A 72,089-nucleotide genomic window follows, 5' to 3' on the forward strand; every position below is an offset into this window, starting at 1 on the left:
CCAATCACATACATGGTTCAGCCCACACATCCCCTCCCCTCAGATAACATTAAACCCAATTATCCGGTACACTTTTTCAGCCAAGTTCTGGATGTACCCCAAAACCCGGGGGTACACCTTTAAATCCAGCATCGCTGGATAGCCCTTATTCAGGGGGACAACATATCCAAAATTCAAGTAATTCGGATGAATGGTTCGTGAGATATGGGGTTCCAAAGATTTGACCGACCGCATGGGTAAAGTATCCGAAAACAGTTCCATGCATTTTGGCCCTGCGGTCGGTCACAAACAAGGGAATGAAAACAGGCGAATTGCCTGTGTTATAGAGCCTGGAGAGGGTTTGAATTAATTCCCTTGTTTGTGGGGTTCTTTCTACCGAATGGCGGGTCATTCGGTAGTTTCCATACGAATTTCTGGAAGTATGGAGGTCTCAGCGGTGTTTGCCTAGTCAAGTGTCCGATTTTAGTTCCAGACACTCGACGGCAAAACACCGCTGTTCGGTAGTTTAAGATGGCCGCCGCCACGTGTTTGTTTCCCGAATGGCGGCCACCCAGAGGACAAAGAATACATTACACTGATTGCCAATTACCCGTTTGCAACATTGTTGCAAACTGTAATTGGAGGCACACTTATTCCTGGGTGGTCTGGTTGTTCGGTAGTTTCACTCAATATAATAAATGGAGTGATTCTACCGAACAATCAGGTGAATGCTGCATACATATCACCCAGGTTAAACTTAACACACATATAATATTACAGGCAGTACACTAGCATATGTATCACAGTCTTAAAGGGACAGTAGTCCCAAAAGTCCCAATATGTCCATAGATGCTGTTAAAAGGGCCAGTAGCAGCAATATACAGTACAATATGCCCCAAATAACCCAGGGGCCATAGTCAGCAGGTAGGAGGCTAGCAAACAGGCTTCTCCAGGGCCCAGTGGCGAGGTTGGTTTCGCCACACCCTCCTCTCACTAAGAATGCAGCTTCCGGGGGGCAGGGCCTAGCTGTCATGGAGGAAAGACGCACTTCGTGTGAGCTCCCTCAATATCTCACTTTAAGCAGCTATCAACAAAGAATTTCACCCCAGAAGGGGATGACCCAGCAATGTTGCTCCTACCTGACCGACCCGACATGCTTAATAGCGGTCAAGTGTGGCCTGGTGCTCACCGGGCGGGAGAGGCGGCCGATTTCCCGATCCTGGGATGCCCAGGAGCAACTACTTCCCGGCAGGAGCTTCATTACCCCCCCTCGGACCGGTGGGGGTTATCCCGGTCCACCCCTGAGAGGCTGTCTGGAGCTAATGGACGCACAGAGCACAGCCGCCCAGGCTGACATACTCATCTGCGACTCTCCCAATATGGCGGCAGCCGCGTGTCCTCCTGGTACCAGCAAAGCATGGCAGGATATTGAGTCTAAGCTGGACAGACTCTTTAATCAATTTTGGAAGCAAATAACAAGCAGGAAGCCCCAACAAGCTCCACCACAGCCCCAACAAGCTCCACCACAGCTAAGCGAAGCAGTCCCCATTAAAATCCACCAACGCAAAAGGCGTCGAAGACAGAACCGGAGGCACAAACAGAAATGCAGAGCCTGCCCCACGTCAAGCACTCGCCTCCACCTTAAGCCACCACAATCCCGCACCGGACGTGAAGCACCACCAGGACAGATCCGACCACCCGACAAAACAAGCTTCCACCACCTCAAGCTGCGAACCCGGCACTTAGCCAGAGACTTGCCTTTGTTGTTCCAGGTATCATGGACTCCCAGGGTCTGCACCTGGCGCCCAGAAGGGATAGGATGCACAAGCAGTAAACACCAGCCTGCCAAGCATGTCCCACTATAGCCGATCCTCCACACCATGCCTTTGATCACATGAACTGCTCTCTGCACATTAACTAATCATAAAGTAGCAAGCGTTTAAACATGTCATTATTTCACCTCCTAAAGAGTTTGTCGTATTTCTTTACATGCTTTTACCTTAACCGTTCATTTATTATGTTATTCACTAGTCTCATCTCAAGGGGCGACTCACACTTGATTTATAACTAGTGGTGGAGCTGCTGATATAAATACACAGTTGATAACGTGCAAGCTACACCCTAAACATGACAGCCATCTTTCACAACAATGTACTGCTATATACTCAAACCCTCATACACTCATAGTGCAACTAGCCATGATATACGCACGTTCAGCCTAGCATGCTCAAATATAACACACTTCTGTCTAAAAAAAAAAATACAAAAAAAAAGAATGCAGCTTCCGAATGAATCTAAAATGGATGCTGTCCAGGAGGTGGGAGGGTCTGGGAGGGAGGGTCTGCTGCTGATTGGCTGGAATGTGTCTGCTGACTGTGAGGTACAGGGTCAAAGTTTACTCAATGATGATGAATAGGGGGCGGACCGAAAATCGCATATGCTCGCCATCCGTGGCGAACGCGAACAAGCTATGTTCGCCAGGAACTATTCGCCAGCGAACTGTTCGGGACATCTCTATTACAGGGACAGATTAGAAAATAAATAATTCCCATAGAATTACAATCAAGAGCTGTTTTAATTTGAAAACTTTCTTTAGTTTCTTTATGTGAAAATTCTTTAATTACGGGTGCCTGTGTTGTGTTATTGTTACAAGGATTCCCTTTTAAAATTCCACCGTTTTTGTGTAAAATGTTTTGAATTTTAAGTGCCTGGTTGCTGTATTTGGTTATAGAAGCTGGAACTTCCATTGTGCTATTCAAGTTCTTAGGTTGTGTCTCCAGAATTGTCTCTCTAGGTAGCTCCAAAGCCTGCTTAGATGCTCTCTCTAGCAAGTCTTTGAAGTATCCTTTATCCAAAAAAATGATGTCATTGGAGGAAGAGGAGAGATCCAAACTGGACCCTAGTACAAAGAAAAAGAATAAGAAGAGACAAGCCACCACATCCAAACAATACAGAAGCCATAGGGGTTTTCAACATATCAGACCGTATTCTGACTATGGAAGAACTTCTCCAGAAAGGTTTAAAATTCGCCCCCAATTCTGGTAATTCATCATTCAATATGTATAGACCTTCAGAAATATGTTAGAAAGTTGACTATCAAACTATTTTTTTCTGGAGAATACATTAAATCGAAAGGAAGAATCCACATCATATGAACATACAGATCTTCACCCCAAATCAAGTTTTTATCCTCAACTAGCTGATTGTAAAAATTCTTCAGTTGGTTTTTGGGGCAGCCCTTTTCCTGTCCTCCCATTTTTTGCACTCATTAGTTCAGATGCATTTGCATCTTCCACTTAAATGAATCTTCACTCTACTTTTCCTGATTTATTTTTTTTGGTTGTTTTTTTATAATTACCGTATATACTCGAGTATAAGCCGACCCGAATATAAGCCGAGGCCCCTAATTTTACCCCAAAAAACTGAGAAAACTTATTGACTCGAGTATAAGACTAGGGTGGGAAATGCAGCAGCTGCTGGTAAATTTCTAAATAAAATTAGATCCTAAAAAAATTATATTAATTGAATATTTATTTACAGTGTGTGTATAATGAATGCAGTGTGTATGAGAATGCAGTGTGTATGAGAATGCAGTGTGTGTGTATGAGAATGCAGTGTGTGTATGAGTGCAGTGTGTGTATGAGTGCAGTGTGTATATGAGTGCAGTGTGTATATGAATGCAGTGTGTGTGTGTATGAGAATGCTGTGTGTATGAGTGCAGTGTGTGTGTATGAGAATGCTGTGTGTATGAGTGCAGTGTGTGTGTATGAATGCAGTGTGTGTGTATGAATGCTGTGTGTGTATGAATGTTGTGTGTATGAGTGCAGTGTGTGTGTATGAGTGCAGTGTGTGTGTATGAATGCTGTGTGTGTGTATGAATGCTGTGTGTGTGTATGAATGCTGTGTGTATGAGTGCAGTGTGTGTGTATGAGAATGCTGTGTGTATGAGTGCAGTGTGTGTGTATGAATGCAGTGTGTGTGTATGAATGCAGTGTGTGTATGTGTGTGTGTAATGCAGAGTGTGATGCAGAGCCTTGGTGGGGGGTGGGCATTTTTATTTTTTAATTATTATTTTATTATTTTTTTTGTTTCATTACATTTTTTTATTATTATTATTTTTTGATTTTATTATTATTTTTTATTTTATTATTTTTATTTTATTATTTTTTTATTTTTATTTTTTATTATTAATATATATAAATTTTTTTGTCCCCCTCCCTGCTTGCTAGCTGGCCAGGGAGGGGGGCTCTCCTTCCCTGGTGGTCCAGTGGATGGGCACTGTGTAGGAGGGGGCTGTGGGGGCTGCAGAGAGATGTTACTTCTGTGAGCTGACAGAAGAGCTGAACGGACCGGCGGAGGAGGGGAGAGCTGACAGGAGCTGCAGGAAAGGTAAGTAACATCTCTCTGCAGCCCCCACAGCCCCCATTGTCTGTATTATGGCAGTGCAAATTGCCATAATACAGACACTGACTCGAGTATAAGCCGAGTTGGGGTTTTTCAGCACAAAAAATGTGCTGAAAAACTCGGCTTATACTCGAGTATATACGGTATCCTTATTTTTCTATTTTTCTTTCAAGATATTAATGGGGGCTTATTTAAAAAAAGGTAATCATGACGGAATAGTTCCGTCGTGTGTCCTTAACCCCTTAAGGACCAAACTTCTGGAATAAAAGGGAATCATGACATGTCACACATGTCATGTGTCCTTAAGGGGTTAAGGGGTTAACCAGTTGAGATTATTGTGAGTTTTTGATTCCAGTTAATCCCAGTTTTATTTGTGTTTTTTCCACTCTATTTTGGATAGATTATTCCATAGGCATATAAGTAGGCTACGTTTAAGCAAATGAATGTATGATTCAAGCAACGTACGAACAGGTGAAAGTAAACGAATGTACGATTTGAAACAAACGAATGTACAGGATAAATTGAACAAACGTACTGGATGGAAACAAGCGACAACAAGGGAAGAAAAGGTTAAAAACAATTGAGTGTATATACGAAAACAAACGTACTAAACACATGTATGTGAAATTGATGGGAGCCAATCCCCATGTTTTGTAGGCCCGAATGTGGGAAAACCGTGAACGGCAAGCGCGCCGGGTCTTGTGGCTGGAAGCCGGTATCTCACAATAGTGGAGCTGGGTCAGAGTTGATGCAGTCCAGATGCGAGGGCTGGAGTAATGAAAATTAGGCAGGAAGGACTGGAGCGGAAGTGCTGGTTGTTGTGGCAACCTGGTCACTCAAACAGGAAACAGCATTGGTAAGTAGGGAGGTTGAGTTTATATAGGGAAAACTCCTCCGACAAATTCAGGCCTATGGCTTTTTACATATATGTACCGTATTTATCGGCGTATAACACGCGCCGGCGTATAACACGCACCTCATTTTTAGAAAGAAATTCCAGGAAATTTCCCCCCCTCCCATAGTATTCCCCCCCATCCCATAGTATTCCCCCCTCATCCCATAGTATTCCCCTCTCATCCCATAGTATTCCCCTCTCATCCCATAGTGTTCCCCCCTCATCCCATAGTATTCTCCCCCCTTTCCATAGTATTCTCCCCCCTCCCATAGTATTCCCCCCCCTCCCATAGTATTCTCCCCCCTCCCCTCCCATAGTATTCTCCCCCCTCCCCTCCCATAGTAATCTCCCCCTCCCCTCCTATAGTAATCTCCCCCCTTCCCTCCTATAGTATTCCCCCCCCTCCCCTCCCATAGTATTCTTCCCCCTCCCCTCCCATAGTAATATCCCCCCTCCCCTCCCATAGTAATCTCCCCCCTCCCCTCCCATAGTATTCTCCCCCCCCTCCCCTCCCATAGTATTCTCCCCCCCTCCCCTCCCATAGTATTCTCCCCCTCCCCTCCCATAGTATTCCCCCCTCCCCTCCCATAGTATTTCCCCCCCCCTCCCCTCCCATAGTGTATTTCCCCCCCCTCCCCTCCCATAGTGTACTTTCCCCCCCTCCCCTCCCATAGTGTACTTCCCCCCTCCCCTCCCATAGTGTACTTTCCTCCCCTCCCCTCCCCTCCCCTCCCATAGTGTACTTTCCTCCCCCTCCCCTCCCATAGTGTACTTCCCCCCCTCCCCTCCCATAGTGTACTCCCCCCCCCCATAGTGTACTTTCCTCCCCCTCCCCTCCCATAGTGTACTTTCCTCCCCCTCCCCTCCCCTCCCATAGTGTACTTTCCTCCCCTCCCATAATTACTTACCTGTCCTGAAGCGTGGGCTGGCTTCACAGCGTGCACCGCGGTACAGGAACTTTAATTTAAGGTTCCGGTTTCCGGTGGGACTGAAAGGAAGTGTGCACACTATCGCTTCAGGACAGGTAAGTAATTATGGGATATCGGCGTATAACACGCACCCACGATTTTTCCCCTATTTTCAGGGGGAAAAAGTGCGTGTTATACGCCGATAAATACGGTATATAGATAGATAGATAATGCTAGTGTTTAGAGATGAGCGAACCCGAACTGTAAAGTTCGGGTTCGTACCGAACATTATGATTTTTGGACCCCGAACCCGAGCCCAGACATTTCAGTGACAGTTCGAGTTCGGTGTTTGGCGATTTAATGGCACGTTTTGTAAAGCTGCAGGGTAGCCAATCAACAAGCGTTTGACTCGTGTGCCCTTAGAAGCCATCACAGCCATGCCTACTAATGGCATGGCTGTGATTGGCCAGTGCAGAAGATGACCCAGCCTCTATATAAGCTGGAGTCACATGAGCTCTTATTAGTGTAGGGAGAGGATGCTGCAGCTGTGAGGGATTGATTAGGAAAGAATTTGGGTGTTAAACCTGCAAACTACAGCGATTATTTTTGTGGGTGCTATACTACATTTTTGTACCCTGCCCTGAGCCCAGTGCCATAGAGAAATAAGCAATTAGTCTGTTTGCTAGGTGGGCACTTGCAACTGCATGTGTGCCAGGCACATTACTCTAATCCTGTTCTGGTAGCTTAGTGGGCAACATCTAGGCATTTTTAAATACTGCTGTGACATTGAAGTTTGACAAATTCAATTTTTTGGGTGCTAAAAAGTACATTTGTGGCGTGCACTTCATATCTGAGAGTCAAATAAAACCGTCACTTTGCACTTTGTAAAATTCACATTCTTTTGGTGCTAAATAGTACACTTACGGCCTGCGGTGCATATCTTACAGTCCAATAAAACCCTTAAATACTAATGTTACATAGTCGGTTTAAAAAAAATCACACTTTTTTTGTGCTAAATAGAACATTTGCAGCCTGCAGTGCATTTCTTTCAGTCCTACTGCCATGTGAGGCCTTCCCCTGCCGCGCGGCCTACGGCTCTGAGGCCTGGAACACGGGTGGCGCGGCACACTATTGTGCACACTTCCTTTCAGTCCCGCCGGAAACCGGAACCTGAAATTAAAGTTCCTGTACCGCGGTGCGCGCTGTGAAGCCGGCCCACGCTTCAGGACAGGTAAGTAATTATGGGATATCGGCGTATAACACGCACCCACGATTTTTCCCCTATTTTCAGGGGGAAAAAGTCCGTGTTATACGCCGATAAATACGGTATATAGATAGATAGATAATGCTAGTGTTTAGAGATGAGCGAACCCGAACTGTAAAGTTCGGGTTCGTACCGAACATTATGATTTTTGGACCCCGAACACGAGCCCAGACATTTCAGTGACAGTTCGAGTTCGGTGTTTGGCGATTTAATGGCACGTTTTGTAAAGCTGCAGGGTAGCCAATCAACAAGCGTTTGACTCGTGTGCCCTTAGAAGCCATCACAGCCATGCCTACTAATGGCATGGCTATGATTGGCCAGTGCAGCAGGTGAACCAGCCTCTATATAAGCTGGAGTCACATGAGCTCTTATTAGTGTAGGGAGAGGATGCTGCAGCTGTGAGGGACAGATTAGGAAAGAATTTGGGTGTTAAACCTGCAAACTACAGCGATTATTTTTGTGGGTGCTATACTACATTTTTGTACCCTGCCCTGAGCCCAGTGCCATAGAGAAATAAGCAATTAGTCTGTTTGTTAGGTGGGCACTTGCAACTGCATGTGTGCCAGGCACATTACTCTAATCCTGTTCTGGTAGCTTAGTGGGCAACATCTAGGCATTTTTAAATACTGCTGTGACATTGCAGTTTGACAAATTCAATTTTTTGGGTGCTAAAAAGTACATTTGTGGCGTGCACTTCATATCTGAGAGTCAAATAGAACCGTCACTTTGCACTTTGTAAAATTCACATTCTTTTGGTGCTAAATAGTACACTTACGGCCTGCGGTGCATATCTTACAGTCCAATAAAACCCTTAAATACTAATGTTACATTGTTGGTTTAAAAAAAATCACACTTTTTTTGTGCTAAATAGAACATTTGCAGCCTGCAGTGCATTTCTTTCAGTCCTACTGCCATGTGAGGCCTTCCCCTGCCGCGCGGCCTACGGCTCTGAGGCCTGGAACACGGGTGGCGCGGCCTGCCCGGCAGGCTCCGATCACCCAGCCGGTTTCCTCTACACCTCCCAGTAGTTCGCCGGCCGGGGGAGGTGGAAGGTCCCCCCGCACAACTCCCCCCTACAGTTCAGTCCCCCCCCCCGGGCCCCTATCTGTGGTGGGTGGTGGTTCATTGCACCTGGGTCCCTCGGGACCCACAGTGGCCAGTGTTGGTGCTATCGCGGTGTTTCAGACGGAGCGCTGCTTACATGGGCGTAGGAACCAGGGTGGATGGAGCGGACGCATCCCCCCCCAAGCAAATCATGCGGGGGAGACAGGTTATAGGGAAATCACCCCAGCTCCGCCGGCCCCCCTCATGCTGCAGCCGCCCGAGCGCTCTGCAGAGAGCCTAAGGCAGCTGCAGCTTTGCCCGGGCTGGTGCGTCCATGAGGGCGCACCGCCCGGGCGCAGCATGAGGAGAGGGGCTGACAGGAGGGAAGTGCTCAGCGCTCAGCGCTCCCTCCTGTCACACCCTCACTGTAGCGTGGCCGAGCCCTGTATGGTCCGCGGGTACAGGGAGCATCTGTCTCCCTGTACCCGCGGACCATACAGGGCTCGGCCACGCTACAACAGAGGTAGGGGAGGGTGGTGGGATAAATTGATGGAGGGGAGGAAGAAATTGAAGGGGGGGAGGAAGAAATTGCCAGGGGGGAGGGAGGGTGGGAGGGGGAGGAAGAAATTGAGGGGGGAGGAAGGGAGGGGGATGAAGAAATTGAAGGGGGGAGGAAGAAATTGAGGGGGTGAGGAAGAAATTGACAGGGGGTGGGAGAAAGAAATTGACAGGGATGGGGGAGAGGAAGAAATTGACAGGGATGGGGGGGGGAAGAAATTGAAGGGGGGAGGAAGAAATTGAAGGGGGGAGGAAGAAATTGACAGGGGGTGGGAGAAAGAAATTGACAGGAATGGGGGGAGGAAGAAATTGACAGGAATGGGGGGAGGAAGAAATTGACATGGATGGGGGGAGGAAGAAATTGACAGGGATGGGGGGAGGAAGAAATTGACAGGGATGGGGGAGGAAGAAATTGACAGGGATGCGGGGAGGAAGAAATTGACAGGGATGGGGGGAGGAAGAAATTGACAGGGATGGGGGAGAGAAAGGAATTGACAGGGATGGGGAGAGAAAGGAATTGACAGGGATGGGGGAGAGGAAGGAATTGACAGGGAGGGGGAGAGGAAGGAACTGAGAGGGAGGGGGGAGAGAAAGGAATTGACAGGGATGGGGGAGAGAAAAGAATTTGAAGTTCTATGGGTGCGCTCTTCACTTTGAATATGTTATTGTGCATGAGTATGCAACTAGCAACAAGACTGGGCCAATATGTGCTCATTACATATATACATATATATATATGTGTGTGTGTATTACTGTCAGGCTCACATCAATTTACGTCTATTACCTCGTTTAGTGTATCTTGTCTCCAATTGTCTCCTTTTTTCCCTCTTACAGCGACCCTTGTGCATCTCTTACTTCATCCCAGTCCTTGTGTGTTTCTTTTTACCCTTCTCCAGCCTCTGTTTTTCTCTTTCCCCCAGCCCCTTTTGTGTTGTTCTTAGCTCCAGCCACTTTGTCTCTTTCTCCCCTTCCAAATCTCATCTGTGTGTCTCTTTCTAACTCTAGACTGTGTGCCTCTTTCTCTTCTCCCAGCCACTCTCTGTCTCTTTTTCCCCAGCACAGCGTTGCCTCCCACAAAGCTTGTGTCACTTTGTTCCCCTTCCCTACTGTATGTCTCTTTGTCCCCCCAACAAACCTTCTGTGTGTCTCTCTTCCCCATCTCCTCCCTGTGTCTCTCTCTTACCCATCTGTCTCTTTGTACCCCATCCCCTGTGTCTCTCTATTACCCCATCTGTCTCCGTGTCCCCCTTTCTCGTGTGTCTCTCTATTACCCCTCTCTTTGTCCCCCCAACCCCTATGTCTCTCTATTACCCCTCTGTCTCTATTACCCCTCTCTTTGTCCCCCCATCCCCTGTCTCTCTATTACCCCTCTGTCTCTTTGTCCCCCCCCCCCAACCTGGTGTCTTTCTATTACCCCTCAGTCTCTGTGTCCCTATTACCCCTCTATTTCTCTCCCCCCTTCCCTTCTATTTGTCTCCACCCTTCCCCTCTATTTGCCCCCCTTTATTTGCCCCCCCCCTTCCCCTCTATTTGTCTCCCCCCTTCCCCTCTATTTGCCTCCCACCTTCCCCTCTATTTGCCTCCCCCCTTCCCCTCTATTTGTCTCCCCCCTTCCCCTCTATTTGCCTCCCCCTTCCCCTCTATTTGCTCCCTCCCCCTCTATTTGCCTCCCTCCTTCCCCTCTATTTGACCCCCTTCCCCTCTATTTGCCCCCACTTCTGCTGTTTGTCCCCCTTCCCCTCTTTGCCCCCCCTTCCTCTCTATTTGCATCCCTCCTTCCCCTCTATTTGCCTCCCCCCTTCCCCTCTATTTGCCTCCCTCCTTCTCCTCTATTTGCCCCTCTTCCCCTCTATTTGTCCCCCCTTCCCCTCTGTGACGGTATAATCCGTTACTCCGTCAAGCATTCCCTTCTTCCCATAAAATAATATTCCCAATAATCCACAGGAATAAATATCGCCGGTATCACCAAATAATCCACACATGAGCCAAAGCTTAATGCTGGAACAGAAACAGGTATTCAAGCTACAGTTTCTTTTATGCCCTGCTCCCATGCAGGGGAGGGACACACACGTTATCTACAGTAGCCAATAAAACAGAGGTTACAGCCCACACAAAATCATCCCCTCTGCCTGTGATTCAATTATCTTATACAATAGAAGATGCAATTATCACAGGCAGGAAAAATAGTTTTTACAGCATATTCATAACTTCTAAAATATACATCACATTCACATAAAAAAATATATATTCACAATCAATCCATTTAGGGGAACAACATATCAAAAATGGCATGAATCAGACCAGGGGTTCAGAAGTTAGTAAAGTATCTTTTGGGGCCTGGCTGGCAGCATGGCTATCTGGCCCAAACCGGTTTTACAGAGCCCTCTATCCTGGAGTCAATGGGGACAATAATCCAATTATATCCAGGGATAGAGGCAGACTCCATTGAGCACATGTTACCAGTAAAACACAAAAGGATACAAAAATACATAACTCCTATCATACTGAATTGAACGGGCCAAATCTCCCAGGGTCCATAGTCACAGGGCAAGAGGCGGGCAAGCAGTCCTCTCCAGGTACAAGTGGCGAAGGGCACTTCATCACAGTAATAAATCCATGAATAAAGTAGCAGGGAGGGAAAGTACCGAATGAATGGAGGGTGATTCTTCACACCCTCTATTTGCCTCCCTCCTTCCCCTCTATTTGTCCCCCCTTCCCCTCTATTTGCCTCCCTCCTTCCCTCTATTTGCCTCCCTCCTTCCCCTCTATTTGCCCCCCTTCCCCTCTTTTTGTCTCCCCCCCTTCCTCTTCCGTGTCCCTTCTGACCTTTTTACAGGAGGACTGAGGGAGGGGGCGGAGCTAACTACTATGCTCCCTTGCGGTTCCCATAATTCCCAGCATGGACACATCATAGAGTAGGGATTACTCTATGATGTGTAGATGCTGGAAATTATGGGAAACGCGAGGAAGCATGGTAGTTAGCTCCGCCCCTCCCTCAGTCCTCCTGTGCTGACAGCTATGCTGCTGTCAGTATCAGTGAGTGTGCCGCTGGATTGCTTAGGCGGCCGCCCGGCACACTCACTGATACTGACAGAAGTCAGCACAGGAGATGGAGCCGCCGGCCGCAAGGTGAGTAATCACCTCAGAGTGTGCCGCCGGACCGGCCACCCGGCGGCACCCACCCACATGCGGCCGGCGGCCGCGATTTTATTAAAATATGTGGAGCATGGCTCCCTGTCTCTCTCCAGCCCCCCAGGTGCCGCGGCCCACCGGGAAATTTCCTGGTATCCAGATGGGCCAGTCCGGCCCTGCACAGAAACACACCTTGCAGCCCTTACACATACAAACACAGATTCACACAATGCATTCCTTACACATATATCAGGACATCCCCTACACACTCCACCCCCTGTGAACAATTGGTGGAACATGAAGGTGGACCCTGGGACCCAGACCTTGAGCTGTGTAAAGGGCCCCCAAAAAATGGAGCTGCTTCCCGTTCTCCCAGAACATTGATTTTTGTGACCACAGTTACAAACAGCCTCCAGAGAGCCTGTTCTACACCAGACCAGTGGAGCCAGACTGCAGCTAGAGCCCATCATCATCCTCATCTGGTTGTAAGTAGGCAATCTAGCATATTATTCGTGGCACTAATCTCTAATTTACCTCACATTAAAGAAACACTATAGTCCCCAGAACCACTGCAGCTTAATGTAGTGGTTCTGGTGTCTATAGCCTGTCCCTGCAGGCCTTTTAATGTAAACACTGCGGCACTCCAGCACTGGCATTAGTTAACATGGCAGATCATATGGGGGGGGGGGGGGGGGGGCGCGGCAAACTTTACTTTTGCCTAGGTCAGCAAAAATCCTTGCACCGGCCCTGGCCGGGTGTCATGTGACTACCCGGCGCTCAGTCTGACACTGCGCCTGCCGGACGTCCAGAGGTCTCCCTGCTATGTCAGGTAAAAGAGGGGACAAAGGTAGAAAAATAATTGGAAGGGTTTAGGGGGGCTACTAATATGGATGGGGGTAGGGGTAGGTAGAAAAATAATTGGAAAGGGTTATGGGGCTACTAATATGGATGGGAGGAGGGGGGAGGTAGAAAAAATATTGGAAGGGGTTAGGGGAGTACTAATATGAATGGAAGGGGTAGGGTGGGTTCTAATATGCATGGAAGGGGTTAGGGGGTACTAATATGCATGGAAGGGGTTAGGGGGTACTAATATGCATGGAAGGGGTAGGGGGGTTAATATGCGTGGAAGGGGTAGGTGGGGTTCTTTTGTGCATGGAAGGGGTAGGGATGGTTCTAATATTAATGGGAGGGGTAGGGGTGGTTCTAATATTCATGGAAGGGGTAGGTGGGGTTCTAATATAAATGAAAGGGGTAGAGACGGGTAGTAAAATGTATGGATGCATTTCTGACAGTGTCACTGAATGGCAGTTAGGAAATGTGGTCACCCTTAGTCAGGGACAGTATTACACAATCTGTATATGTGTAAAAAAATATAAAAAGTAATCTGCAAAGTACAAAATGTTTGTGTCATATGTCGTGCCAAAAATTAAGCTAGGAATGTGCATATTTTTTTAAAATAATTTTTAGAATAATGATACAGACATTTTATTTCTTTATGTCTTTGCAGGCTTTTTAATGTAAGCACTGCCATTTCGTAAAAAGGCAGTATTTAAATTACTGCCGAGGAATACCTCTAGTGCAGTGTTTCCCAACCCAGTCCCCAAGGCACACCTATCAGTCCAGGATTTAAGGATTACCCAGTTTTGTCTAAGGTGTTTTTCTTTTTTTTCTAAAAACACCTTAGACAAAACTGGGTAATCCTTAAATCCTGGACTGGTAGGTGTGCCTTGAGGACTGGGTTGGGAAGCACTGCTCTAGTGGACACTCAGATGGCCACTAGAGGTGCTTCCTAGTCGAGACATGAATGCCGCCCTATTAAGTATCTGCGCATGTGCGGCAAAGCTGCGCATGCGCACCAGAGAGCAATGACGCTTCTGAATATAAGCGATTTATTGCTCCCTGCTCGCACCCTCCTATTTCGTCATTTTGACGAAATAGGGGGCGCGGCATCAAGAGGATCCCGGCGCTGTATCCGGGTAAGTAAAACCCCTTCCGTGTAGTGACCCTTTAATGTTATTATTTAATCATTTATATAGCGACTGCAAATTCCGTAGCGCTGTACAATGGGATAAACAACTCCTAGTTTACGGAATAAGAATATACCCGGCGAGTAAAAATGCTATCCCCCCCAGATTTTTTGGGGTTCCTACGCCCATGGCTGATTATATGTGCTGGTCTGGCACTCTGGGCTTGCACTTAAAGTAGGAAACAAGGGAAAACATTTGGAAAGGGGAATTTGTCGAAATATTTTCTCTCCTGCTGCTGGAGGAAGCTCCTCCCGTGGCAGAAAGACAGTAAGGAGTCCGAAAAGGATAGGGAAAAATACCGCTATCGGAAGATTCCCAAAACTTTTGGAAATTGGATTTGGGCGTTTTCCATTCTGGCAAGCGTGGTGGGAGAGAAGTCTCCCCAGAAATGCTCCACGTTGTGCTGTTATCAGGACATGATTTGGACCACTTGTCGAACCTATGGGGGGCTGGGGTGGTGGAGGTATGATGAGCAGTTTCGGCTGCGGCTGACAGTGCGTCCCTCGCTGTCATGGGACCAGATGGATATTGGCCTCTGGCTCGCAATTATGACCCGTCCAGCCCCCCAGCAAGGCGCTTTTTCGTCCTTTCTTGGGGGGGCCTGTGGGGGCTCCTCCTCATCCCCATCAGAGGCCAAGCTGTTGTTGGAAGTTTATCGACAGTCACTGTAAGTGGGGATCCTCATGCCGGTTTAAGCACCGGTTAGGGTGGGGCCCATCCTGCCTACCGCTGTTTCAAGTGGGGAAAAAGTGTCGAGAAAGGGGACATGGGGGCTAAGGGCGACAACCCAAGTAATCGTAAGTGCGATGCGCTCGTGGCTCGACCTTTATAGGAATCGGGCTGCGGCGCGGATCTTGGTGGACGGGTTTGAGCAGGGTTTTTGGATCCCCTTCTTGGAGCGCCCTCCGCTGCTCTCCGTACGGAACCTCAAGTCCGTGCAGGAATTTCCTCAGGTGGTACGGGAAAAAACTGGATAATGAGGTCGCCTTGGGCCGGATGGCCAGCCCGTTTTCCGCCCCCCCCCCCCCATGCCTAATTTGCAGGTTTTCCTTTGGGCGTGGTGCCTAAGAAGGAACCCGGTAAATTTTGCCTGATTCACCATTTGTCGTACCCTCAAGGGGGTTCGGTGAATGACGACATCTCGGCTGAGCTTTGCAGGGTCTCCTACGCATCCTTTGATGCGGCGGTTTGCATGGTGCGGGCTGCTGGCCCATGGGCATTGCTAGCAAAGGCGGATGTTGAATCTGCTTTTCGGATGCTCCCGGTGCATCCTGAGTGCCATCATCTCCTGGGCTGTGCCTAGTAATGACAGTTCTTTGTGGATATGTGCCCCCTATGGGTTGCTCTCTGTCATGTTTTTATTTTGAGTGCTTTAGCACTTTTCTGGAATGGGTGGTGCGGAGGGAAGCAGGGGTCACTTCCCTCCTGCACTACCTGGATGATTTCCTGTGTGTAGGGCCGGCAGAGTCGCACGTCTGTGCCCTGCTGCTGCGGGTTCTCGGGGAGGTGTTTCAGCGATTCGGTGTTCCGTTGGCTCATGACAAGACGGTGGGTCCGGTCACGTGCCTTGGTTTTCTGGGCATCAAAATCGATTTGGTGACCGGGGAATGTCGGTTGCCACAAGACAAGGTTCTGGACCTGCCCCTAACGGTGTCACGGGCCACGGGGCAGCGTAAGTTCCAGCTATGCTGCCTGCAATCTCTGCTGGGGAAAATCAATTTAGCCTGTCAGATTTTGCCCATGGGGCGTAACTTTAACAGGCGCTTGGCGGCAGCGACATCTGGGGCTTTCATGGCCCTTGGGGGCTAACTTGGCTGTCTGGGATTTCTTTTTGGCCTCATATAATGGTAGGACATACTGGCAAGCCCCAGAGTTTTCTAATGCGGACCTCCACTTGTTTACTGATGCAGCTGGCTTGGCAGGTTTTGGGGCCATTCTGGGCTCAAAATGGTGCTGACTCATGGCCGAAGGGCTGGCATACAGCAGGGCTCACTCAGAACTTGGCTTTTCTGGAGCTCTTCCCTATTCTAGTGGCTTTGGAGGTGTGGACAGACAGGTGGTTTTCCATTGCGACAATTTGGGGGTGGTGGTGGCTATCCCCCCCCCCCCCTGCGCTGTTTGGAGCTAAATGTGTATTGTAGGGCTGTACACATCCAGGGTGTTCGCAATGTGATGGCTGATGCTCTCTTTCATTCACAGTGGGACGTGTTTCAAGCAGTGGCTCTGCACGCCGAATTGGAGGGTGTCCCATGCTCAACAGAGATGTGGTCATTGGGTCTGACAGATTGATGGAGTTGGTCCGTGAGTCGGTCTTGGCGGCAACATGGGCCCGCTATAACAAGTTGTGGAGGGAATGGGACGGGTGGGAACTGTCCCACGGGGGCTTCCAGGGCTCGACCGCTCGCCTGCAGGGTCTGGTTCTTCTCCTGGGGGACTGGGAGGCTGCGGGGTTGTCCCCCTCAGCCATCCCTGCGCGCTTGGCGGGGCTCAGCTTCCTGTTCAGTTGCGGGGTTGGGAGAACGCTACCAAAGCGTTTATAGTACGCCAGGCACTAAAAGGTTTGAAGCGGGGTAGGGTGTCTTCACATGATTCGAGGCGTCCTGTCTTGGGCACTCTCTTAACTGATCTGTGTGATGCTTTGCACAGGGTTTGCCATTCGGAATTCGAGGCTTGGCTCTTTCGCTTGGCTTTTTCCCGGGCATTCTTTGGTGCCATGCGGATTGGGGAGCTGGTGTTGGCAACAGGTGGGGGGGTACTATTTAGGGACGTTACTTGCACTGCTGATCGGATCTCATTCAGGATCTGCCGCTCAAAGACTGATGTCTTGGGGAAGGGAAAATGAGTCAGATTGGGGGCCGTGCCGGGGTCAGGCATTTGTCCTGTTTGGTCCTTTGGAGAGCATTGTTCCTTACGCTCTTCTCCCGCGCTGCACCTCCAGGTGCATGAGGATGGTAGTTTCCTTTCTCGTTTCCAGTTTCTTAGAGTGTTTCGTTTAGGGCTGGAATCTATGGGAATTGATAGCAGGGAGTTCGGGGGGCATTCATTCCGTATTGGGGCGGCTACTGAGGCCTTTAGATTTGGCATGCCGGCGCAGCTGGTTCAAAGAATTGGGAGGTGGGAATCAAGAAGTTTCCTATGTTCACCCGGCTTGTCTACTGCCTTGATTTCTTTCCGCAGATTCGGTTCCCCGCAGGGTTTGGACCATGGGACACTCCTATGTTTACTGGGCCGGGCAGCGTGCGGCGGTTCGGCCTGGAGGCGAGCGGTTAGGTTTCACGCCTTCCGAATCTGAGGTTAGGTGGTTTGGTACGAGGGTCATGACGTAGGTGCGGCTCCACCCTGAGGTGGTTCAGCTGTCCCGCCTTCTGGGGGCCTTGAGTGTCCTGGTGAAACATCTGGGGTGCAATGACCTGGGTTCAATGCCAATATTGGATTTGATATCGGCGGTGAAACGGGACTTGGCGCGCATTTTAATTTTCTTCCCCAATGTGCGCTTGGTGTGGTCCGAAGTCATTGCCTGTAACTACTGGCGGAGCGCCTGGAGCCAGAGTGCCGTGGAACGCTGCCGCCGCAAGTTTAAATAGGCGGGTTTCTCATTTTCTTTTGGGGGTTCGAGGGATTCTGGTTCACCATAGGGTTTTCGAACGGGAGGCGGACAATTTTTTTCGGGGGGATGGGGTACAAAAAACAGGTTGCAAGAGTACTCTGAGAACGGACAACAACTAAAATAGCCTGCCCTTCAGTGGGTCCCCGCTCAGAACTCATGCTGCTTTTAGCTCATCTTGTGCCATTACAGAGAGAACATATCTGAAGCATATCAGACTGGTCCCACTGATACGGGCAGTCCAGATCCGAAATGCCAGCAAGTTCTCTCTGCACGAGAGACACAGCAACCCCAGATGATCGTTTCAGCCTTGTTAGGCATCATCAGTGAGGCAAAGCTGACATCTCTCTAGGCACCGTGAGCAAGGGGTCCACGTCTGGATTACCCTTTAAACTTATGGAGAGCAAAAAACAGGTCGCAAGAGTATTTTGAGAACGGACAGCAACTAAAATAGCCTGCCCTTCGGTGGGTCCCTGCTTAGAACTCATGCTGGCAGAGAGAACATATCTGAAGCATATCAGACTGGTCCCACCCAGGGCCGGCCTTAGGCCTTTAGACGCCCTGTGCGAAAAATCTTCACAGCGCCCCCCCCCCCCCGTCATCCATGTATGATGTAATGGTTGTGTTGTCTGTGTATGTGATAGTAGGTGTGATGACTGTGTGTGATATGTATGCTATGTGTTGGCTGTGTGTGATATTTGTAATTGGTGTATTAACAGTGTGTGATATGAGTGTATTGGTTGTATGTGACACTCACACACACACACACACAGTCAGACGGCCATACACACACAGGAAGACATCCACACACACAGAGGCAGACAGTCACGCACACACACAAGCAGACAGTCATACACACACAGGCAGTCGTGCACACACACAGGCAGACAGTCATACACACATGCAGACAGTCATATACACACACACACACACAGAGGCAGACAGTCATACACACAGACACACACAGTCATACACACAGACACACACACACAGTCATACACACAGACACACATACACACACGCAGACAGTCATACACACAGACACACACACAGTCATACACACAGACACACACACACAGTCATACACACAGACACACACACACACACACACAGGCAGACAGTCATACACACAGACTCACACACACAGACACACACAGGCAGACAGTCCTACACAAAGACACACACACATAAAGGCAGACAGTCATACACATAGACACACACACAGTAATACACACAGACACACACAGTCATACACACAGACACACACAGACAGACAGTCACACACACACACACACAGACACACACAGGCAGGCAGTCTCACACACACACACAGGCAGACACACACACACACAGAGACACACACAGACAGACAGTCACACACACAAAGACACACAGACACAGGCAGACAGTCACACTCACATTGACCATCACACAGTTACCTGTGGAGTTCATTGTGGAGGCAGTGCAGCTCCTGGAGACTGTTTGGTGGGGAAGCAGGGACTCCTTCCTGCTTCCCCTGCAGCAGTTTTCTGGCGCTTTTAGCTCCACCCCGCCGCATTTTTTATTTTTTTTTATTCTGCCCGGCGATGTGTGAGCTGTGTCGGCCGCAGGGCGCCCCCTGCTCCATGGCGCCCTGTGCGGCCGCACAGCTCGCACACCCCTAAGGCCGGCCCTGGTCCCACCCATACGGGCAGTCCAGATCCGAAATGCCAACAAGTTCTCTCTGCATTAGAGACACAGCAACCCCAGACGATTGTTTCAGCCTTGTTAGGCATCATCAGTGAGGCATAGCTGATATCTCTCTAGGCACCGTGAGCAAGGGGTCCACGTCTGGATTACCCTTTAAACTTATGGAGAGCAAAAAACAGGTCGCAAGACTATTCTGAGAATGGACAGCAACTAAAATAGCCTGCCCTTCAGTGGATCCCCGCTCAGAACTCATGCTGGTTTTAACTCATCTTGTGCCATTACAGAGAGAACATATCTGATGCATATAAGACTGGTCCCACCCATACAGGCAGTCCAGATCCAAAATGCCAGCAAGTTCTCTCTGCACGAGAGACACAGCAACCCCAGACGATCGTTTCAGCCTTGTTAGGCATCATCAGTGAGGCATAGCTGATATCTCTCTAGGCACCGCGAGCAAGGGGTCCACGTCTGGATTACCTTTTAAACTTAAGGAGACCAAAAACAGGTCGCAAGAGTACACCTAATGGAGGTTGGGCTTAATCTTTTTAATCTCGTCCTACAGGAAGCGGTGGAACAGGCCATAGGTGGTTTTGATGGGGTTCCCCGCTGATTTTAGGGGTAAAACAGCGGGTCTTGTGGCGGGGGTATGTCCTTGCCAATAAAGTTTGAGGGGTTATGTTTAAGGATATGGAGTGAGTTCAATAAGTTTGCAGGTCTCAACCTCCCCTGCTTAAAAGGGTTAACATTAGGTTTCCTGGGATGTCGTGCCCATCGAGTGTGGATAAGGTCGGCTGGTGGCAGGCATTGGAAGGATATGATTTTATGACTAGGAGGGAGGTAGGAAGTGGTACTTAGGAGCAATGTCTGTTTATTGGCAAGGACGGTTGGGTCACTGTATAACACTATGTGTTAAGTTATATATGTATATATGTTAAGTTATGCTTATTTGTGTTTAAAGTTTTTTTGGTTACAGAAAAAGAAGATAAATTATTAAATAAAGTTAAGGATGTGTTATGCAGTATTTTATTTTATGTTATAATAAATGCTGTGGCCTGTTTCATCCATACTAAGTTGTCTGTCATTATTGGGGGGTTGAATGGGGTTAGTTTATGTAGTATGCTGCATCGAGATTCCCCACTACATACATACATAACCATGCAGCTGAAAACATAGCAGTTTCAGAGAAACTGCTATGTTTCACTGAGGGTTAATCCAGCCTCTAGTAGCTGTCTCACTGACAGCCGCTAGAGGGGCTTCCACGATTCTCACTGTGAAAATCACAGTGAGAAGACGCTGGACGTCCATAGGAAAGCATTGAGTAAAGCTTTCCTATGGGTGGTTTGAATGCGTGCGCATCCAGAGCTTAGAGGCGGATCGGGGCGGAGAGATCCCCAGTGCCAAGGGAGCCCGGCACTGGAGAAAGGTAAGTGCTGAAGGGGTTTTAACCATACACACTCACGAACAAACTCATACACACTAGCTAACAGACACACACATTTACTGACAGACATACATACACACTCATTGACAGACCGACACTCTCACTAACAGACACCAAACAGACTCACTAACAGACACACACTGTAACACACTCACACACACACTGACACTCACTAGCAGACACACACAAACTAACACACAACTAACACACTCAGTAAAAGACACACGCACAGTAACACACACACACTCACTGACACACAAAAACTAACACACTCACTGACACTCACTAGCAGACACACACTCAATAACAGATACACACTAACACACACACAAACTAACACACTCAGTAACAGACACACACACAGTAACACACTCAGTGACACACACTAACACACATACACACTAACATTTTTTTTTTACATTTAATCCCTCAGCCTCCCTATCTTTGGGAGTGCTGAGGGGATTCCAGCTTTCCCTGGGGTCCAGTGGGGCAGCTGGGCGGCCGGTCACTGCAGGCGGCGAGGGAGCACCGATCCTCCTGTTCAGCTCCCTCGTGCGCTGCTTACTGATGCTGGAGCCGGAGTGACATCATATTCCAGGTCCAGCTGGGCAGAGAGAGCTCAGGGGAGAATGCTCCCTTGCACGCGCGCCTGCCAAGTGACACCATTGCCAGCCTCGAGGTCCCTGAGGTGGCCAGATCCTGGGCCCCCCCGGAGAAGAGGCTGGCAAAATGTGACCGCACTGGCATACATACCCAGGTCGCAGGGCACGTGGTATGTACACCAGTGTCTGAAAGGATTCATTCATCTTAAATGAAAGTTAGCAGAGATGCTGGAGTAGTAGGATATTCAGATGCAGATTGGGCTAAAGACAAATCTAAATTGTAAAATGGGATTGGTCCTGTTAGCTGGAGTAGTCATAAGCAAGAGTTAGTGGCACATTCTTCTATAGAAGGAGAATATATCTACAAAGCAGAAGCATACAAGGAAACATAATGTCTTAACCAACTTCTAGAGAACTTGGAATACCAAAGTTGCATAGTTACATAGTTACATAGCTGGAAGGAGACTTGCGTCCATTAAGTTCGGCCTTCCTCACATATGTTTTTGCTGTTGATCCAAAAGATGGCCAAAAAAACATTCTGAAGCGCTTACAGTTTTGCAAAAAACTAGGAAAAAATTCCTTCTTGACCCCAAGTCAGATATCTCCCTGGATAAAGTAGCTATTATCCCACTAATTAGAAATTAAATCCCTATACGTTATGTTTTTGCAAGTATTTATCCAATTGCTGTTTAAACATCTGTATGGACTCTGATAAAACCATATAGTTCTTACTGTAAAAGAAAACACTTTTCTTTGCCTTAGATGAAATCTCCTTTCTTCCAGCCTAAATGTGTGACTGTGTCCTATGTATAGCCCTGTTTATGAATAGATTTCCAGAAAATGGTTTATACTGGCACTAAATATATTTGTATAATGTTATCATATCCCCTCTGAGGCACAGTTTTTCAAAACTAGAGATTTGCATTTGTTATATTTTTGATTTTTATATTTTTTGACATGCACAGATATTTGCAAAAGCAGTAGGGTGTCAATCGAGTACAGTAAAACATCCTTCAAATAACATATGATAAATTGCAATTTTCTTCTTTATTATGACAGAATAGCTCAGTGCTGGTAGGTGAAGCTTAAAACATAACCCTTGTACTGTTTGTACATTCCACTAAGATTAAACTTGAAAATTATGAAAATGCTTATAAGTAGATAGGAGGTAAAAAACAAACAAAACAAAAAAACGCTTAGGGGAGTCACTTGAGAGCTACAGCTTATTCAAAAATGAAAAGAAAAACAATTTAACATACATGAGCACTTAGCTTTGCATACTGGCCCCTCAACCCACCCCCATCTCTGGCTTGTCTATCTGGTGTGAAGAGATTTAAATTTTTTAACCTTTCTTCATAACTAAAGTGCTCCATTCCTTTTATCAATTTTCTAGCTCGTCTCTGCACTTTTTCTAGAGCCATGGTATCCTTCTTTAGAATAGGTGCCCAAAACTTCACAGCATATTCAAGGTGTGGTCTTACCAGCGATTTATCAAGAGGCAAAATTATATTTTCATCCCGAAAATCTATGCCCCTATTTATACCTAACAAAACCTTACTGGCCTTAGCAACTGCAGATTGACATTGCATATTGCTGCCTAATTTGTTGTCTATAACAATTCCCAAATCCTTCTCATGTTGTTATCCCTAATTCACTACCTGTACCTGTAACGGACCCCCATATTCCAGCTGAGTATATCCATTCTAAGTCTCCAAAATCCCAAGTGATGCAGTGATTATAGCTCCCAGTTCTCAAAACATCAGCCTATACTTGATGAAGGGTAAAATGAATCTGTTAAATCCAGGCTCAATGGCCTGCTTTTATACAATACAGGGACACAGTAAACACGCAAACGTCCAGGCAAAGTGATGCATGATCGTTTAAGTTGCCACAGTGTCAGCGCAGTCAGAGAGGAAAAACAAGAACCACTTTAAGTAACTGTGAAAAATGTAGGGGAAATAAAATTTACAAAAAAGGGATTTTTAAAAAAAATGTAAGATTTAAGTCACCACCAGCAGGATCCTGAAAACAAAAAGATGACCTATTCACCTGTTTCTGCACCACCATCAAAGCATCTGCAATCCTTCAGTCCTTGACGTGGTAAATAGACTTCCAGAGTGCCAACACAATGCACTGGAAATGCGCCTTAGGGCGCACCGGCTCTGGGGGCGCGAAATCAGGCTGACCGGAAGGAGGGAAGCGCACTGCGCTCCCCTCCATCCGGTTACTACTTGTAGCGTGGCTGAGCGCAGCCCATACCGTTCCGCCCGCGGATCCCAGCCTTCGCCCGCCCACCTCCTACCCTGCTGTCTGCCGCAGGCTGTGTGGAGGGGGCGGGGATATGACATAATTTCCCTGCTCCCTGTGGATCACACAGCGCGGCTGGCGCACAGTGATGAGGCTGGGCTGCAGGACAGGACTCCAAGGAGCCGGACAGCACGCACCCTAGGGACACGCTTTAACAGATGTAAGTATGTAATTTTGTATGTATGTATGTTTGTATGTAACTGGATGTATGTTTGTCTCTGTCTGTATATATGTCTCTGTATTCATGTATGTAACTGTATGCCTTTATGTTTCTGTATGTATGTATGTGTATGTATGTCTTTGTGTGCATGTGCCTGAATGTCTTTGTATTTATGTTTCTGTATGCCTGTCTGTATGTATGCCTATATGTCTCTGTATGCCTGTTTATATGTATGTGTCTGTATGACGTTATGTCTCTGTATGCATACATGTATCTGTATGTGTGTATGTCTTTGTATGCCTGTATGTATGTATGTATGTGTCTGCATGCCTGTATGTTCTGTATGTATGTTTCTTTATGCCTGTATGTCTGTATGTATGTGCCTGAATGTCTTTGTATGTATGTTTCTGTATGCATGTCTGCATGTATGTGTCTGTATGACGGTATGATGCCTGCATGTCTCTGTATGCATGTATGTCTCTGCTTGTATGTCTCTGACTGTATGTGTCTGTATGTCTCTGTATGATTATTTCTGTCTTTGTATGACAATGTACCTGTATGACTTTGACTGTGTGACTGAAAAATGATGCCTCTGTGCCTGTGGCTTGGGAGGAAAGACACACAGGTGAAGATGCATTTTTTTTTTTTTTATGAGGGTTGGGGCGCCAAAATGCATCTTCGCCTGTGTAACTAAAAATCCTAGCACCGGCCCTGCCGGCAGGTAGTAACTGTTGGCTCAGTCAGAGGGGAGAAACAAGAACTACTTTTAACAATTGTGAAAAATGAAGGGGAGACTTTTTTTTTTTTTAATTAAGGGATTTTTTAAATTTAACTAAATTAAAGGGAATGTGTGGGCATACGATGACCCACTCACCTGCTTTTGCCCCAGGGCAAAGCCTTTGCACTCCTTCAGTCCTTGGCTGGAAACGGACATGCAGATTACAAATGCAGTGCCCTAGCAATTAAGTGGTTACGCCAGTAGATGGTAGGAGGATTGGCCACACTGCTGGAGAAGTCAAAGTGGTTTGTAGGAGTAGTGGGAGTTAGAGCGCAAGACTTCATTTTTGTGTGTTAGAAATGTTTTAATAATATTTATTACCAGCACCATGTCCAAGCAGTGATGCAAGTACTAGATTAGCAAACATGACGTACAGTGCATCATGTGAACAAATTAGGATTGATGTCAATGACAGAAATAGATGATGCATGTCAGCTCCTGTGAATAGTTGCTAACAGTTATCCTTCGTTCAAAGACTCATTCCTCCTAAGCAAACACCACCAGCCATCGCACCTAGAGTAGTAGTATCATTGATCATCTTACTATGGCAGATGCTGGGACTGAATCAGATGGAGGTCTGTCTGTATCAAAACTGCGAGTGGGGTAACCCAACTTTGGCAAACATTTTTGCAAGTTAAAGCAAATGGCAGTTTTACTCTGCCTTGCAAGAAGAGCAGGGAAAACAGTGACACCTGAAATATACCTTAATCATATGTTTAACGCCCCATGTACCATGATACTAAATTTGGATCCACTCTCAGCCTAAACTCAATAATTCTACACACCTCTTATAACATAACAGTAACCCCTCTTAAGCTTTAAGTTTTTATTCATGTTTTCTTATGCCACGCTGAAACATCATCTAATCCAGGGGTCCTCAAACTCCAGCCCCCCAGATGTTGCTGAACTACAACTCCCACGATTCTCTGGCTATCTATGTAATTCAAATAATCATGGGAGTTGTAGTTCAGCAACATTTGGGGGGCCGGAGTTTGAGGACCCCTGATCTAATCAGTGCCACCATTCTTTTTTTGTTGTTGTTGGTGTTGTAAAAACATCAATATAATTGCATACAGAGTGTGAAACATAAACATACTAGCTCTTTTTAAGACCACTAGTACTCACTATCAGAATTTATAACTTTTTGTACATGCTATCAAGAAGCATTGCATTTTTAATGCCTCCCACTTTATTGCTTCAAATACATTTTTCTTATATTTGTCCTTTTAAGCCTTTGCTCTCAATCACTCTCCCTATGCACAACAGTTCTCATCTCTCATCTCATCACCCCCTTGGTTCTCAGTATATTCCACAACCTCACCAAGAAGACCCAGACGTTGCTTTGAACATCGTCCTCCTCTGCATTTACTGCTCTGTCTGTTCCCATCGATGTGTAGTGTTTGCCCCAGGGTAGATCAATATCTTCGTAAAGAGTGCATCTGATAATTTCAGTGCCTCTGGCTTTGTGTGTAAACTTGGATACAGTGCATTCCATTATCAAAGATTGTAAGGAGAGAATACAAGAAAGTTACATATAGCTCTACAGCTCTTTCTCTGCTTTTCTTATTTATTTTATTTTATTCATTTATTAATTACTGGCATTTATAAAGCGCCAACAGCACTGTACAATTGGGGAAAAGACAATACAATATAAACAGACCAACATAAAAGGTTGAGGGATATAGATATGAGAAATACTTGTTAGGAGAATGCAGTTTTATTTTAAAAGCTGAACACCAGCCAGTTTCAAGCACATAATTAAATGTTGATGTAAGCAGACAAAATATCATGAATTTAAAATGTCTATGACATGTGCACGACGATCTAATATTCTTACTGTAAACACGCATTTGTCCAAAATACACATTAGGCATGCTTCCCCCAGGGGAGTGGGGTAAAACTCAGCTCTGGCAATAAGTGTATATATTAGTCATGTCAATTAATTGTTTTTTTTTGTTATTGAATTGCTTTGCTTTTCAACTGCACGCATACATTCATAAACAAACATTCATTTAGAAGATCCCTCATGTGCGTCTGCCATGCGACCCCAAATCTCGTGTTACCTCCAGGGGCTTAATTTAGACGTCACCCGCATTATCCTTGGCACACAGAGCTGCCTTATTACGCTCGTCCCATTGGGTATGAAGGGCTTCGGGCCCACATTGTACCCAACACCATGTTCTCTAATCCTGGGACCCCTAGGGGCACTATCCTATCAGACTCACACCAATTAGACCTCATGCCTTTTCTTATGTTCTCTCATTTTTTTGTATTAATGCTATTTTACATTTCTTTTATTTTGTTATAGCTTGCCTTGCTTTTTTTTCTTTCTCTCTTTGAATTATATTGTATGTCTAATCCACAAATTGGAACTTCTCATTTAACCATTTCCATCCATCCATCATTTATTGTTCCTTTTAGTACTAGAATATTAGGATATCTGTCTCTTATAATATATAGTGCTGTTTTCTCTCCTTCGTTCATTTGCTCTCTCTCCCAGCAGAATTACTATTTTTCCTTTTTTTCTGTCTTTGTCTTCCTCTATTCCATGCATAGTTCTCGCTCTTTCACTCTTTCCAGTCGCTTTTTAACTCTTTTCATATTTCAAATTACTTTGTTAGCACGGCATCTCCTCGATTTCCCTTGTTCTCGTTTTCCCTTCTCCCCCTCCTCTCTGTCTCGCACTTTCATAATTTCTCTTTTGCTGAATAGCCTTGGCTTCCTCCCTCCTCTTTTCTTTTTGCTGTTACGCTTATTCAATAAAATCAAGCTGCACATTCACATCTCAGGAAGTGGCTATTAGAACACAATGCCTCCTTGGGTCAAACTATCCCCTCTCCCCACATACACACCATCTACCACCCACCCACTTGCATACATCTGCCCCCTTCTGGCACCACTCCAGCTTTCACTTAATCGTCCATCTATTGTATCCAACAATTACAGATTATGCAGCAACCTCTGGACAGATTTCTGAATATTTATGCAGTTCATTCTGTAACATAAGTGCCACCAGCTATAGGGTGTCATCCCAAGCTTTGTATGTTATTATAACATTCGTATACAGCTCCCTGATGGATTGCTTTCTAAAAATGTAAACATGACACACACACACATATGACGATACATACACATATGTACACACACACACACCCATACACACATCATGAACAGTGCGGGCATGTCCGATATGGGATAAACGCTATGACCATTCCCCTCTGCCTTCCCTCCTCCTTAGAGTTGGCGTCAGCAGAATCTTCTGAGTTTAAATAATTCATCTGCAGACATCGTTTTCCAAGTGATTTTACGTGTTCAGCTCATCGGTTTGCGCACAGTTATACGCAGATAGAAATGTGTCTGCCATGCAGAGCAGGCTGTGCCTGTTATGTACAGACGTTTTTCTCTGTCAGTGTGTATCTGTGAGTATGTGTATGCATCTGTGTGTGTCAGTGTGTATCTGTGAGTATGTGTATCTGTGAGTGTCATTGTGTATCTGCGTTTCTGTGTGTGTCAGTGTGTATCTGAGTATGTGTGTGTCAGTGTGTATCTGTGAGTATGTGTGTTTATCTGCATGTGTGTGTGTCTGTGAGTGTGTGGGTGTATCTGTGTGTGTCAGTGTGTATCTGAGTATGCATGTGTATCTGTGTGTCAGTGTGTATCTGTGAGTATTTATGTGTCAGTGTGTATCTGTGAGTGTGTGTGTGTGTGTGTGCCTGTGACTGTCAGTGTTTATCTGTGTGTAGGTATGTGTGTATATGTGTGTGTATCTGTATGTCTAGGTATCTGTGAGTGTCAGTGTGTATCTGTGTGTGTATGTGCAATTGTGTGTGTATGTGTGTATCTGTGTGAGTGTCAGTGTGTATCTATGAGTATGAATATAAAGTAGGGTAGTGGTATTGGACCAACCAACGCCAGAACCCCAAAAATAGGTTATAGAAGGTATTAGAGGCTTAACCCACAATAAATCCAAAGTTACAAACTGAAAGAATGGGATAGAAAAGCCAATCACTTTTCATGAACGGGATTCGATCACATTCCAAAAATACCTCCTAAAATAAACGTTACAAAAATATGGTAATAACCTTTATTAGCTAGAAATATAAAAAAAAACTACCCAAAAATAAATATACCAAAAAATGTGTAAAGATAGTGATAACGTAAAGAAATCTTACAGGAAACCTGGGGAAATGCTCCTAAATCTCATACAGACAATATTATATACAAAATGTAGAGTCCACTAGAGTGAATCATATATAACATCAAAACGGTCAAGGTGAGGCCATAGAGACCTACAATATATGGACAAATATAAATGAGAGAGAGAGCAAATGTTTGGACTGATCTAAATAAAACTAGTAAAGTAAATCATATAGCGCTAGTAACGTTGTTGAGTCCGTTAGTTATATTGCTGAGATCGTAGGTGCCCGGGAGTAGATAAAGTGCCAATAAAATAAAGGAACTTGACTGTAGTCACAATTAAGGGTGCCCCCAAGGAGTACCAAAGTAGTTCATATTTGAAGAACAGAGTCACAAAAGGAAACGGACGGATACTTGTTATATGTAGCCGTCCCTGCTGTTGAACCTCTCTGAAAGTAAATTGTCCCTCTTATTCGCTTAATAATATAGAGTAGAGGGAAAGGGAAGTTCCAGTAATAATGTATCTCCAAGTCCGAGGTACATATAGGGTGGAACAAAAGCAGTAACTAAGTCACACAAAAGCAGTCAAGAGGAGCCCCCTTCAAACTCCGTGACTGGAGAGGACAAAAAACAGTACCCTAGACTGTCTAGCCTGCAAATAGGCCAAGTCTACTAACTGCTACTTCAAGGCAGTCTGGCAATATCCCTATAAACTTGTATCAGCGCATAGTAGAGAAAAATTAATTAAAGCATCAGTCACATTCAAGTATAAAACAAAAGAAAAAAAGAAATAAGGAAAGGCTTAATTAGAATAAATGCATCGGCATTTTGCAGATGCATTTACTCTAATTAAGCTCTAATTCCACCCTATATGTACCTCAGACTTTGAGATACATTATAACTGGAACTTCCCTTTGCCTCTACTCTATATTATTAAGCAGGACAATTTACTTTCAGAGAGGTTGACGTTTCTATCCCATTCTTTCAGTTTGTATTTTTGTATCTGTGAGTATGTTTGTGTGTCAGTGTGTGTATCTGTGAGTATGTATGTATGTGTGTATCTGTGTGTACCACAGACAACGTAGTCAACTGCACTCAGGTTCCACTTTTTACTCCGGACCACAGCTTCAGAGGTACTCTTCATTAGACAGACACTGATAATCTGTCCAATAATACAAGGTAATAGAATATACAGGAAACACTCCAGGTACTGAAGGTGAATTTATTGGAGGGTAGCACACCCCATAAAAGTGCAATGTTTTGGCCCAAGAGGGCCTTAAGCATGATTAAGGCCCTCTAGGGCCAAAACGTCACATTTTTGCACTTTTATGGGATGTTCTACCCTCCAATAAATACACCTTCAATACCTGGAGTTTTGCCTGTATATTCTATTACTTGTATCACTGTGTGTGTGTGTGTATGTGAAGGTATGTGTGTGTCAGGATCGGGACAGGGATCCAACACGCAAAGTACAAACAGGACAGGGTACGTATACCGGACCTTAGAATGGCCGGACTAACGTACGGAGAGTAAAGAGAATGGTCAGAAACAAGCCGAGGTCGAGGGAACGAGAGGACAGGTGAGCGAGGAACAAGCCGGGTCAAGGATACCAGAGGGAAACAGAGTAAGTCAAACTAGCCGGGTCGGAACCAAAGGAATAACTGAAATCGCCAGAGCACTGTGTGACTAGACAGGCTAGAACCACGACAGGGCAATGAGTGAATGGGAGAAACAGGTTTAAATACCCTGGTTACAGTGAGTATACCCGCCTCCGACGAGTCCTGAGTGGCTTCCAGTCACTTGAGTGACAGATCGGTCCGGACTGACGTCATGACGTCGGGCAGCGTGCGTGACTTCATAAAATGAGACGGATCCCTCGCGGCCGGCGTGAGAGTGTCTAGGAGAGCCGCGAGGGATGGAGGAAGCCGACCTGCTGGAGGAGTAAACTGCTAAGTCTCTACCTCTTTCGGAGGTAGAGGCTTCAGGTACCCTGACAGTACCCCCCCTCTCAGATACGCCCACCGGGCGGAAGGAACCGGGACGAGAAGGAAAGCGTGAGTGAAACGCCCTGCGAAGGCGAGGAGCATGAACATCCTCTTGTGGTACCCAACTTCTCTCCTCAGGACCATATCCCTTCCAGTCGACCAAATATTGTACTCTCCCCCGAGAGATACGAGAATCAATGATGGAGTTAACCTCATACTCCTCCTGACCCTCCACCTGAACAGAGCGAGGAGGGGCGATCGTGGAGGAGAATCTGTTACAAACTAGGGGTTTCAACAATGAAACGTGAAAGGAGTTAGGGATGCGTAAGGCAGCTGGGAGAGCTAGACGATACGCCACTGGGTTAATTCGAGTCAAGATCCTGTAAGGGCCAATATATCGAGGAGCGAATTTCATGGAAGGAACTTTAAGCCGAATATTCCTAGTGCTTAACCATACTCTATCGCCTGGAACGAAAATCGGAGCCGCCCTTCTACGTTTATCGGCGTGTTTCTTAACCAGCATAGAATTGTGTAGAAGAATTTGTCGAGTCTGATCCCACAACTTCCTCAAATTGGCAACATGTACATCAACCGACGGTACACCTTGGGAAGGAGAAACCGAGGGAAGAATAGATGGATGAAAGCCATAGTTCATGAAGAAGGGGCTTGAATGAGTAGAGTCACAAACGAGATTGTTGTGCGCAAACTCCGCCCAAGGAATCAAACCGACCCAATCGTCCTGGTGTTCGGAAACAAAACAACGTAGATATTGCTCAATCTTTTGGTTAGTACGTTCAGCAGCTCCGTTAGACTGGGGATGATAGGCAGAAGAGAAATTTAATTTAATACCTAGTTGAGAACAAAAGGATCTCCAAAAACGGGAAACAAATTGGGACCCTCTGTCAGATACGATTTGGGAAGGTATCCCATGTAAGCGAAAAATCTCCCTCGCGAATATCTCTGCCAACTCTTGGGAGGATGGAAGTTTAGGCAAGGGAATGAAGTGGGCCATCTTGGTGAATCTGTCAACCACGGTGAGGATAACAGTCTGTTTTTTAGAGATAGGTAGATCGAAAATAAAGTCCATGGCCAAACAAGACCATGGTTTCTCTGGTACCTCTAAGGGATGCAGGAATCCACTTGGGAGCGTATGAGGTTGTTTGGTCTTAGTACACACTTCACACGCAGCGATGAAATCTTTAGTATCTTTACGTAAAGCAGGCCACCAGAAGTCTTTAGAAATCAAAGCATATGTCTTGCGGATACCAGGATGTCCCGCCATCTTGCTGTTATGGAAACATTGCAACAGCTCCAGTTGAAGAGTAGGAGGAACGAAATGTCGACCCTCAGGAGTCTGTTTAGGTGCTAGATGTTGCAGCTTAATGATCTCGGCCAGTAACGGGGAATGAATCCTGAGATTCGTATTAGCAACAATCTTGCATTTAGGAACTATAGAAGAAAGAATCGGTTCAGATACAGTGAAAGGTTCATATTGTCGAGACAAAGCATCGGCCTTAGAGTTCTTAGAGCCAGGTCTGTAAGTAAGTACATAATTGAAATGAGTCAGGAATAAGGACCAACAAGCTTGCCTAGAGGACAAACGCTTAGCCTCCCCAATATAGGACAAGTTCTTGTGGTCCGTCAAAATAGTAACCGGATGTAATGTGCCCTCCAATAGATGTCTCCACTCTTTCAAGGCTTTAATGACTGCTAACAATTCCCTGTCTCCGATGTCATACCTGCTCTCAGGCCCAGAAAGTTTCTTGGAAAAAAACCCACAAGGATGTAACGGTTTATCCACCCCCAACCTTTGTGAGAGAACGGCACCTACTCCTGTCTCAGAGGCATCGACCTCAAGTAGGAACGGCAAGGATGTATCAGGATGGACTAATATTGGGGCAGAAGCAAAAAGTTCTTTGAGATTTTTGAAAGCAACGAGAGCTTCAGTAGACCAAGTCTTAGTATCAGCCCCTTGTTTGGTCATATTGGTAATAGGTGCAATAATAGAAGAGTAACCCTTAATGAAGCGCCTATAATAATTGGAGAACCCAATAAACCTCTGGATAGCCTTGAGTCCCTTAGGCAATGGCCAATCTAGAATAGACTGGAGTTTGTCAGGATCCATCTTAAAGCCTTCCCCAGAAATCACGTATCCAAGAAAATCTATCTGGGTCTGGTCAAAGCTGCATTTCTCCAATTTGCAGTATAAGCCGTGTTGTAGAAGTTTGTGTAATACCTTTCTGACTTGTCTATGGTGGGTCTCAATCTCTCTAGAGTGTATGAGAATGTCATCCAGGTATACAATAACACAATCCTGTTGAAATTCCCTAAGAACTTCGTTAATTAGATCCTGGAATACTGCCGGTGCGTTACAAAGGCCAAAAGGCATGACCGTGTACTCATAATGCCCGTAGCGGGTATTAAACGCCGTCTTCCACTCGTGACCTTGTTGAATTCTCACCAAGTTATATGCCCCTCTGAGGTCCAACTTGGTGAAAATCTTAGAACCTTTTAGCCGATCAAAGAGCTCGGTAATCAAGGGGATCGGATAGGCATTCCTAATGGTTATTTTATTCAAACCTCGGTAATCAATACATGGTCTGAGTGAGCCATCCTTCTTTTTAACAAAAAAAAATCCAGCCCCGGCGGGAGAAGAGGATCTCCTAATGAATCCCTTGTCTAAATTCTCCTGAATATATTCCTCTAAAACAGAATTCTCTTTAATGGATAGAGGATATACATTACCCCTGGGGGGCATGGTGCCGGGCAAAAGATTAATTTTACAATCAAAGGTCCTGTGTGGGGGTAGTGTATCAGCGTTCTTCTTATCGAACACTGCTTTCAAGTCTATGTACAGAGGAGGTATCTGTCTCCCTGTAGACTGGGTAGAACTATCTGGTGTGTTAATCATAGCCAATGGAGACACCCTGCGTAAACACCTCTCCTGACAACCCTGGCCCCATGAGATTATCTCCCCTAATTCCCAATCGATAATAGGGTTATGTCTCTTTAACCATGGGTAGCCCAGGACTATGGGAACAGAAGGAGATGAAATGAACATAAGTGATAAGTTCTCCTCGTGTAAGATACCAATAGTTAAGTTAATGGGTATAGTCTCACGAGAGATAACAGGCTCAAGTAAAGGTCTACCATCTATGGCCTCAACGGCCAAGGGTGTATCCCTTAACTGGGATGGGATAGTGTGTTTAGTAGCAAAGACTTGGTCGATAAAATTCTCAGCAGCTCCGGAATCTATCAAGGCCATGGTCTTTAGCATTCCCTTCTCCCACGTTAAAGAAATTGGTAGCAGAAGCCTGTGATCTTTATGATTATGCGTAGAGGACAAAATAGAAACACCCAAGGCCTGTCCTCTAGAGAAACTTAGGTGCGGGCGTTTCCCGAGCGAGTAGGACAATTCAGACGCAAATGACCTCTGGCTCCACAATACATACATAAACCCTCCCTTCTCCTGTACTGCCTCTCCTCTTCAGAGAGGCGAGTATTGCCTATCTGCATAGGTTCAGGATACAGTGAGGTATTGGAATCAGGACTTTGAAATGTAGGGGCTAATTTAAAGGCAGGTCTGAAGTTCCTCTCTCTAGTATTCTGTCTCTCTCTTAAACGCTCATCAATACGAGAAATGAACGAAATTAAGTCCTGTAAATTCTCAGGAAGCTCCCTAGTAGCAACCTCATCAAGGATAATATCTGATAGCCCGTTCAAAAATACATCTATATAAGCCTGCTCATTCCACTTGACTTCTGCCGCCAGAGACCTGAACTCTAGTGCATAATCCACAAGTGTTCGGTTCTCCTGTCTCAGGCGCAACAGTAATCTGGCTGCATTAACCTTCCTACCAGGAGGGTCAAAAGTTCTTCTAAATGCAGCTACAAAGGCATTATAATTATATACCAATGGGTTATCATTCTCCCATAGTGGGTTGGCCCATCTCAGAGCTTTCTCAATGAGTAGGGTGATAATAAATCCAACTTTCGCCCTATCTGTGGGATAGGAGCGAGGTTGTAGTTCGAAGTGGATACTAATCTGGTTCAAAAAACCACGACACTTCTCCGGTGAACCACCATAACGTACAGGTGGGGTAATACGGGAAGAGGCACCTACAGTGGCTACCTCTAGACCAGAACTTACAGGAGAGATGGAAGTAGTACGGATCTCCTCAGGTGGGTTATTGGCACGAGATAATAGCGCCTGTAGTGCTAGTGCCATCTGGTCCATTCTGTGTTCCATGGCGTCAAACCTGGAATCAGAGGGACCAACCTGACTGTTTGTACCTGCAGGATCCATTGGCCCTGTCGTAATGTCAGGATCGGGACAGGGATCCAACACGCAAAGTACAAACAGGACAGGGTACGTATACCGGACCTTAGAATGGCCGGACTAACGTACGGAGAGTAAAGAGAATGGTCAGAAACAAGCCGAGGTCGAGGGAACGAGAGGACAGGTGAGCGAGGAACAAGCCGGGTCAAGGATACCAGAGGGAAACAGAGTAAGTCAAACTAGCCGGGTCGGAACCAAAGGAATAACTGAAATCGCCAGAGCACTGTGTGACTAGACAGGCTAGAACCACGACAGGGCAATGAGTGAATGGGAGAAACAGGTTTAAATACCCTGGTTACAGTGAGTATACCCGCCTCCGACGAGTCCTGAGTGGCTTCCAGTCACTTGAGTGACAGATCGGTCCGGACTGACGTCATGACGTCGGGCAGCGTGCGTGACGTCATAAAATGAGACGGATCCCTCGCGGCTGGCGTGAGAGTGTCTAGGAGAGCCGCGAGGGATGGAGGAAGCCGACCTGCTGGAGGAGTAAACTGCTAAGTCTCTACCTCTTTCGGAGGTAGAGGCTTCAGGTACCCTGACAGTGTGCCAGTGTGTGTATGTGCGTGTCTGTGTGTCTGTATGTGTAGGTATGTGTGTGTATCTGTGTGCCTGTGTGTGTGTGTGTGTATCTGTGTGCGAGTGTGTGTATGTGTAGCTATGTGTATCTGTGTGTGTGTGCCAGTGTGTGTAGATATGTGTGTGTATCTGTGTGGGCCTGTGTAGGTATAGGTTTGTATCTGTGTGTGTGCCAGTGTATGTGTCTGAATGGATATGTTTGTATCTGTGTGTAAATGTCAGTGTGGGTACATGTGTGTTTCTGTGTGTTATTGTGTTTTCATATCCCTGTGTGTGGTTGCATATGTGTACAGCCTGCTGTTTCCTAAACTAAAGCCCCCTATCCCTCCGCTGCAGCCCTTTTCACCCCGCTATAGCCCACCACCAGTGCCCCTCCTGAGATTTGGTTAAGGATCCACCCCTGCTCCCTGTAGTACATGAAAAAAAGAACACAATCTAGGTGTAGTATTTTAGTGTTTTTTTTAATACAGGAAACAAGCTAAAATTGGAAAATACTGGCCACAGATGAGACCCTCCCTAAGGTATTCAAAGAAGAACCCCTGATCTGCTACAGGAGAAATATGAATTTAAAGGATATGCTTGTCCACATGGATCCTGTCACTATTTATCCACAGAAGAACAGAAGTCCAAAATCGGCGTTATGTGAGATGTTTAGGATGTATCACATGCTGACACATGACACCATCAAAAACCTTCTCACATCCACACACCAATAAGAAATATTCAATAAAATACACCATCACGTGTAAAACTACACATGTAGTATACAAATTGACGTGTCCGTGCGGCCTAGTATTTATCGGAAAAACAAAGACTCCCCTATGTGAGAGAATTAGGGGACATCTCTCCAGTATAAGGCTGGCATATAGGGATGGGATATCTGATAAGCCAGTGGCCAAACACTTTTTAGGGCTATCACATCCTTTGGCATTACGGAAATTCGTGGGAATAGACCATGTCCCCTCTCCAAGAAGAGTTGGTGACCGTGGGAAATTGTTGCTCAACAGAGAAGCCTTTTGGATTTATGAACTCGATACAGTGTCTCCCAATGGACTTAATGAGACCATTTCATTTAATTCCTTTTTGTAGATTTGCTCACTTTAATAATCACTGAGAACCTAAATATACTATATATAGAGAGAGAGTGGATATATCCATGTTATTATTATTTTTTCTATCATGGAGGGATCTTTTGGAGAGCAGCTTGTAAATAGTTTCAGTCACTATACAATTATACACTTTATATTGATTATAGCACTTTATACATGGAAGCACTTTGTAAAAAACACACCACTTTCTCTATAGTAGCATTTTAAAAATACTATTTGCACTTTTCTTATAATAGCACTTTGAAAATACCATTGCACTTTAAAATATAGGAGCGCTTTATTCTGATATTTACCTGTACAGTCACTTTACACTACAATAGACACTTCATTTATCTATTGGCATTATAGCTTTAATTTGTGCATGATGTAAGTATTTTGACGATGCAGCTTGGTGAAACTTGCATCTGACTGAAATTTACATATTGGCACCATTTGTATACATTGTTTTTTAGTAACTTATACAGAGCTCTAAGCAGGTTTCCCTGTTCGCAGTATATCTATTCTATCTATTTCTACCAAGGCCGGACTGGCAACTAAAAGCAGCCCTGGAAAAAAATTCTATACCAGCCCAATAATACGTTGCGCCAGCATAGTGTGCAGATGTAGAGGTAGAAAAGATAAAGTAAAATGGAATCCTATGTTTCCAATGTGAAACAAAGCGCTCACCGGGCTTCAAAATAAAGAGAAAAAAAAAACGTTTTAAATGTATTTTAAGCAAATGTGTTTCAGTCCAACTACCTTGACATACTAAGGAAAGTTTGGTAATGGGACTAAAATGGTGAAATGGTTGCACAACTGTGATGTTATCTTGTTTATTTTGAAGTCCTATGAGTGTGTTATTTACTTTGAATATGTTATTGTGCTAGAATGTGCACCTAGCAACAAGACTGGGCCAATATGCGCTCATTACATATTAGCGACATTTCTGTGCGGGTGTGTGTGTGTGTGTGTGTGTGTTACATATATATATATATATATATATATATATAAATGTATGTATGTATTACTGTCAGAATTACATCAGTTACAACTTCTATCTGTACATTGTGTTAGCAGGAATGCTAGCAAAATGTATATATTGAAAGCTTTCTCTCCCCTCTCCTCTGGAAAAGCCCAGCAGCGATCCAGGAGCATGGGGCAAGCAGGGAGACCTCACTCGGATCTTTTCAATGATATGTTTAAAATTACCGTGGCTGAGCGTGATGGCTCTGCCGTGGTATTTCAATAAATTTAAAGGGCTATGTGACGCAGTCACTTTGTGCGTGACTAATTGTGGCCGCAACTGACAGAGGGAACCCAGTACCTTTTTCTTAATGCTGCAGCCAGGAGGCATAGTCAAAAACACAGCGGATGAGAGAAATTTCTCAGCCATGGTATTTCAAAGGCTTTAAAGGGCTATGTGCAGCGCTCAGTTTAAGTGCTGTACATATCTCATCTGTCAGTCTGTGGCCACTAACTGTGAACCCAGCTGATCCAGGACATTCTCAGGTATTGAAAGACACCTGGGATTTCCTGGTACCATCCAGGATTTCATCTGCATTATGGTCTATGCCGTTACAGAGCGTTAAAGACCTGTACTGTATGATGGCATAGTAGACTGTCACGTGGTGGTTAAGGGGTTAATCTAGGCGCAATGTGTGTATAAAATAAATAATTAACATTTATTTTTTTTCATTGATGGTGAAATATGTTTTAGGGTACTGCCACAGAATAGCAAAAATAATTGTAAAATACAACAGATATATGACAAATAAATTGGGGCCCTAAATTCTTCTGTCTTGAGTGTACTTGTGTACAAGTAAGTGTCTAAGTATGCAAATGTGTCTGTGTATGTTTGAGTGTGCCTATTTTGTGTGATAAAAATTAATAATAAAAACCATGTTACTCACTGTTGTCTATTTGCTGACTGTGCTTCAAATTCCTTCTGCAAACTTCTACCTCTGGTCTCTCTTAGGAATGAGACTGAGCTGAGGGCCTCATGGGAGTGGTGACAGCCTCCACAGTCACTTTGGTGGCCATTTGAACTTTTGGACACTGTGTGGACACTGGGCTTTGATGCTGGGGCTGCCTCTGCTTGATGGCCCTGGTCGGAAGCTCCTGTGGCCTGGAGGAGTTGTGACCCTGGGAGAACAGCACTGAAAGCAATGTGGTGTTCTCCCTCTCTACCAAGCTCCCTCAAAGTTCCCACAATTCCTAGCACAGCCACATCATAGAGTAACCACTACTCTATGATGTGGCTGTGCTGGGAATTTTGAGGGAGCTTGATAGAGAGGGAGAACACCACATTGCTGTTCTCCCTCAGTCCTCCTGTGATGTCCTGCACTGCTGTCATTATCACCGAGACCTGCCAGGCGGCCACCATCCTTGCCCTTGCTGCGGCCGCGGACAGCCTCTCGGAGTGTGCGCACCCTCGATGCAGCAGCTCCCACTCTGCCTCTATCTCCTTCATACTCGGAGGGAAGCTACATGGCCCCAGGTGCCGCGGCCCACCGGGAAATTTCCCGGTATCCCGGTGGGCCAGTCCGGCCCTGATTTCTACCACCCTTTCTATTATCCTAAATAATAATTCACGCTGGCTTGTGCATTACGCACTTAATAATTTGTTGTATCTCATTCCCATAGCGATGATGGAGCTACCCGCATCGCTATGGTGATGCGTATGATGTCATTAGGTTATGACGTCACTTGGGGGCGGAGCACGTTTTTTCATGCGCACCAGCCACTATGGGACGCCAGTCTAGGATGCACATCACCTGGGGGTAAGTCACTTTAGTAATTCTTTTTGCCTATAAAAGTACTTGATTTTAAATGTATGTATATTGTTGATCCTGATTAAAGTCCAGAACGGAGGACTGAAACATTGATGATCGTTTTTTAATGACTCAATAAATATTTGAAACTGAGAAGACCGTGAGTGCAGGCACATTATTGGATATATATATATATATATATATATATTTGGTCTCGGAATTTATCTAATATGGAATGGAATGTAGAAGAGGAAGCAAAGTTGGTTGAGGTGTGCCGAAACCAACGTACGAGTAGGCCTGTAATAAAAGAGGGTCCACAAAGGTGAATTGTTTATATAGATGGGTGTAGGTGGGTGGGGACAAACAGCTTGCACGACAAAGGTAAGTAGGGGGGTAGGGTTTAAATAGGATCATAACTCCTCCCACAAATTCAGGCCAAATGGCCTTCCAACTTGTGCTCGGAATTTATCTAATACGTAATGGAATGTAGAAGGGGAAGCAGAGTTGGTTGAGGTCTGCCGAAACTAATGTACGAGTATGCCTGTAATAAAAGAGGGCAAAAGAGGATTCAAAGAAACACACTTTATTTCAAGTTTATACAGCTTGTGTACTCAAAGCTTTTTAGGAGCTTTTACTCTGATTGAGGTATATATGTAACTGAGCTGGGGATTACCTGTGGCCCCATCACTTAGTGATGTAGACTGAGGTGTAAGTGCTTGAAGCTGCTGATGCAGCGCTTTTGCGAAAAAGAGAGACCAGCGAAGGAAGCAATGATGTAGCTCACCTTAATGGAAGGTTTAGACGTGAAGCAAAGGATTAGGACTGATAGTGTGTGGATGACCTTGGATACTTAAAAAGTGGAGTGACAGCATAGGAGGTATAAGTAAGTTGCTTGACTTGTAGGTTTAGAGGAAGAGGCAAAAATTACCATGGTTTAACTGCAAAGTCTTGAATCAAGCAAACTCTACTTGTGACATGGTACAATATACAAAGCCCAGGCGTGAGTGATAGAGTAGTCGCAAAACTGCGTGAAGCGTGCGTACCTCTACGGGGTGTAATTGTGTGCTTAGTCCAAGATTAGCTCATGGAAAGGTGGTATCCTGGATGGTATGTAAGAGGTCGTAGGGAGTGCCTGAAAGAATACCTTAAATTGAACGTGAAAGAGCGTCAGCGGCTGTGTTGTGGACACCAGGAATGCAAAAGCTGACTAAAAAGAGCTTAGAGGTTGCTGCCAACCAAGTCAGCCTGTGAATCAGCCACAAAATGGTTAGCGAGGATAGCCGCCCTTGTTAATGATGTAGCAGGCTGCGGAGTTGTCAGAGCAGCATTTAACTGCCTTGCCGGAACAAAGATGACCCGATGTGAGGGTGGCCGCCACTATGGGGTAGATCTCCGACAAAGTAGAAGTCTCTCTAAAGGCCGGAAAGGCATCTGTCACAGTGGGCCAGGCATCCGTAACCAGTGGTTGCCTGGTGACAGAGAGACCCCAAGTGTCGTGAAAAGGAGGCTGTGGTGGTGTAAATACTGCTAGGTGTTTGTGAACCTGTTAAATCAACAAAAAATTCATCCAGATAGTGGATGACTAATGGACACCTGAATATTTTCAGGAGCAGTCAGCAGAGGGTTTGTGCGAAAATGTTGAATACATAGGGCTACTTCTAGAGCCAAACGTAGGCCAGGTGCCATAGTGAAGGGTGAATAGGTAGTAGATTAAATGCATTGAATAAGTCTGTCTTGCTCAACCAGACCTTACTACTTGCTGAAGAGGTAGCTTGTATGGCATGGTCGATTTGCGTAGTGCAGTGAGAACTCCTTAGCGGGAATGAGGAAGTTTGATGCTGGGAATGGATGTAGAGTGCGGTGCGGAAGAGGTCTATGATAAGACGTATTATAGGGTATTGTGAATGGCTACCGCGATGGGAATGGTACGCCAAGATGAGAAGTGTGAAGACCGGAAAGAGGCGATCGTGAAACCAGCGTATGATTGCTGTGGACAGAAGGTGGTCCACTGTAAGAGCAGGGCCGGACTGGCCCACCGGGATACCGGGAAATTTCCCGGTGGGCCGTGGCACCTGGGGGCTGCGCTGGTTATGTATGTGCCCCCGGGTGGCCGGTCCGGTGGCACACACTCTGAGGGGGCCGGCCGGCCGGCGGCCGCATTCCGCACTGGAGCCGCCGGACCGGGTGGCAGCCTCACCAGTCCGGCGGAACTCCAATCACTAATGCTGGGGGCTGAAGGAGGAGGAGGGAGCATGTATCTCTACCATGCTCCCTCGCGGTTCCCACAATTCCCAGCACAAGAACCAGAACCACAAGGGAGCATGGTAGAGAGACATGCTCCCTCCTCCTCCTTCAGCCCCCAGCATTAGGAGTGCCGCCGGACCGGCGAGGCTGCAGCGTGGAACACGGCCGGCCCCCCTGACTCCTCTCAGGTGGGTGGGGGGAATAGAGGGGAGAAAGACAGTGGGAGAATAGAGAGACAGAGGGGGAGGGAGAGTGCCACAGGGAAAAGGGAGAGAAAGAGACAGAGCACAGAGGGGGGAGAATAGAGAGACAGAAAGGGAGGGAGAGTGCCACAGGGAAAGGGGAGAGAAAGAGACACAGGGGGGAGAATAGAGAGACAGAGGGGGAGGGAGAGTGCCACAGGGAAAGGGGAGAGAAAGAGACAGAGGGGGAGAATAGAGAGACAGAGGGGGTAGAATAGAGAGACAGTGGGGAGGGAGAGTGCCACAGGGAAAGGGGAGTGAAAGAGACAGAGCACAGGGGGGGGGAGAATAGAGCGACAGAGGGGGAGGGAGAGTGCCACAGGGAAAGGGGAGAGAAAGAGACAGAGGGGGTAGAATAGAGAGACAGAGGGGGAGGGAGAGTGCCACAGGGAAAGGGGAGAGAAAGAGACAGAGGGGGGAGAATAGAGAGACAGAGGGGGGAGAATAGAGAGACAGAGGGGGAGGGAGAGTGCCACAGGGAAAGGAGGGAGAAAGAGACAGAGGGGGGAGAATAGAGTGACAGAGGGGGAGGGAGAGTGCCACAGGGAAAGGAGGGAGAAAGAAACAGAGGGGGGAGAATTGAGAGACAGAGGGGGAGGGAGAGTGCCACAGGGAAAGGGGGGAGAAAGAGACAGATGGGGGAGAATAGAGAGACAGAGGGGGGAGAATAGAGACAGAGGGGGAGGGAGAGTGCCACAGGGAAAGGAGGGAGAAAGAGACAGAGGGGGGAGAATAGAGAGACAGAGGGGGAGGGAGAGTGCCACAGGGAAAGGAGGGAGAAAGAGACAGAGGGGGGAGAATAGAGAGACAGAGCGGAAGAGAGTGCCACAGGGAAAGGGGGGAGAAAGAGACAGGGGGGGAGAATAGAGAGACAGAGGGGGAGGGAGAGTGCCACAGGGAAAGGGGGGAGAAAGAGACAGAGGGGAAGAGAGAGACAGAGGGAGAAAGGAGAGAGACACACAAGGGGAGGGGGAGAAAGGCAGAGGAGGAATAGAGAGACTGGGAAGGAGTGGGGAGACCCCCCCCCCCACGAGGCTCTCCCCTGCCAGCCGATCTCCCTCCCCATTCCACAGGCACCATGCAGGAAGCCGGCTCCTCTGCGTCCTTCTCGCACGAGCACAGAGCATTGCCGCGGTTACCACGGCAATGCTCCGGCTCTCACGAGAGTGAACTCTAGCCCTGATGCTATGGGCTAGAGTTCACTCTCACCACTGCGACCACCATGAATTCCTGGTGGTCACAGTGTTGAGAGTGAACTCTAGCCCCATAGACACACTGCCCCCACACACATTCACACACTGCCCCCATGCACACATTGCCCCCCATAGACATACACAGCCCCCCACACACACATTCACAGCCCCCCCATACACACATTTCCCCACACACCCTACGCATTCACACACTACTGCCTTCCCCCCCCCCACACATACACTGAACCTTTCGCACACACTGCACCCCTCACACATTGCACCACTGCTCCTATACCCTACTACAGCCACTTATCCCAGCAGACCCCCGGTAAGTTGTCAAACAGTTCTTAAACGGTTCGACTACTTACTTTGTAAGGGGGTCCCGGCACTCCTTGCACCATAACCACTACACAGAGCAGTAGTGGTTATTGTGCATGGATTTTTTCTTTAAATTATCTACAAGTGCCCCTCCCGGGATCAGGCTCTGGATCCTCCACTGGTGTATGACATGTATATTAATGTGTGTATTAGTTATATACATACATACGTACATACATACATATATAAAATTATGCCTTTTATATTTACACATATATTAATGTACATTTATATATGCATAATACACGGAGAAATGTCATTAATATGTAACATATGTAATGAGCAGATATTGGCCAAGTCTTGTTGCTAGGTGCATACTCCAGCACAATAACATATTTAAAGTGAAGAGCGCACCCACAGGACTTCAAAATAAACAAGATAACGTCAATTTTTTTTCAGTTGTGCCCTACATACATTCACTATTTCAGTCCCATTATCAAGCTTTCCTTAATATGTCAAGGTAGTTGGACTGAAACATTGATTACATGCACGTCTGCTTAAAATAAATCAGCACTTTTGTTTATTTTGAAGCCTTTGAGTGCTTTTTTTTTACGTTGGAGTAATAATTTTTAATTTTAAGTTCTCTTTTCTAACGCTGTATCTGCACACTATGCTGGTGCGACGCATTATGGGGCTGGTAAATATTTTTTTCCAGGCCTGCTTTTAATTCCCAGTCCGGCCCTGTGTAAGAGGGTCAATGGATGCAGATAAAAGGTTAGTGCATACGAGTGCCCCTGTGGAAATGGCGATAAGGCCCGTGTGTAACCCCTGTGAGAAACCCGGCACGAGAATCTACCAGATGCCTAGCTGGGTGTAAATGCAGATAGTATTCCAGGATATCAATGTTAACCTTAGTTGGGCGTATCTTAGGTGACAGACGGACTGCATATGTGGAATAGGTGTGGGTTCTGGAGCAGATGTGCAAAACCCTGCATGTAGTGAACTAGCATACCACAGTATTAAAGTGATAGTGCACTCGAGCCTTCCCCAGAATGAAATGGTCAGCCCAGATTGTCCCTCTGGCCGCTTCCCTGTCTAGTGCGTGGGGTGAAGGAGTGGTGAGAAGTGGAAGTGGCTGTCTCTATGCGATGATAAACAGAGGAATGGAAAGCTTTGTTAAGTCGTGGGTCTCACTCTTTAGGACTACTGAAATGTCACCATGAATATAACCTTTGTACTGTAGGGTGTCTTGGGAAGTTAAGTGGTGATGTTAGTTTAACGTCCTTTCCATCGAGAATTTCCTTCTCCATGGAAATTGGAACAGAATGGGCTGGTGAGACATATGGAGTAGTGATAGTGGGTGGGCGGGGACGGGAAGGGAAATGAGGGGTAAGCCAGACTGTATGACCGAGATCGCCAGGTGAGGGCCTGCCGGGCTTAACGAGACACCTAGTGTGGCTACAGCCGATTCCACTTATCAGCCTGTTGATCGTTTGGAGACTGGCCGGGTTAGTGACCGGGGTCTCCTGATTGAAATCTGAGGAGTAAGCTGTCGGCCCTTGTGAACTAGAGCCGGGCTAAGGGACGTTGGCCTGAGCCGTCGTGAGCCTGTGTAGTTCTGCCTTACTGGCAGTGGCTGGGGAGGGCTACCCCTGTTTCTGAGCTCTGCTGACATTTTTGGAATGTACCAGAATCCCAGGTAACTGAGGGTAGAAGGGGTGAGGGATTCATTTGGAGACCCAGGCCTGACTGGCGTGCTGGGTTTTTCATCTAACAGCAGACTGATTATTGGGATGGATTCTTGTGACATTCTGAAAAAGAAATAAAAATTTAGATAAGTAATGTGTCTTAGAGGTGTGGAAGAGACCTTCGGAGAACTGGCCTGTTAGCTAGTGACGAGGTGAAGAATTTACCTAGAACCAAGTGACAGGTGAGGCCCAGCTAGTGCAAAGTGGCGGAGAGAGGCTCTACCTATGATTTGGGCCGAGTGAGTTTTGTGGTCACTTGAACGTGGTGGCAGGATGTCGGCCTCTCGGTGACCGTAAGAGATTCAAAATGTGTGGCCGTGACTTGGGAAGCTCTAACTGTAGCCCTAAAGAAGGGCAAGCGAGGTGGCTAACTATGATTTGGTCGTGGGGCTGAACTTCCATGTATGAGGTGGGGAGTAGACCTCGCGGGACCTTGCATTACTTAGGATAGCTAAGGCCAGTGCCTAACCCTCAATGCCAGTTCTCTATCCTGATGGGGCTTGTCTCTTAGAATGGTGTGATATAACGTATCTAGATACTTAATCTTGAGTGTTTGTCCTCTTTCCTTGGGCAATGCGCAGGAAGATTACAATATATTCTTGCTTCTGCAGGGAACAGGCCCGGTCCGGGAAACACTAGGGGAAAAAGATGCTAGTGGGCCTGAGGCGTGCCACTGGTATAATGAGTGTAAAAATGTAGAACGTATGGATAGGTGTGTATCAGAGATACACTTGGGTAAGCTTAGGGGCCTGAATGTTGGTAGGTAAATTAGAGACAAGCCCCTGGGTTTCCACAAATGTGAATTTTTTTAATGATACAAAGGCGAAGTGAGGCCTTAAGGAGAAACGTAATCGTAGTGAGTAAGATTACCTATACCTGATACTGTAATGTAGGGAACCAGATAGCCTGTACGTTGTCGATGGCGGAGCTGCGGTAATGACACAGGTCTAAGTAATGATATGTAGTAATGAATGACAAAACATGTACCGTTAAATATAGTAGTAATACGGTGGATTATGATTATGAGATTGTTGTTGACATTTTGTGAGGAATCTTAGACCAGGTACGTTTTGAAGTTTATAACCCAATTTGCGAGGTGGGGGACTGTATGAGCCCGTGGAGGCTGAAAGAGGCTGAAAGAGCCTTTAAGGGAAAACATAAAATGGTAAACCTTCTTACCTGTTACCGAAATGCGGGATACTTGGTACCTCTTCTATGCATTTTAAGTATAAGGAACCAGAGTATAAGTTTTTTTGGAGACAGAAATTTGCTAAATTGTGCTAATGGTCTGTAATGAGCCTGGTTAAAAAGGACGTAAAGCTTAATTAAAGACATGATAAACTAAGAAAAGATGTAGTGAGCGGTAAATAGTGGTGCTTGGGGTTGTATTTAGCTTGCCGAAACAAATTAATTATGCTGAACAGGAACTTTCAAGAAGATTCCGCTGAATAAATTAATGGCCCGTAATTAAATATAATCTATAGGATGGGAAGTAGTGCCACAGTGATATTGTCAATATATCTAGTGGTGACTGGAGAGCCATGTACTAGACGTAAATTTATGTAAGGTAAAGAATTGGAGAAAGGGGTGAGTGCTATTGTTATAGGTAAATTACATGACAAAGGTATAATTTATGACAGTTTGTGAAAATTAAAACGTATGAAGCCTCCTGCTTTCGGCTAAGTGAACGAACGAGGGGAATATAAACGGGACCGACTGCCTGTGGTCGGTTAAGTGAGCATGTGAAAACAGAACGAGAGGCGTTTAAGTGTGTTCTGCTGTACTGGCATGCGAACGGATAAACGAACGTAAGTAAATATAGTGCGGTCGGTAGATATTTAAACGAATAAAATGAAGGAGTGTGTACTCTGCGATCGGCTGTTAGCCATACGAACGCAGAAGTACACGGACAGAGACAATTGCACGAACGGGTAAGTATAATACTAATAATAAAAGGGAGCCTATCCCCGCATTTTTAGGCCAGAACGTGGGAAAAAGCCGAACGCTATTTCCCACGTTAAGCTTATGTGGACGTGCCGGTCTCGTGACCGGAAGTCGAGTAGGGAGCGAGGAAGGATAGAAGCCGGTTGACGGGCACGGAGGACTGAGGCAGGAGCTGCTGGTGATGGACTGTTTGCTGGAGACTGGATTCTGGCGGGAACAACAGACCGGAAGTGCTTGTTGCTATGGAGAAGACAAACAGCTTGCACGACAAAGGTAAGTAGTGGGGTAGTGTTTAAATAGGATCATAACTCCTCCCACAGATTCAGGCCAAATGGCCTTCCAACATATATATATATATATATATATATATATATATATATATATATATACATATGTGCATAATATTTGAATATTCATACAATACTGCAGGGCCAAAGAGCTTAATCCTTAAAGGGACACTCCAGGCACCCAGACCACTTCTGCTCATTGGAGTGGTCTGGGTGCCAACTCCCACTACCCTTAACCCTGCAAGTGTAATTATTGCAGTTTTTTATAAACTGCAATAATTACCTTGCAGGGTTAAGTCCTCCCCTAGTGGCTGTCTACTAGACAGCCAATAGAAGGAACTTCCTGGTCCCTAGCACAGATTATCTCCAGCGTCGCTCTATTCCCCATAGGGAAGCATTGAAATTCATTTTCAATGCTTTCCTATGGGGTGCGCCAATGCGCATGCGCGGCATTGCCATGCATGCGCATTAGGTCTCCTCGGCCGGTGGGCGGGATCAGTCTAGCTCACCGGCCGACGGAGGAAGAAGGTGGAGCGGCGGGGGAGGAGCAGGCAGCGACGTGGGACATGTCGCTGCCTGAGGTAAGTGACTGAAGGGGTTTTCATCCCTTCAGTAACTGGGGAATGGGGGGTGGGAGGGAGAGGGACCCTCCAGTGCCAGGAAAACGGATTGTTTTCCTGGCACTGGAGTTTCCCTTTAAATAAACACTATGATTGATGTAGTGGTTATGGTGCCAAAAACAAGAGCAGTTTGACAATTTGCCTGCTGTCCCCTAGATGCTGGTCCTCTTCTCCTGTATCACTGAAAGCTTCTGCACTGAGCTAATCCTGACATGCAAAGTTTAGTTAATTGATTTCGAGTGTGCACCTGATGTTCTCAGTGAATGAACCGATCCTAGCAAGGAATAGCTCAATGGAGCTAATGGAAGCAACTTGTAGGCCAAAGGTAGAACTTACTAAGAATGGAATTTCTGGAGGGCTAATAAATATGTAATAAAAATCTTTATTTCACTAAGGGGAGAAGTGAGCAACAGATACATATATTTTAGAGAATGCTAAGTGTATTTTATTCAGACATTATCCATGAATGCCCTGAACATATTGGGACTATATATATCTATTTATATCTAGTAAGTCATAAAATCAGACAGACATCTGGCATTCACAAGGATATACAGACATGAAGATATCCAACAATGATTACATGAGATTCCATTTTGATACATTTATCGTCATTATAGCTGTAAAGTGCTTATTCTAACTCCAATGTACTTGTATTTTCTTTCTTAGTGATGTGCTGCCTCCTAGTGGTACATTTGCTAATCAGTCTAAACGATTTTCTTAAAAAAAACACAGGTATGTTCCTCAAAAGTCAAAGTGTACAGTACTTTTAATTAGCCCACTTCTAGAACAGTTCAGTAATGCTTAGCATGAGCAAGGTGTTATAATGTTTAAATTACTGTGTGTCGCTCTTCATTTAATTGAGGTAGGACTGTGCTGGTAGGACTCCCTCCTGGGTCATAGAGAGCAGCGCAGGGGAGAGGAATCTCGGCTCTAAACAGAGTGTGGGGGGAATGAGGCATCCAAGCAGCTGCTGGTAAGTGTGAGTCAGTCAGTGTGTTTTTGGTTCAGTGTGTGTGTGTGTGTGTGTGTGTGTGTGATGGGGGGATTCAGTCTGGGGCAGTGGGGGTTAAGTCTGTGTGTGGGGTGGGCCAGTCTGTGTTTGTGGGGTTGGGGGGTTCAGTATGTGTTTGTGTATGGGTAAGTCTGTGTGGGGTAGGCAGGGGCTAGCTGGGCCGGGGGGCAGGGAGGCAATTTCCCCCCAGGCCGCCCAAAATTCTTTTAGGACCGGCCACGTCGGGCCGGCCCTTTAAATGCTGCAGCCGCCTGAGCGCTCTGTAAAGAGCGCTCAGCCGGCTGCAGCTGCTTTTCCCTCCCTCCCCTCCCCTGTTGCGTGGCCGAGCTGGTCTCCGGTCCGCGGTGCCCCTGTTTCCTGTAACCAGCCGGACTGACAGGAAGTGCACACTGAGCGTGCACCTTCCTATCACTCCGGCCAGGCACCGCGGACCGGAGAGCAGCTCGGCCACGCTACATGGGAGTGGGTAAGAAGAGGGGAGGGGGAGTAAGAAGAGGGGAGGGGGGGGATAAGAAGAGGGGGGTAAGAAGTGGGGAGGGGGAGTAAGAAGAGGGGAGGGACGGAATAAGAAGAAGGGAGAGTAAGAAGAGGGGAGGGGGAGTAAGAAGAGGGGAGGGGGGAATAAGAAGAGGGGAGGGGGTGTAAGAGGGGAGGTGGGGGAGTAAGAAGAGGGGAGGGGGGAGTAAGAAGGGGGAGGGGGAGTAAGAGGAGGGGAGAGGGGAGAGTAAGAAGAGGGGAGGGGGAGTAAGAAGAGGGGAGGGGGAGTTAGAGGGGAGGGGAAGAGTGAGGGGGAAGTAAGAAGAGGGGAGGGGGAGTAAGAAGAAGGGGGGAGTAAGAAGAGGGGAGTGGGGAGTTAGAGGGGAGGGGAAGAGTGAGGGGGGAAGTAAGAAGAGGGGAGGGGGGTAAGAAGAAGGGGGGAGTAAGAAGAGGGGAGGGGAAGTAAGAATAAAGGAGGAGGGGGGAGTAAGAAGAAGGGAGGGGGAGTAAGAAGAGGGGAGGGGAAGTAAGAGGAGAGGGTGGGAGTAAGAAGAGGGGAGGGGGAGTAAGAGGGGAGGGGGGAGTAAGAAGAGGGGAGGGGGGAGTAAGAAGAGGGGAGGGAGGAGTAAGAGGGGAAGGGGGAGTAAGAAGTGGGGAGGGGGAGTAAGAAGAGGGAGAGGGGGAATAAGAAGAGGGGGAGGGGGGATTAAGAAGGAGAGGAGATAAGAAAAAGGAGGGAAGAAGAGGGGGAGGTGGAGTAAGAAGAGGGAGAGGGGGAATAAGAAGAGGGGGAGGGGGGAGTAAGAAGGAGGGGAGATAAGAAAAAGAAGGGGGTGAGGAAGAAGAGGGGGATTAAGAAGGAGGGGAGATAAGAAAAAGAGGGGGGTAAGAAGAAGAAGGGGTTGTAAGAAGAAGAGGGGGAGGGGGAGTAAGAAGAAGAGGGGGAAGGGGAGTAAGAAGGGGGGAGTAAGAAGGAGGGTAGATAAGAAAAAGAGGGGGGAAGGGGAGGGGGAGTAAGAAGAGGGAGAGGGGGAATATTAAGGAGGGGGGATGAGAAAAAGAAGGGGTAAGAAGAAGAAGGGGGAGTAAGAAAAATAGGGGGGAGTAAGAAGAAGAAGGGGGGAGTAAGAAGGAGGGGAGATAGGAAGAAGGGGGAGTAAGAAAAAGAATGGGGAGTAAGAAGAAGAAGAGTGGGGAGTAAGAAGAAGAAGGGAGAGTAAGAAGGAGAGGGGGAAGTAAGAAGAAGAGGGGGGGTAAGAAGAAGAAGGGGGAGTAAGAAGAAGAAGGGGGAGTAAGAAGAAGAAGGGGGTAAGAAGAAGAAGGGGTAAGAATAAGGGGATAAGAAGGGGGGTGTAAGAAGAAGGAGAAGAGGGGTAAGAAGAAGAAGGGGGATTAAGAAGAAGTAGGAGGGTTAAGAAGAAGAAGGGGGAGTAAGAAGAACACAGGGAGGAGGGGGGTAAGAAGAACAGGGGGGGTGAGGAGAACACATAGAGGGAGGAGTGAGAAGAACACATGGAGGTGGAGGGGGGATGAGAAGAGCACAGGGAGGGTGGGTGAGTGTGAGAAGAGACCGCTAAGGGAGGGTGGGGGAGAGCTCTAAGGGACAGAAGGGACAGCTCTATAGGACAAGGGGCAAGACAGGGAGCTCTTTCACACTATGCGCACACACACACACACAATGCATCCCTATACATACACAGAAACACACAATGCATCCCTATACATACACAGAAACACAACATGCTTCCCTTACACACAGAGAAACACACAATGCATACATTACACACACACACACACACACACAATTCAACCCTTACACACAAAGACAATGCATCCTTTGCACACATACACAGAAACAGACAATGCAAACACACACACACTGCTTTTCTTACATACACACAGAAACACAATGCATCTCTTACACTCAATGCACACACATACAGACACACACCTTGCATCCCTCATGCATACAAACACAGATTCACACAATGCATCCCAAACACACAACCAGAAACACATAATACATCCCTTATACACAAATACACACTGCGTCCACTACACACAAACACACTGCATCACCTGCACAAACTGGTATCCCTATACACTACATAACATAAGCACACATATTAGATCCTCTACAATAACACATAACACATCCCCTACACACTCCACTCCCTGTGAGCGAACTCATGGGTTGGTGGAACATATAAGTGGACTTATGAGTGGGCCTTATGGGCATACTCACCGTCAGGCCCTTGGGCCCAGACTTTGAGCTGTGTAAGGGGCCCCAAAAAATGGAGCTGCTTCCAATTCTCCCAGAACATTGAATTTTCTGACCACAGTTGCAAACAGCCTCCAGAGATCCTGTTCTACACCAGACCAGTGGAGCCAAACTGCAGCCCATCATCATCCTCATCTTGTTGTAAGTAGGCAATCTAGTATATTATTAGTGACACTAATCTATAATTTACCTCACATTAAATGGACACTATAGCTTAATGAAGTGGTTCTGGTGTCTATAGCTGGTCCCTGCAGGCTTTTTAATGTAAACACACACTGTGTGCAACACTGGCGTTAGTTCAGATGGCAGATCATATGGGTGGGGCATTGTGATGTCACATGGGGGGGCAGCAAATTTTTATTTTGTCTAGGGTGGCAAAAATCCTTGCACCGGCTCTGATCCTGGGCAGGTGCACCAGTCTACTGGAGACCCACAGGAGGGGAGTGCACTGATTGTACTGCACTCTCCTCCTGCCCAGACCCGTCTTTACCGCAGTGCAAGTGCCCTCTGCCCCTAATTTACAGTGGCTCACACTCACAACAAGCAGTGCCTGGAGCCCTTTGCAGAGACGGGAACAAAGAGGTTCTGCGGCAGCTGGCTGTCCTGCAAGCATTACATTAAACAGCTGTTCCCCATGCAGGCCACAGGTGGCACTGTGCTGGGAGAATGTGATTACTCTTCACTTCCTCCCAGCCTACAGAGCAGCGCATGGGAGAGAGAGAGGAGGAGGCATGATTTAATCTTACAATAAATCCACTAAGCAAATCTTTATAAATTTGGGGGGATCCGCTCTGTTTCCACAGTTTATTGGTGTTTACTCTGATGTCTGTATTAATATTGAGGGCTGTCTAAGTAATTACATCAGTGTGTGTCGGCAGGGCCAGCCGTTGGGGTGTGCAAGCTGTGTGGTCACGCAGGGTGCCATGACAATAGAGGCGCCCGGCGTCCAACACAGCTCACAAGTTGGGTACACCAGCATATTTAATTTAAACAATTCGCTGGTGGTCCACTGGTGTGCACCAGCAGTAGGTGCAGTCAGATCATATCCTCTCCCTCGTGGTTCCAGTGCTCAGTTAGTGAGTCAGAGCACAGGCTCGGAGATTCTCAGCCTGCGCTATGACAACATTGAAAGTCAGAGCCGTGAAGGAGCGGGTATGACAAAGAGCTACTGATTAGTATAACATCAATATCCGTTATAAAACCAGGAAAAGGTGGGCATGGATGGTGAACTGATTTGGTGGTGCAATGGGCCACTTGACTGGTTTTGCCCCCCAGGCCTAAGGCTGCCAGCCCTCCCCTGGGGGTAGGGCAGTCGGTGTGGGGTAGGTCAGTCTGTGTGTGTATGAGTCAGTCTGTGTGTCTTGCTTTTTAAACAATTAGTGAAGTAAAAAGTATAAAGCTCTTCCCTATCCCACTCTCTACACCCCCTGAACACAGTACACCCTAACAGACAGTGAACCCCCACATACAGTACACTCCCATCAGCACAGAGTACACCTTTGCATACACACAGTGCACTCTTCACCCACATACACACTTCTTTCCCACATACCTTCACACACATACATACATACATACATACAAAGGTCACCCCATTACACACTAAAACTGATATATATATATATGTAAATATATATATAAGTGCTCAGAATTTATCTAATACGTAATGGAATGTAGAAGGAGAAGCAAAGTTGGTTTAGGTGTGCCGAAACCAACGTATGAGTAGGCCTGTAAAAGAGGGCCCACAAAGGTGAATTGTTAATATAGATGGGTGTAGGTGGGTGGGGACGAACAGCTTGCACGACAAAGGTAAGTAGGGGGGTAGGGTTTATATAGGATCATTACTCCTCCCACAAATTCAGGCCAAATGGCCTTCCAGCTTGTGCTCGGAATTTATCTAATACGTAACGGAATGTAGAAGGAGAAGCAAAGTTGGTTGATGTGTGCCGAAACGAACGTACGAGTAGGCCTGTAAAAGAGGGCAAAAAGAGGATTCAAAGAAAACACACTTTATGCAAGTTAAATACAGTGTGGGTACTCGTGGGTACACGTTGGAGTAGATCTCTGACAAAGTAGAAGTCTCTCTAAAGGCCGGCAAGGCATCCGTCACAGTGAGCCAGGCATCCCTAACCCGAGGTTGCCTGGTGACAGAGGGGCCCCGAGTGTTGTGAAAAGGAGGCTGTGGTGGTGTGAACACTGTTAGGTGTTTGTGAACCTGCTAAATCAACAAAAAATTCATCCAGATAGTGGATGACCTGAATATTTTTAGGAGCGGCCAGCAGAGGGTTTGTTCGAAGATGTTGAATACTTAGGGCTGCTCCTAGAGCCAAACGTAGACAAGGTGCCATTGTGGAGGGTGAATTGGTAGTAGATTAACCCTTTAAGGACCAAACTTCTGGAATAAAAGGGATCATGACATAACACACATTAAGGGGTTAAAGGCGTTGGATAAGTCTGACTTGCTCAACCAAGCTTTACTACTTGCTGAAGTGATAGCTTGTATGGCATGGTCGATTTGCATAGTGCAGTGAGAACTCCTTAACGGGAATGAGAAGGGGACTATGATCAGACGTATAAAAGGGTATTGTGAATGGCTACCTCGATGGGAATGGTATGCCAAGATGAGAAGTGTAAGGACCGGAAAAGAGGCGATCATGAAACCATCGTATGATTGCTGTGGACAGAAGGTGGTCCACCGTAAGAGGGTCAATGGATGTAGATAATAGGTTGGGGCATATGCGTGTACCTGTGGGAATGGCGATAAGGCCCGTGTGATTGGAACAGAGTGGGCCGGTGAGACGTATGGAGTAGTGATAGTGGATGGTGGGGGATGGGGAGGGAAATGAGGGGTAAGTCAGACTGTATGACCGAGATCGCCAGGTGAGGGCCTGCCGGGCTTAATGAGACACCTGGTGTGGCTATAGCCGATTCCACTTATCAGCCTGTTGATCGTTTGGAGGCTGGCCGGGATCGCGACCTGGGTCTCCTGATTGGAATCTGAGGACTAAGCTGATGGCCCTTGTGAACTAGAACCGGGCCTGGGGACATTGGCCTGAGCCGTTGTGAGCCTGTGTAGTCCTGCCTTACTGGTAGTGGCTGGAGATGGGATACCCCTGTGACTGAGCTCTGCTAACATTTTTGGAATATACCAGTATCCCAGGTAACTGAGGGTAGAAGGGGTGAGGGATTCCTTTGGAGACCCAGGCCTGACTTACGTGCTGGGTATTTCATCCAACAGCAGACCGATTATTGGGATGGATTCTCGTGACATTCTGAAAAAGAAATAATGATTTGGATAAGTAGTCTTAGAGGTGTGGATTAGACCTTTGGAGAACCTTTGGCCTGCTAGCTAGTGCCGAAGCGAAAAAAAAATTCTAGAACCAAATGACAGGTGAGGCCCTGCTAGTGCCAAGTGGCAGAGAGAGGCTCTACCTATGATTTAGGCCGAGGTAATTTTGTGGCCACTTGAACGTGGTGGCAGGGTGTCGGCCTCTCGTGACCGTAAGAGATTCAAAACGTGTGGCCGTGACTTGGGAAGCCCTAACTGTAGCCCTAAAGAAGGGCAAGCGAAGTAGCTAACTATGATTTGGTTGTGGGGCTGAACCTCCGTGTATGAGGTGGGGGTGTAGACCTCACGGGAACGTAGTGTTACTTAGGATAGCTAAGGCCAGCGCCTCAATGCCAGTTCTCTATCCTGATGGGGCTTGTCTCTTAGAATGGTGTGATATAACGTAAGTAGATACTTAACCATCAGTGTTTGTCCTCTTTCTTTGGGCAATGCGCAGGAAGATTACAATATAGTCTTGCTTCTGCAGGGAACGGGCCCGGTCTGAAAACCTTAGGGGAAAAAGATGCTAGTGGGCCTGAGGCGTGCCACTAGTATAATGAGTGTAAAAATGTTGAACGTATGGGTAGGTGTGTATCAGAGATACTGGAACGTAAGAACTTGGGTAAGCTGAGGGACCTGAACGTAGGTCCTTAAATTAGAGACAAGCTCTGGGTTCCAACAAATGTGAATATTTTTCAATGAAATGAAGGTGAAGTGAGGCCTTAAGAAGAAACGTAAACGTAGTGAGTAAGATTACCAATACCTGATACTGTAATGCAGGGAACCAGGTAGCCTGTATGTTGTCGATGGCGTAGGACTTGGCGAGCTGCGGTAATGACGCAGGTGTAAGTAATGATATGTAGAACTGAATGACAAAAACATGTACCGTTAAATATGGTAGTAATACGGTGGATTATGATAATGAGATTGCTGTTGACATTTGTGAGGAATCTTAGACCAGGTACGTTTTGAAGTTTAGAACCCACTTTGGGAGGTGGGGGGCTGTATGAGACCGTGGAGGCTGAATGATGCCTCAAAGGAGAATGTAAAATGTTAAACCTTCTTACCTGTTACAGAAATGCAGGATACTAGGAACCTCTTCTTGGAGCTTTGCTTGAAGAAAAGTACAAGTAGAAACAAGGTGGTGTAGGTTTGTGTGATTGATGAAATAATCGCAGGGAGGAAACACAGATCTGGCCCATTTGAAGTTTAGAACCCACTTTGGGAGGTGGGGAGGCTTAATGAGGCTGTGGAGGCTGAATGAGGCCTTGAGGGAAAAGAGAACTGGTAAACCTTCTTACCTGATACAGTAAAAAAAACTATGCAGACTAAGTGTAAGGAACCAGTATATAAGGACTTTTAAGGAACAGAGGTTTTTTAAAATCGTGCTAATGGTCTGTAATGAGCCTGGTGAAAAAGGACCGTAAGGCTTAATCTATGAGCGGAGACCTTAGTTGTGTAGAAGACTAATACATAAGGGAAAGTACAATAGACTAAGTCTCAGCAGGGTATGATAATGCCTGGAGGTGTACTTTATAACTTAACTTATAAGAGAAAGTGGACAAACTGTGCCTTTAAGAAGATTTACCCTGTAAAAGATCGGTGTCCCATAATTATGTGACCATAGCGGAAAATTAGAAACACATATTATTTAACCAGTGTTGACTTTAAGAGCCATATAATAAAAACACATAAATACATATAGGATAAATAATGTGAGTGCTTAGATACTATTACAGTAGATTTGTAAATTTAAACACTGTAGCCTCTTGTGTTCGGTAAACGAATGAACAGGAGAACTGTATCGAGAAAGAACTTCTGTGTTCGGCTGAATGGAGCATACAAAACAGATTTTTTAAACAAAAGCCAATTGTACCTGTGGTTTGATGAACGAACAAACGAATGAACGGATGAAATAGTCTAAAGTAAGTTCGTTTAGTGCGGTCGGTAGTTAGCTTGTACGAAAATAAACTAGAGGAGTGTGTACTCTGCGGTCAGCTGTTAGCCGCACGAATGCAGAAGTACATGAATGGTGTAAAATCATGAATGGGTAGGTAATATAGAGAGCCTATCCTCACGTTTTTAGACCCGAACGTGGGAAATAGCTGAACGCCATTTCCCACGTTTATGCTTAAGTGGACATGCCGGTCTCGTGGCCGGAAGCCGGGTAGCAAGTAGCGGAATCGGGTAGAAGCCTGTGGACGGGCATGGAAGACTGAGGTAGGAGCTGCTGGCGACGGACTGCTTACTGGAGACAGCTTGAGACAGGACTTGGCGGGAATGACGAGCCGGAAGTGCAGGTAACTATGGAGACGACAAACAGCTTGCACGACAAAGGTAAGTAGGGGGGTAGGGTTTATATAGAATCCTAACTCCTCCCACAAATTCAGGCCAAATAGCCTTCCAACATATATATACACATTTATACATACACACTACAGCTCCTTGATAAGCACACAATGCAACCCCATACACTCACACTGTAGTCCCTAGATTCACATGCACAACACTTTACAGACCCTCTCATCACACACACACTGTCAGGATTCTGGGAACCAAAACACAACGACAGAATCACAAACAAGAATATATACGTAATACCGGTCCTTAGAATGGCTGGGTTATACAAATAAGCAGAGTCAGAATACAAGCCGAGGTCAGAGGATTACAGAGGTAATGAATAACGATAAAACAAGCCGAGGTCAAAGGATTAGAGAGAGCAGGATAAACGAGAGACAAAAGCCAGTTAAGGTACCAAACAACCAAACAGAAGGAACGCGCTATTGGGCTACCAAGAAACCACAACAGGGCAACGAGGAATGGGAGAGGTAAGTATAAATAGGCATCACTTACTTCTGATTGGTCAAATTCCACTTGGAATTGACCACTATTTGTGGAAGGTACTTGACCTTCCTAATCTGACATTTGACGTAATTTGTATGCGCGGAATTCGATCTACCGAACGTCGAATTCGGTAGTTCATTCGGGCGTATACTTAAAAGCGTTCAGTATCAGAAGGAACGCCGGTGGGATCGTGGCATCCAGAGATCCGGCGGGAGGTAAGCTGGCAGGAAGCATGACACACACAATCTCAAAAGCTCACACTACAGACCCTAGTTACACAGAGTACACCATAAACAGACTCCTATATACACACACTTCATCACACTTCATCACCACAGCCCCTTATAAACACCATGGAAAATTATCTTGCATCTCCTGAAAAAGTTTTCTCTGACTGAGACACACACACACACTGAGAAACACACTTACAAATCACACACTTACACACTTACAAATTGCTATTTTAATTTTAATTTAAATCCACCCAGCCTCCCTACCTTTGGGAGAGCTGAGTGGATCATTCCCTGACGTCCAGTGTGTCTCCTCTCAATTTACCTGCAGTTTCTCTTTGCTCCCCTGCGTGCTCTCTGTACAGTGTGCAAGGGAGCAGAGAGGAACTGCAGTAAGGTTACTGTTCCCTTGCACACCTCCAACATGCTCCCTGCGGCGGCTGGCTTTAATGTTTCCTGCGGGGCTTAGCAAAAGGCTGACAAATGCGAGACGCCAGGGCAAAATGCCTAGTTGCCATGGCAACCTGGCATCTGGCATTTGTCGAGCCCTGTGTATGTATGTATGTGTGTGTGTGTGTGTATATATATATATATATGTAAGTACTTATTTTATCAATTGTATGTCCTATATAAGCTTTTTCATTTTATATGTTATGAGTGTCCTGATGAAAGCTCCTTAGGGGAGCTGAAACGTTGATGTTTTCGTATTGAAAATCCTTGGAGTGCCGGTATCTTTTTCAGTTTATATCATTCAGCAACCAGAGCACCGAGTTTTTACAAAATTTTGGTTGGAGTGGAGGGGCTAAATATATATATATTTATATATATATATAATTCATCTTATATATACGCACGCACACACACACACACACACATATATATATATATATACACATTTTATAACTGCCCCCCTACTTTTGTCCCTGGCCCCTTATGTGCCCCACCCCTAAATATGAGCAATAGAGGAATGTTAATATGACACTCTATGTGGATCATAATCAGATAAAATATGGAATTGTTTTTCTATTAGGCAAATTATTATTATTGTAGGGTTACTTCTCACAGTCCAGGAGTTAAAACTCCATCGTTTTATGGTTGATATCTGATGCTGGAAAAAAAATACTGCCAAAAGCTCCAGAACTGCTTAGTCATAATGTGTAGATTTATTACTGTAAGAAACTGCTTGCTATGCAGAAAGTAAGCACAATCTGGCAGGGAGAGCAGTGAAATTGCACCAGAAAGAATAAATTGGAAAAGGTTATAATGCCACATCACCCATCACTCTCCCCTTTGCTTCCAGTTATATAACACAATTGTTTCCTTAACAATTTGCAATAATTCCCAGTTTAGGAATTATTACCTCCAGACAGTCATGATTTGTGACAAAACCTCAAGTATTAGCTGGCATTATTATCACTAAATATAAATATAACTAAATTTAGGGATCACATTCAAGAGTATTTTGGAAGTGCACTTCTGTTTTTCGAGCAAGTCCTGTTCCTTTCTTTCACATGGCCCACATTTATACTTCCCAATTGTTGTGAACTAGATTTATACACAAATCCTTTTCACCTGTAAAGAACGAATCACATTCCTGTTATGCTACACCAAAATAAATTGATTCATCATGTAAATCCAAAATGGGGTGAAGATTAACAGGAATTTGTTCACCTCAGGTAAAAAGGATTTGTGCCAAGTCTATTGTGAACTGAACAAACAAAAGGAGGAATCCGCACTCATATTTCATACTCAGCTTGAAAAACTGTTGCATGTTTATCCTTTTTTTCCAATAAAACTGCTGCTTTAGTGGTCCTGAGTGCATGGGTTATATTGTGAACTGAACAGCTTATTTAAAATGTATAACAAAAAGTATTCACATCACTGGAGAACCACTCCAGATGTGTGAGTAATTACTGACTTGCTTAGCTGCTGATAGATTCGGCAGTTTAACCCTCTCGTTCCCAGTAGATCGATTGTGGCGAAGCCAACCTCGCCACTATGAACTGGAGAAGCCTGGTTGCCCGCCTGCTGCCTTTGGACCTGGGAGATTGGGCCCTTTAAAAAATGTATTCGGCCCTAACAGAGTGCATGTCACTCATTCTGGCCCTTTAAATACAGTGGGGTCATTCGGTACTTGCCCTGTGTGAGCGGTGATACCCCAGATAGCTATGCCATGGAGCCCATTCATATAAGGAAAGACTATGGGAAAGACTTTAGCTCCATGGCAATTGAACACCAAGACAGACTACCAGTCCCCCACACAGCCGTGGTGGGCCCTTTAAAAAACTTATTTGGCCCTAACAGAGTGCATGTCACTCATTCTGGCCCTTTAAATACAGTGGGGTCATTCGGTACTTGCCCTGTGTGAGCGGTGATACCCCAGATAGCTATGCCATGGAACCCATTCATATAATGAAAGACTATGGGAAAGACTTTAGCTCCAAGGCAATTGAACTGTGTGAATAGGATCTGAGCGCTATTCGGTAGTTTTGTGCGCTCAGATCCCAGCTATCTGGGGATATGGGAAATGTCTGTGTGTTATGTGTAAAAGGTAACTTTATGTATTTTAAAGTGTTTTACTGTCTTTGTGTCCCCATGTGCATAATGGAGTCTGGTCTCTGTCCTGGGAGGTAATTGGATTACTTCTCCATTGTCTCCAGGAGAGAGGGCTCTGTAAAACCGGTCTGAGCCAGATAGCCATGTGCCAGCCAGGCCCCAAAAGATACTTTTACTAACTTTTCAACCCCTGGTCTGATTCATGCCATTTTTAATATGTTGTTCCTCTGAATGGATTGATTGTGAATATGTAATTTTTATGTGAATGTGATGTATGGTTTTAGAGTTATGAAAGTTGGGTAGAAAGTATGTTTTAACTGTATGTGTAATTGAGTTTCCTCTCAGGATAAGGGGAGGGAATATGTGGGATGTAACTGTGATGTGATTGGTTGTTTTATCCCTCCCTGTGGGCGGACCTGTATTTGCAACAACTGTAATGAAAACCAGGCTGAGTGTGCCAGCACCTCAGATTCTGCTGGACCCTCAAAACGAAGTGTCGTCTCGTTATTGGGGGAATTGGATTGTATGCTGACTGCCAGGAGTGTAAGCGGATTGTATGCTTTTCCTGTTCAGCTATTCCAGGGTTCGTGTGTTTCCAGTTCGGGAGTTGGAAGATTCGTACAGTTTGCAGTTCGGGAGATTGGTGCTTGCAGTAGCTGCTTGTCTATCTGGAAGGGGATTATCGCCTAAACGGTTTTTATCCTCTTGTGGGCGAAATGGTCCGTTACATCGATACCTTATCAAAAGAACATAGGTTATCTGGAATTATATGGGAATTTAGCCATAGCTTGACGAATGCCTTTATAGTGACCGGCATCCATTAACACAGGACTCATAATACTTGGTCAGTTATCGTTCAAATAAATTAGCCATAGAGATGGCTGTATCCTATGTTTTAGCCCATAAATATCTGGTATCTAGTAAATAGCTGTAAGCTGTCACTTGAGCTTAGAAAGAGATGAATTAAGCAAATAGAAAAAGACTCTGAATAAAAAGTCAGTTCACTTATTCAGTTTACATTATAACTGGTTTATAAATAAACTGTAAACTATATGCAGACGGATGTATACTGCCTTACCATAATCCGGGGAAAACTTATCATACACTAGTCTGTATATAATCTCTCTGGACCCACATTAGAATTACCCGTGTCAGAAATTGAATCAAAAAAGAGAGGATTTTTGTCTGAAAGACACATTTAACTAATCTCTCAATTTCCTCATGTACAGATCACCAGTGTTGTGTGAAAAGATATATATATATATATATATATATGCCACAAGACAACCCTCCATATCATACTGAAAAAAGATATAGAAGAGGGTCCGAATAGCTAGCCGATGGTTATAACTTGGTGTTTGAATACACCCCAGGATTGAACACATGGACACAGAAATATACATGCCCAATGATGTGTGAGCTTAGCTTCTTTGTAGGGACAGTGTGCTAAACCAGAAGCACCAACCTGTTAAGTCTCCAGTTCAATCTTCACCTATGTCAGTTATGACCATTTCAAACATACATAATGTCAGAAAGTCCGGGAGCTAAATTATATGTATAAAGACTATAGGGAGCCATTGCTGAGGGTCATCAGATGACATTTAAAAACACAGTATCCTGGCGTGGCCAGCAGAGAAAACGACCAGACCTGTCTGTGCAGAGCTCCTGCCGCATAGACCGAGAAAACAGCCAAAAAGCCACGAAAAAGAGCAGAAACAGTGCTAAATCGTAACCCATACCTCCAACATAACGATGGGACGCAGGCACCACAAATTAGCCTACACAGAGGACCTCCATCAGTCAGATATCCGCAGGTCTTTCGATGGACCGCGGCCTCAGGCCCAAGCCAAGATGGCCCCCAGCAGACCACGAGGCTCAAGTACCTCAGACGACTGAGAGGGGGAGGAAGACGCGGTAGCCCCGCAGACAAACAGCAGCATACACCAGAAGGCGGACTCTGATACTGACACATCCCCATCCACCAAAGGGGACATTAAACGTCTGCTTCTGGACCTGCGGATGGTGTGGAAAGCCGACCTTGCAGGGATACAAACAGAGATCGGCACCCTGACTCACCGCTTGGATGAGGTTGAATCCCGAGAGGGTGAATGAGATGGCCGACTAGCTGAGACCCAAACACAAGTGCTCACCATGTCTCTACAGATTGAGAGACTCTCAAAAACGGTTGCGTCCTTGGAAGCCAGGCACCGTAGAAGGAATATCAGACTCCGAGGAATACCGGAGTCTGTGAACCAAGATGCCCTGATGGACTTTGCCACTAAGGTGGCTGGAACACTAGGGGTACGGGCAGAAAAGGGAGAGCAGCCTTTGATATCAGTGTTTCGGGGCCGAAAGGCCCCCACTGCCCCTGCGGAGGCTCCATGAGACACCATTGTGATCACACGGGACATCTCCATCAAGGCAGCCCTCCTATCTCGCTCCAGAAACCAGGCCGCTGTGGCCGTGGAGAATCACCACATAAAACTATTTGATGACTTACCTTTTACGATCTTGGCAGAAAGGCGCAGATTCCAACCGATCACCAGGGCCCTGAGAGATCACGGCATTCGATACAGGTGGGGAGCGTCTGGACCACTGGTGGTGCCCCACGGAGACTCGGTACTGTCCCTTTCGGCGGGAGAGGACCCAACTAGGCTCCTCAACACACTGGGGCTGCCTGCAATAACACTACACCCTAGGAGTGCAGCGGATCCCAGCCAGACCGGAGCACCCTCAAGCAGCACCCAGGACCCTCCATAGACGGTCAGCAGAGGACTGTTCAGGCCACCCACTGTGTGGTAATATCGTAAGAACATGATGCCCGTACACACCAAGACATACAATGACATTGTACTGTGAAAGAACGAACCAAAGGAACTAACAACAAGCTTTTCCTATTTAAAGGTTTTGTGGATGGGCATTTATTCATGTTTTGTTCCCCTTTCTGTCTCTCTCGTTATTTAATGTTGTATGCCCTCTATCCCCACCTCTGATCTCACTACCTGTGGGAATGTACTGGGATTTAATATTTGGCCTGTCATTTACAACAATATATCGGCGATTTTTTATTTATTTATTTTTTATTTATTATTATTTTTTTAATTTTTTTTTGCTTTTTTTTTTTTTTAATTTTTTTTTTATATATAGATAGATATATAAAATAAATACAAGATACGATAGCAGAAAATAGTTTCAAGGGGGAAAAAAAAGAAAAGAAAACAGATGTTATGGGTACATATTATCTGGCCTAACTTGGGGCAGCATAATGAGACGTATAATCAGAAATGCTAGCTTGAAAAGTTTTCATTGTGTAGCACGTTTAGACAGATTTTTGTTTACAATTGTGCAGGTACTCCATACGATATATAAATCTAACAAGCATTTACCTTACTTTATGCATTGACATTAACCGGCACGTAAAATGTCTGAAAATTTCGCTTATTTTCATCTAATGTTTTATCTTTACTACATAAGAGTTGCCAACCCGTTTCATCAATGGAATTATTTTACTCTCGCTAGAGTTGTTATAAGTATATTATAGAAGTGTCTACTTTATTTTCATATGTGTTCCTAACCCGGGCTGTTGACGTGCATGGTTTAACTCTATATATGCAACTAACATGACCTACCAAAGTGATTCCGCCCATCCCACTAGAACTAAGAACAGGCGCTATTGAGGAATGCACCTACACGTTATGGGTATCAATAGAGTGGTCTGCCAATGTATATATTTTAACTTGATAGGAGCTGTTACCAAGTGTTAAAGTGTGCCTATTACGATTTCACGTGGGGGGTTAAGGTGCCCAAACAATTTGATATACCTTCAGATATATAACTTATAGTTATATATCTACTATAGTTAGTAGAGTAACTAACGGGATGTACCAATCCGCTTCTGTATTAACTCTCATGAGCGGCCTTTAGCCATCGGCGGATGGCCAGCGCGTTACACCATACGGGCCGTTTTAAGTCCACCAGGGAGGCCAGTATGTCGAACCGAATAGTCAAGCTACTGACTAGATATGCCAAGCTGCACATATTAAGCCCGGCTGAGCAGCTGGCACATTCAATGAATCCCGTCACTCTTACGCTCCCACGAGCCGATAGAGCGCCTGACCACATTATATACCACATTATATCCCCAAACCCACTGGAGCTGCCAGCATAAGATACCAACCCATTGAATCTTAAAAGCCCAAAGAACGTCAAAAGGCCATTGCATATAGTACGCCTTGTGCCCGCAGGAGCAGCCTGCGTGATATACAGACCCGTGATATAAAAGTGTACCCCTTACTTGTTCTATCATTTACACTGAAGCTGATAGCGTGTTTAACTAAGAAAGACTCATGTATACCATCAAGTATTGTTATGTTTATCTTTCATCCATTTGTACTGTAAGATCATATGTTACCATTATAATTAGTGGAAACCTTTCCACAACAAAAATAAAGAATTTAAAAAAAAAACACAGTATCCTGAATTACTGGATAAATTATTTTAAGCAAAAAATGGTAATATTTACAATATATACAATAAAGAAATTAATTGGTAGCGTGCTCGTTAGATTTAAGGGGTCAGGTTCTAGTCTGTAATGAAGGGAGTAAAGGAAAACCCCTCATTCAAGCCTAAGGGAGATAAGGTCTTAAGTTTGTAGATTCAATAACTCTCTTGCTGCAAGAGTTTTTTGTCAATGTCACCCTTCCTTGGACCCATTATGACTCTTTCTATTCCGTTGAACCATAAGCCCTGTGCTGATCCACCATGTTGAATTTTCAGGTGTCGCAAAATCGGTGTATCTATTTGTCTAGATGGATTGACAGAGTTTATGTGTTCCAAAATCCGGTTCTTGAAGGGTCTAATTATCTTACCCACATATTTCATATTGCAGCTGCATGTAATGAGGTATACTTGGTACCAAGATATCCTTCAGGTTTCGACCTCTTCTAGCTGTGATGGATACGAAGGGAGTCAGAACTTCTTTGAAATGTGGATCTTGGTACAGCAAAGGCCAAAACCTCTCCAATGTCTTTTTAGCCATATCCCAACCCGAATCGAAAGTGCCGATGCACCTAATGGACTTCTGATCAGTACTCTGTATAGAATTGTCTGTCAGAACTCTCTGTCAAAAGGGTCCTTTGATATGCCTTTTTGAGACATTTATTCGGGTAGCCTTTCGTCTTGAAATGAGACCTGAGGGTTTTGGCTTTTGGTTTGAAATCCTCAAGAGAGGAACAATTCCTTCTTAGCCTTAGATACTGACCAGTCGGTATTCCTCTTTTTAAAGCGGGGGGGGGGGGGGGTATGGCTCCCCCAATTCAAAAAATGATTGGTTGCTGTGGGTTTCCGGTAAAGTGTAGTGGAAAGATAGTTATCATGGGTAATACCTAGGGTGACATCAAGGAAATTAAGTTTTTGTCCACCAACCTCATACGTGAACCTAAGGTTAATATCATTACTGTTTAATTCATCTACAAATTTGTTAAACAGATCCTCAGAGCCTGTCCACACTATCAGGACGTCATCTATATAACGTTTCCAGCGGCTAACGTATTCTGTATATTTAACAAGTTGAGAGCTAAAAACGACATTTTGTTCCCACCAACCTAGGTGAAGGTTAGCATACGAAGGGGCACAAGTTGTCCCCATAGCTGTACCCCTCACCTGGTGGTAATATCTGCCCTCAAAAAGGAAATAATTATGTGTCAGGATAAAGTGGAGGAGTTTTAAAACAAATTCATTATGTTCCTTTAGGTTGGAATCTCTCGTCTGGAGGAACTCTTTCACATGTTTCATCCCTACAGCGTGAGAGATGGAACTATACAAACCCTCAACATCCAAACTACATAACTTTGCATTAATAGGTATGGTCATATCATTAAGGATGTTAAGGGTCTGCTTAGTATCTCTCAGATAAGAAGGGAGAGATTTAACCAAATCCCGAAGGATAAACTCCACATAGACACTACAATTCTGTGTGAGATTGTTATTGCCTGAAACGATAGGTCTCCCTGATAGTATGGCCTGCTATTGTGAATCTTAGGTAGTGCATAAAAAGTTGCGATTGTTGTTTTTTTATTGAACAGAAACCTAAATTCATCATTAGTTATTAGATTGGATTGAAGTCCTTCATCCAGAAGGTTCTTTAGGTCCCTAAGGTACCTAGTTGTAGGGTCAGTACTCAGAATGTCATATGTGTTCTTATCATCAAGGATTCGATGTACCATTTGGATATAGTCGCATCTATTCATAACAACAGTGTTACCCCCTTTATCCGATTTGGTTTAATAATAATAGAGTCATTTTGGTTCAGAGCATCTAGTGCTTTTTTCTCAGGAAGGCTCAAATTATTATTACACTGAGACTGGAAATGTATGTCTTTCTCCATATTCTCAATCTCTTTGCAGGTAAGTTCCACAAAGAGATCGATATACTTAAATTCCGAGATGTGTGGGTGTAACGGACCGTTTCACTAACAAAAGGATAAAAACCGTTTGGGCGATAATCCCCTTCCAGATAGACAAGCAGCTACTGCAAGCACCAATCTCCCGAACTGCAAACTGTACGAATCTTCCAACTCCCGAACTGGAAACACACGAACCCTGGAATAGCTGAACAGGAAAAGCATACAATCCGCTTACACTCCTGGCAGTCAGCATACACTCCAATTCCCCCAATAACGAGAAGACACTTCGTTTTGAGGGTCAAGCAGAATTTGAGGTGCTGGCACACCCAGCCTGGTTTTTATTACAGTTGTTGCAAATACAGGTCCGCCCACAGGGAGGTATAAAACAACCAATCACATCACAGTTACATCCCACATATTCCCTCCCCTTATCCTGAGAGGAAACTCAATTACACATACAGTTAAAACATACTTTCTACCCAATTTTCATAACTCTAAAACCATACATCACATTCACATAAAAATACATATCCACAATCAATCCACTCAGGGGAACAACATATTAAAAAATGAATGAGAGGGGTTCAAAAGTTAGTAAAGTATATTTTAAAAACCCCTGCCAGCATGGCTTTCCGGCTCAGACCGGTTTTACAGAGCCCTCTCTCCTGGAGACAATGGAGAAGTAATCAAATTACCTCCCAGGACAGCGACAAGACTCCATTATGCACATGGGGACACAAAGACAGTAAAACACTTCAAAATACATAAAGTCACCTTTTACACATAACACACAGACATTTCACATATCCCCAGATAGCTGGGATCTGAGCGCACAAAACTACCGAATAGCGCTCAGATCCTATTCACACAGTTTAATTGCCATGGAGCCGAAGTCTTTAACTACACAAATGGGCTCCATGGCATAGCTATCTGGGTTAACACATTCACATAAAGTCTGGTCCATAGTCCAAAGGCAAGAGGCGGGCAAGCAGCCCCCTCCAAGGACACGTGGCGAGGTCGGTTTCGCCACAGTGGGGTAAACTTTCTTTTTGATCTCAAGGTAGTAAATGATGCACCTAATTTTGTGGGGGGAGTCATTGCTATTCAAGAGGTCAACAAGATTGTCCAGAAGGTCCATATCTTGGGTTTCTAGGCCTAGCCTGGTAGCTCGTTTGGTTTTTTGTATACAATGAAAGCACTTGAGTTTCAGGAGTAGTTCACTGGTGAGCAGATAGATTTATGATCTGACTCTCCTGGGTTAGTAGGCTTTCCTTCGCTTTTGACCCTGTGTGTTGGATCTGTTTCTTGTATTTCGTTGTGGTCTCTCTTCTGTATTGGCTCTTGCTAAAAAATTAATCTCTTTTTTGAGAATACTTTTGGGATTAGGATCAGTTGATGTGGACCGACCTTCTACATTCAATTCTGACTCTGATCCGCTAGTCCCATATTCTGAGGTGGAGTACTGATCAAAATCTACTCTTTTACTTCTATTGAATTTACGATAGACGTTCCCAGTCTGAAAATTTTTGGAGTCCCTCATAAACTTAGAGTAGTTGTCTGGAAAATCTATCTATCTGATTTTTCAATTTAACTTCAAGTTGTTCAAAGTTTGTTTCTTTTTTATAAACTTGAATTTTTTTCTATCTCCTCATCCACCTCCTTATTGACTTTTTCTAACCTCTTTTTCTCATACCTGCATAAAATATCCATAAATGTCCGAGAACATGCTCCTGCTACTTCCTCCCATTCTTTAATAAATTCAGATTCCTCTATGTGAGGGGCAGGAACATTTTGAACTATTAGCCCTCTTGGAATAAGCTCTTTGCTTAGATATTTCTCAAGTGAGGCTATTTCCCATCTTGCTCTTATTTGTTGTTTAAAGAGAAAAGTCAAATGATTAAAAGCTGAATTTATATTAGTATGGGTAATGTTTTCCTGCATATGTCCATCTGAGAACACCACATCTACATCCGAATACCATGCATCTCTCATTGCCTTATCTGACAAGAACCAGGCCATTTCAGAGCAACGCTATAAAGGTGTGAAGGTATTGAAACCTTGTTGGAAATACTCAAAAGAAAGAATAGATCTATGGATAGGACAAATCCACCCACTCCGTAGACCATACACCTTTATTGACACTCCAGGGGCGTCATTTGGGGCTTAACCCCTGTTCCTAGAATAACAAAAAGTATTCACATCACTGGAGAACCACTCCAGATGTGTGATTAATAAATGGAAATCAAACTGAATAACATAGTGTCAAGTAAAATATAATGGTGCAAATGTATACCCCAGTAAGAGGTCAGAAACAATTAATGAATCTCCACAGCCTAATGGCTGTACCTCCCTAGTTGTCTATGATGGTTTATACTTATTCAGACTCCTGACTTTAATATTGTATTCAATGCCAATGTCTTAAAAATAAAGAAAATGCAAATATCATAGGCTACAAATCTGGTCTACAGAACACAGCACCAGTGAATCAAATATAGAGGCAGCCTAAAGACAGTCTATAATGAAATAATGCTACCTAATTAGTCAAAGAGTGCTGTGTTATCCATATAAATGCGTGGGGTGGAAATAACCTGTTAAATGTTATGAAACAGGCACGCCACACATGTAGCTGTATATGGGATAGTATTCGTCATATAAATACCCAACAGATACATTCTATCCAGTCTGCTAAAGTAGACAGTGAAAATAGCAACATCACTGTCAGAAAAGCTAACGGGTTAATACACAATACACAGTAACTTTGATGACTGACTGAAGGTGATGCTAAGTGAACAGACTTTTTATTCGGAGTCTTTTTCTATTTGCTTAATTCATCTCTTTCTAAGCTCAAGTGACAGCTTACAGCTATTTACTAGATACCAGATATTTATGGGCTAAAACATAGGATACAGCCATCTCTATGGCTAATTTTAGTGATGTACCGAACTGTTCGCCAGCGAATAGTTCCTGGCGAATATAGCGTGTTCGCGTTCGCCACGGCAGGCGCACACATGCGCGGTTCGATCCGTCCCCTATTCGTCATCATTGAGCAAACTTTGACCCTGTGCCTCACGGTCAGCAGACACATTCCAGCAAATTAACAGCAGACCCTCCCTTCCAAACCCTCCCACCTCCTGTACAGCATCCATTTTAGATTCATTCTGAAGCTGCATTCTTAGATAGAGGAGGGAAAGTGTAGCTGCTGCTCAATAGATAGGGAAATTGATAGCTAGGCTAGGGTATTCAGTGTCCACTACAGTCCTGAAGGACTCATCTGATCTCTGCTGTAAGAAAAGCACCCCCAAAAGCCCTTTTTAGGGCTAGAACATCAGTCTGCTTTTTTTCTGTGTAATGTAATTGCAGATGCCTGCCTGCCAGCTTCTGTGTCAGGCTCACAGTGGATACTGTGCCCACTTGCCCAGTGCCACCACTCATATCTGGTGTCACAATAGCTTAAGCTTGACATTTAAAAACAAAAAAATGTTTTCACTGTTATAGATTGAATAGCAGTTAGTTGTCTGCAAGCGTCTGGGTGTCAGGCCTTCAGTGTGTACTCTGCCAATCTCAGCAAGTGCACTTTGCCACTCATATCTGGTGTGACTATAGCGTGCCTTTAAAAACAAAAAAAGTTTTTCACTGTAAGCTAATAGCAGTTAGTTGTCTGCAAGCGTCTGGGTGTCAGGCCTTCAGCGTGTACTCTGCCAACCTCAGCAAGTGCACTTTGCCACTCATATCTGGTGTGACTATAGCTTACCTTTAAAAACAAAAAAGCTTTTCACTGTAAGCTAATAGCAGTTAGTTGTCTGCAAGCGTCTGGGTGTCAGGCCTTCAGCGTGTACTCTGCCAACCTCAGCAAGTGCACTTTGCCACTCATATCTGGTGGGACTATAGCGTGCCTTTAAAAACAAAAAAGTTTTTCACTGTAAGCTAATAGCAGTTAGTTGTCTGCAAGCGTCTGGGTGTCAGGCCTTCAGCGTGTACTCTGCCAACCTCAGCAAGTGCACTTTGCCACTCATATCTGGTGGGACTATAGCGTGCCTTTAAAAACAAAAAAAGTTTTTCACTGTAAGCTAATAGCAGTTAGTTGTCTGCAAGCGTCTGGGTGTCAGGCCTTCAGCGTGTACTCTGCCAACCTCAGCAAGTGCACTTTGCCACTCATATCTGGTGTGACTAAAGCGTGCCTTTAAAAACAAAAACAAGTTTTTCACTGTAAGCTAATAGCAGTTAGTTGTCTGCAAGCGTCTGGGTGTCAGGCCTTCAGCGTGTACTCTGCCAACCTCAGCAAGTGCACTTTGCCACTCATATCTGGTGTGACTATAGCGTGCCTTTAAAAACAAAAAAAGTTTTTCACTGTAAGCTAATAGCAGTTAGTTGTCTGCAAGCGTCTGGGTGTCCGGCCTTCAGCGTGTACTCTGCCAACCTCAGCAAGTGCACTTTGCCACTCATATCTGGTGTGACTATAGCGTGCCTTTAAAAACAAAAAACTTTTTTCACTGTAAGCTAATAGCAGTCAGTGTCCTTAAAGCGGGTGTCAGACCTTCAGCGTGTACTTTGTCAACCTCTGCCAGCACACTTTGCCACTCATATCTGGTGTGACAATAGCATGCCTTTAAAAACAAAAAACTTTTTTCACTGTTATAGATTGAATAGCAGTTAGTTGTCTGCCAGCTTCTGT

The sequence above is a fragment of the Pelobates fuscus genome, chromosome 1, assembly GCF_036172605.1.
Source record: "Pelobates fuscus isolate aPelFus1 chromosome 1, aPelFus1.pri, whole genome shotgun sequence".
NCBI lineage: Eukaryota > Metazoa > Chordata > Amphibia > Anura > Pelobatidae > Pelobates > Pelobates fuscus.